The sequence below is a fragment of the Heteronotia binoei genome, chromosome 7, assembly GCF_032191835.1.
Source record: "Heteronotia binoei isolate CCM8104 ecotype False Entrance Well chromosome 7, APGP_CSIRO_Hbin_v1, whole genome shotgun sequence".
Classification (NCBI taxonomy): Eukaryota; Metazoa; Chordata; class Lepidosauria; order Squamata; family Gekkonidae; genus Heteronotia; species Heteronotia binoei.
The window spans coordinates 68,599,666-68,671,754 of NC_083229.1; the positions used below are offsets into that span (position 1 = coordinate 68,599,666).

At 40.5% G+C, this 72,089-nt stretch overlaps 1 protein-coding gene across 2 annotated transcripts; it reads left to right on the forward strand.

The window, feature by feature from the left end:
- The first annotated feature begins 14,123 nt into the window (after nucleotides 1-14,123).
- PCMTD1 (protein-L-isoaspartate (D-aspartate) O-methyltransferase domain containing 1) lies at nucleotides 14,124-53,192 on the forward strand. 2 transcript variants are annotated; one of them, XM_060243816.1, is made up of 6 exons: nucleotides 14,124-14,546; nucleotides 17,171-17,273; nucleotides 43,467-43,638; nucleotides 45,476-45,496; nucleotides 46,700-46,823; nucleotides 50,276-53,192. In XM_060243816.1, the coding sequence occupies exons 1-6, from the start codon at nucleotides 14,240-14,242 to the stop codon at nucleotides 50,644-50,646; spliced, it is 1,098 nt and encodes a 365-aa protein (XP_060099799.1). In that variant the 5' UTR covers nucleotides 14,124-14,239; the 3' UTR covers nucleotides 50,647-53,192. The 2 variants fall into 2 exon arrangements, with proteins under 2 accessions (XP_060099799.1, XP_060099800.1); XM_060243817.1 differs by lacking the exon at nucleotides 45,476-45,496.
- Nucleotides 53,193-72,089: the final 18,897 nt, after the last annotated feature.

The window sequence follows — 72,089 nt, forward strand, 5'->3', positions numbered from 1 at the left end:
AATGGGTGTAACATGCATGCTCCAGCTAACTTCTGATAATAACTGAACTGTGGGATTCTGTGCCAGAATTCTCATGGGAAGATTAATGTAGATCTTGCAACAGTAGTCTAGTCTCAGGATTATGATATAGATCCAGGCATAGCTGATGATTGAGGGGGACTGGAAGAACAAAGTTTTGAGGAACCAAGTCAGCCGGAGGCAGGACCAGTGCCAGGCTTTTTGGTTCCCTAGGGGAGGCCACCCCACCGGCCTCCCCCTCTACTGACAGCCCCCCACCAACTCCTCTACCCCCAACTTCCTGCCCTGTCAGCCACCCACTGGGCTGTGCCCTGCCATCCCCCCCCCCTGCATGGTGGTTCCTGACCATGTGCAGTTCAGCCCCTAGCCACTGCCCACAAAGCAGGTTGGTGGGTGTCCTCTGGCATGCCTCCTCCCCGGCTGCTGTTACTGCCACTGATGCACTGGCAAGGGAGCCAAATGGGACTGGGGAGGCAGAGCACTTGGTTGGCCAAGCACTTGGCGCGCTCCAGTGGGGCTGAGCAGGCGGTGCTGTGCTGGGTGAAGTGAGTGGTGGTCAGTCTTTCCCCAGGCTGTCTGCCCACCCCACTGCCACGAGTCATGTGGGAGGCGCCCAATTTGGCAACCCCTGAGGGCCGCCGCCCTAGGCAACAGCCTAAGGTCACCTAGTGGGTGCACCGACCCTGGCTGGAGAGCCCCTGAAGCCAGTGTCATGCTGCAGCATTTCTATTTATTTTAATCTAGTTCTGGATGCAGCCACTAGGGAACTCTGAGCACATTAACAGGCATTCTGCTATCAGCTAGATTTGTTCAGCATGCTAAACCCATCAACCAAGCCAGTACTGGCACTCTACTATCAGACTTGCCTTTCATTCTAAGCGCATCAGCCAACCAAGCACTGGAGCAACACAACATAATGTGTTGATGGCTGATACAGTAATTGCCTGCCTGCAGGTTGTTTTGTCCAATGATCTAACCTTTCTCTCTTTCTTTCCTTGTGTCCAGCTTAGCCAGATCTTGGGAAATAGTAGTTAAGGTATGGCAGCAAAATAAAACAACCTTTTCCTCTTTTTCTCCACCTAATTTTTCTGTAGTCCTCCTGCTTTTGGGGGCTCCAGTCTGTTGCCAGCCAGCTGGCTGGTGGGAGAAACTTCACACCAAACAGGAACATCATTCTGCAATGTCCCTGATGCAGTGATGTCACACTGAAATGATGTCATCATGCCAGGGATGTTTTGCAACAACACTGTGATTTTATAGTAACCCCCTCCAGAAAAAAGAGTTTTTGTCCAAAATCTAGAGCATTCCCTGTGACATTAGCAATGTGATGGCATCGCACTGTCTTTGTGCTAGAAGACTCCTGGAGCAGCTCCATGATCCCCTCCCTGCCACCAGCAGCCAGGTAGGGCCTGGCAACCCTGAATTTATTTTCAAGTCTTGGTCTTTCTCATTCCTACCTTGCTTGACCACAGAATGTGTTTAACAGTAAAACATTTTGACTTTACTTAATAGTAAAACATTTTGACTTGACTTAATAATAATACAGTGGCAAACTTTTGTTAATATTATGAACAGAAAAGGAGGAGTTAATATTTCTGCATGCTCTAATAAAATAGTAAAAGGATGCTTCCAGCTCCACTCTTTATATGCATGATAATGGAACAGTAATCTGTTTTAGTGGTTATAGATGTAGAACAGAAGTTAGAACTCCCAGTTCAGGCACTAGGTTATCATTATTACTAAGTTGTTGAAAGATGTCATATAGGCTATTTTGCTGTATGACAAATGATGTAATCTTTTAAATGTAATTAAAAGTTACATTTATAACAAAATATCATACCTAGTCTTTCTCCCCAGTAGGAACACAAACCTGCATTGTTCTCTTGTCTGCCATTTTATCCTCATAACATCCCAGCCAGGGGGAGGTGTTCAAAAATCCTAATGGGGGTTGTGAGACCTCGACCAAGGAGCCCAGTAGCCAAGCCCCTTTGCTTGACATGAGTAGAAGGTATGGGTGGCTCAGAGCCCTGAGTGCATTGGACACCATCTCAACTGAGGAATGGTGTTCACAAATCTCAATGAGCAAGAGTGTGTGTCTTCAGCCAAGGAGCCCCAGTAACTAAGCACGTCTGCTCGTCATGAGCAGAGAAATGTGTGCCTCAGAACCCTATCCACCAAACACCACCTCAGCCTTCCAAGGCAAGGTTTGTGTCATGCCTTTGGTATTTCTTGAAAGTTGCCTATACGAATACTAGCCAACCCTGTTTAGCTTCTGAGATCTGACAAGATTGGACTAGCATGGGCTATCCAGGCCAGAGCCAATTTCTGATGTATATGCAGGAGAAAAGATTATATGAGCCTGAGGACCTCCTTGTCTCTCTTTTATAACAAGAAAACATGGTTGGTTTTTCTGTGAACTGCACCTTAATGTGCTTCTCATTTTGCCTGATTTGAGTACAAGAGTATTTAGTTTGGGCATGTATGAAAATAATTGCTCAATATGTAGGTACTATCCATAAGGCTGCTCTGAGTCAGTTGCCATTAGAAGACTAATACATTTTTGTCTGTAAGAAAATACACAGTTGAAGCAAGCCTAGCAACTGTTGCCATGGGAAATGATTATGTAGGCAAGCATTTGATAAATCCACCAAAATTAGCAAACTTGCTATTAATGTGTTGGGACTGAAAGGCGTAGCCAAGTTTATGGAAACACTAATATGGAGTTTATAGAACTATAATAAGAAATGTTCTTAGAATCACAGATGATGCCTATTCTATACCTCATTTAAAAAACTCTCAAATTCATGATTCTGTATTCATTATCTGTATAATTGTCTTATACAGACACATGGCCTAAATTTTAATGTGAAATTACAACATTTGTATATCAGTACTCTCTCTCTCTCTCTTGCTCTGTGTGTGTGTGTGTGTGTGTGTGTGTATAAACCATCTATTTTAATTTCCCTTGTAAGCTGTGGATATATAGTTAAAAAAACTTGGTGAATATTTAGTTTTAAATTTATTGTATTTTCTCATCTTTTCATTATGATAGACTACAGCAGGTAGTACCCCTGTGGTATCTTTGGAATACTGACATAGAATAGTGATCATGCACAACCACAAAACATAAGGAAGTGATGATGTACATAACTGTTGTTAGCCGGCCTGAGCCCGTTAGGGGAGGGTGGGATATAAATGCAATAAAATAAAAAAATAAGTAACTCTAATAGTAACTCTTCAACATACCAAGCAGAAGCTATGCTTAGCAAGATGTCTTTTAAAATAAGCATATTGTTTAAAAATATTTTCTTGCATATACACAACTTACCTCCAGTCACACAATGAAGATCCTTGTGCCATTTTCCCTTCTTTAATTCACAGCCAGTTTATGGCAAACCTGTAGGGTTTTCCTTGGTGTTCTGTCATTTAAATACTAACCAGGGACAACTCTGGTTTAGCTTCTGAGATCTGAGGAGATTGGGCTAGTCTGGGCTCCCCAGGTAAGGGCAATATCATCTAAAAAAAATCTGCACAGCCAAACAGATCTCCATTGGCTAATCAGAAGCCCTTCTGGACAAAAGTCCCACCTATTCCTGCCCACTTTCTTAAAACAGTTGTGTGTGCCAGAAAGGGTGTTGGCAGGTACTATTGATGCAATGGGGGCTAGACAGTAATATCTGACACTCAGCTGTGCAGGTAATTATAAATTCTGTAGAGGACAATTTTGCACTGACTGTAGTTTCAGAAACTGGAAATGTCACTTCTGGTGAAATGTGCTTATTTTGGTTTTCACTCACACTCAGTTTGACAGCAATAGGGCCAGAATAATAATATTATTATTATTATTATTATTAATGCCAAGAACACAAATTTGATCTGTCCCCATTTGGAGGTCATTCAATGCAAGCCCCCTCCACCATGCTGTAAAGTCTTCAGGAAGGGTCTTGCTTCAAGAGCTTGATTTATCTGGTATCAAGTAGGTTGGCACAAGGCAATAGCAACAACAACCCTACCCTAGACTTCAAGAGTAGCTTTTCAGTCACTGCAGATAAAACTTATGAGTTCATCGGCTAACATGTAGTGATGGGCCTGGTTTAACAAATCATAGAATCATAGAGTAGGAAGGGACCTCCAAGGTCATCTAGTCCAACCCCCTGCACAATGCAGGAAACTCAGAGATACCTCTCCCTAAATTCATAGGATCTTCCTTGCTGTCAGATGACTAGCCTCTGTTTAAAAACCTTCAAGGAAAGAGAGCCCACCACCTCCTGAGGAAGCCTGTACCACTGAGGAACCGCTCTAACGGTCAGGAAGTTCTTCCTATTGTTGAGCGAGAAACTTTTTTGATTTAATTTCAACCCATTGGTTCTGATCCTACCTTCTAGGGCCACAGAAAACAATTCCACACCATTCTGTATATGACAGCCCTTCAAGTACTTGAAGATCATATCACCTCTCAGCTGCTGTCTCTCCAGGCTAAACATGCCCAGCTCCTTGAACCTTTCTTCATAGAACTTGGTCTCCAGACCCCCTCACCATCTTTGTCGCCCTCCTCTGGACCCGTTCCAGCATGTCTATATCCTTCTTAAATGTGGCGCCCCAATCAGAACACAGTACTCCAGGTGAGGTATTACCAGAGCAGAGTAAAGCGATACCATCACTTCACGTGATCTGGACACTATGCTTCTGTTGATACAGCCCAAAATTGCATTTGCCTTTTTAGCGACCACATCACACTGTTGACTCATGTTCAGCGTATGGTGCACTAAGAGCCCTAGATCCTTTTCACACATACTACTGCTAAGACAAGTCTCCCCCATCCTATAACCATGCATTGGATTTTTCCTACCTAAATGCAGAACTTTATATTTCTCCCTGTTAAAATTCATTTTATTGGTTTTAGCCCAGTTTTCCAGCCTGTCAGCATCATCCTGTATCCTGTTTTCTACTGTATTTGCAACCCCTCCTGATTTAGTATCATCTGCAAATTTAATAAGCATTCAACTATTCCTTCATCCACATCATTTATAAAGATGTTGAACAAAACAAGTCTCAGGACAGATCCTTGAAGCACTCGTCACTCCTCTCCAAGAGGATGAGGAACCATTCACACGCATTCTTTGGGTGCGATCTGTCTACCAGTTACAGATCCACCGAACGGTAGCAGGATCCAAACCACATTTTACCAACTTGTCAACAAGGATAGTATGTGGAACCTTATCAAAAGCCTTACTGAAATCAAGATAAACGATGTCTACAACATTCCCCTGATCCAGCAAGGTAGTCACTTGCTCAAAAAAAGAGATCAGGTTAGTCTGACATGACTTGTTCTTGAGAAACCCGTGCTGGCTCCTAGTAATCACAGCCATCTTTTCTAAATGTTCCAGGACTGACTGACTGATGATTTGTTCTAAATCATAATAATTGTATAAAGTATATGTATTATTCTGTTAGCTGGTACTAACACAGCATTTGCTTCCTCCTATAATTTTATCCCCACCCCATAGTGCCTCATGAGCTATGCAATTCATAGAATCCTACAGTTATATTATATTATTATGCTAGAGAAATCAGGTAGGCAAATAATATGACTCCCACCTTTTATTACTTACTGGAGGTGGGTGGAACAGATGGGAAAATCTGAATAATTTCAGTCAGACTTCATGGAAAGCCTATCAGTATAATCATTAAAGTTCACACCCCAGCTACAGATACTGATGAGGAAGAAATTGAAAGCTTTTGTGCAAGTATCCAGGAAGAAATTGATCATTCACCTGAGCAAGATTTGCTGGTAATCCTAGGTGACTGGAACACAAAAGTAAGAAACAAAGCTGAATCGGATACTGTTTTAAGATTTTGGCTAAGATCATGGAACAAAGCAGGAGAAGGACTCATAGAATCCTGTGAAGACAACCAGCTGTTCATTGCAAACATGTTTCAGGCAACTGAATAGACAATCATATACATGGACATCACCAGGGGGCCAGTTTTGAAATCAAAGAGACTTACCTAATCAGAAGCAGAAGATGGAGAAGCTCTGTCTGCTCTACTAAAAGAAAACCAGGAGCTAATTGTGTTATAGACCATGAATTATTAATATCGCTAACTAGAATAAAGCTGGAAGATCAACACCAAAGCATTCATACAACCTAAATATTATCCCCGAAGAGTTTAAAAACCATGTAAAGAACAGATTTGCATACTAAATTCAAGTGAATGGGAACCGGGAAAACTATGCATTGAAATCAATGGATGTCTGGTGTAATTATTGAAGTTGCTAAAGATAGATCAGAAATAAAAGTGAAAGGTTAAAGTAAAAAAATCAGAAGTCAAATGTAGCATTCCAGTGGTTGACACATAAAGACAAAGGTATTATTATAATAGCCATGGTAAAGAACTAGAAAAGAAAAAGAAATCTGTTCTACAAGAGCCAAAAAGTCAAGGCAAAATTTAAAGCACTGTTAGGCATGCTGAAAGATCAGCATGGAAATAAATTAACTGTAGCTGTACAGGATGAAATAAAGAAAAGATGGAACAATACACTAATGAGCAATACAAAAGAAAAGATTACAGGTTCCATCCAAGAAGAATCTTTTGAAGAAGAACCTGCAATTTTAGAAGGACAGAATATGAAGGACAGATTCCAATTGGCAGAACTGTCAAGCAAGAATGTATTTTGTTTCCCTATTTCTTCAGTCTATATACAGAACAAATAGGAAAAGCTGGATTGGATTTAGAAGGTGGTGGAGTGAAAATTAGTGGAAGGAACCTTAAGAGTTTGAGTTATGCAGATGATGCCACATCACTAGCTCAAAATAGTGAAGAAAATGACTGTTTTGGAGGATACAGTCTATGGCATTATACCCTGCTAAGGTCCCTCTCTTCCCCTTCCTCAAGTTCTATGCCAAGATCTCCAGAAATTTCCCAATTCAGAGTTTGCAGCCCTAGGCAGAAATCTGGAAAAGTCAAGCAGGCATCCTAAGATTTTTCCTGCTGTCTATGCCAGTTGTGGTATTCATGCTACAAGTTAACCACTGTGATGCCATATGCATAAGAACACTTGTGTGCAATGTTAATTCATTTTTAAGTGTTTCCTTTAGATTCCATTCATGCAATTATTAACGGATTTTGGAATTCCTATTCACTGGCACATAATGTTGACATTCAGTTGTGAACTAAATCTAGTCAGAATGAATTCTTAGTGTCAGAAAAGTTTGATTGGCCAGAGCTACAGCTTCAGCAGGTATCACCGTGTGATCATGCTTTTCATGTCAGTGTTTTGTTTTGTCTTTGCAGCCTGAGGTTGTAATTCCCTGCTTGTGGCAAATGCTGCATCTGACTTTCTAATTTTGAGTAAAACTGAAAAAAGACATGAGTACTCTTCATATGGTGCAGTTAATTAAGTTTATTCTATGAAGGAATTAATTAAACTGTTGTAAATTAAAATAATAGTAATAAATTTTATGTAGGTTGGCTAAAAAAAAAATTGCCAGTGTTCCTTGGCAATCTCCATTCATAAGTCTCCAGCTGCTATCAAAAACAGAGATACTAAAAATTCTTCTCTTAGCTTCTTATGATCTTTGACAGTGCTGTTCACTTCTTTTCCTCTTTATCTTCAGGATGTTTCTATGAGGTAAGTCAGGCAGAGAGAGTCACTAGTCCAAATTCCCCCATTGGGCTTCATGAATGAGTATGGATTTGAACCTATGTGTATATTTAATAGAAGTGCAGGCCTGGCACATCCAAGTAGGTCAGGTAGGCAGCCGTCTAGGGCACCACCAGGCCTCAAGGGATGCCAGGCACCAACCCCCCCCCCCAACCCTCTTCCCATAGCTGGCTGAGACTTCATGGGAAGCCAAGCCACCAGTGCAGCTTCCCGGCTATGCCAGGGAAGTTTGCAAATAAAACCACTGGCAGCAAGAGGTGGTGTGGTGTGAAGGAAGCACATTTACATAGTACAAATTCATACTTAAAATAATAAAAATACATAAAATTACATTAATATAATAGGAATATCCTATAACTAATAAGATAGCAATAGAACTGCCTTAAAGGTTAATATCATAACCTTGAACCTGATTCAGTACTCCACCAGGAGACAGTGCAGCTCACACTGGTGCTATACATGGAGGCCCCACGTGGACCTATGCTGCTGCATTCTGTATCAGTTGGCATTTCTGGGTCAGTCTCAAGAGTAGCTCTATGTAGAACAAGTTACAGTAATTCTGTCTGGAGGTGACTATTATTGTAGCTAGGGCAAGGCAGAATAATTAGCAGGGCAGTTGCCTGACATGGTGTAGATGGAAGAACACTAGTCTGGCAATATTTGCAATCTGGGCCTCTGTTGATAAGGAGGCATTCAGAATCACACCCAGGCTCTTGACAGTTGATGCTGGTATCAAGGGCACACTGTCAAGAGCCAGGAGTCATCATCCCAAACCTGAGTCTCCCCTGCCATCCACAGAACCCCCATTTTGACATGATTTAGTCTCAGCTGGCTATTTCAACCATCCCACTATGGCCTCCAAACCCTCAGCCAGGCGGTATCTGTCAGGCTGTTGAGGCGGTATCTGTCAGGCCACCCATCAGCAGATATAACTGGGTGGTGTTGTTAGCATAGTGGTGACATCACAACCCGAAATTCCACATCAGTTGGGCAAGGGGGCGCATATAGATTTTAAACAACATCAAGGAAATTTCTTTCCCTGCCAGATTGTTCAGATAAACCTAAACACTGTTTAAATCTTATTATTACTTTAATTTTATATCCTGCCCTCTCCACAAGTGGACTCAGGGCAGGATATGTGTGCCTAACATGTCATTTCTGCAGGGGAATTTTGATAAAGTGATGCAACAACAGGGTGATTGTTTTATAGAGGTGACTAATAAGATGGTCACCTTGTCACAGTTGGCTACCATAGACCTGGCAGCCTGCAACTGCTGCTGGGAAGGAGATAGGGTTGTCAACTCCAGGTTAGGAAATTCCAGGAGATCTGAGGGGTAGAGCCTGGAGAGGGTGGGGTTTGAGGAGGGGTAGGACCTCAGAGCAGTACAATGCCAGAGACTCCACAACCAAACCAGCTATTTCCTCCTGGGGCACCATTGTTACCAATATCCAGGTGAGGCCTGGAGATCACTCAGAATAACAACTGTTCTGCAGATGGCAGAGATCAGTTTCCCTGGATAAAATGGTTACTTTGTCAGCTGGACTCTGTCATTGTACTGTTGTGAGGTCAGTTCCTTTCTGCTTTGGCCCACATTGTGATTTTGGACCAGTCAGATTTTGGACCAGTCAGATACCTCACAGGGTTGTTATGCCAGTCAAAAGATGAGAATGATGTAAGCTGCTTTGGTCCCCTCTGTGGAGAAAGACTCCACTTTTCCTAGGTAGAGGCTATAAGGAGGGCAGAAAAAGATGGAAAGCTGAAGTCCAGTTCCCCTGCAGAAAAAGACCTCCTTGGATAGGTGGGAAGACACCAAAGTTGGGGGGCCTTCACTTGGGTGAGTGGATGGGAAGACAGCAGGAGGGGCAGTCGCCCAGAACCTCTTTCTAGAGTATTTTCCCTCACAGTGGGCCTTATTCCTAGTATTAGACGTAAAACAGGAATAAGGGTAGTTAAACCACAGTGAGTGTTATAATGATAAATCTGTCTTCACTACTTCTTTGGCTGGTTATTCTCTGCCAGTTGAGTGGGTCATAGTGGTGACCTGGGGAAGCTTGAAAACTTCTGATTGTCTGGTGAGGAATGAGTTCAGGTGCTTGAGCTGAGGCAGACCCTCTACACAAGACAGGGAAATCAGAGACACTAGGACAATAAACAAGAGAAGGCAACTGCATGTTCATAGAAGCCATTGCAGTTATCTTCCCAATATCTCACTGGAGAAAGCATTGTGAACATAAGAGAAGCTGTGCTGGATCAGGCCAATGGCCCATCCAGTCCAACACTCTTTCACACAGTAGCCAAAACACAGATGCCATCAGGAGGATCCACCAGAACTCCAGAAGCCCTCCCACTGTTCTAAACACACTTCTCGTCAATTTCAGAGTGCCATGAGTTCTTGTATCGTAAGAAAAGAAGTAAAGTACTTCTTTCTCTACTTTCTCTATCCCATGCATAAACTATCATGTCACCCCCCAATTGTCATTTATCCAAGCTAAAGAGCCCTGACCTCTTTAACTTTTCTTCATAAGGAAAGTGTTTCCTCCCCTTAATCATTTTGGTTGCCCTTTTTCTGCACTTTCCCCAATGATATAATATCTTTTTTGAGGTGTGGTGATCAGAACTATACACAGTATTCCAAGTGAGGTCTCGTCATCGATTTATACAGGGTCAATATGCTATTGGCTGATTTGTTTTCAGTTCCCTTCCTAATAGTCCCCAGCATAGCATTTGTCTTTTTTTAAAAAAAATTGCAGTTGTACACTGAGTCGACATTTTCAGTGAATTATCTATCATGACTTAAAGATCTCTCTCCTGGTCAGTTACCACAAGTTCGGATCCCATCAATGTGTATTTATAGTTGAGATTTTTGCTTCAACATGCATTACTTTGCACTTGCCCATGTTGAACCTCGTTTGCCACATTGATGCTCACTTGTCCAGCCTCAGCAGATCCCTCTGAAGCACCTCAAGAGCCCTTCCTGTTTTTCACCACTGTGAACAACTTAGTGTCATCTGCAAACTTAGCCACTGCTTACTCTAGGGTTGCCAGGTCTGTGTTGGAAAATACCTGGAGACTTTGGGGGTGGAGCCAGGAGAGGGTGGGGTTTGAGGAGGGGAGAGGCCCTCAGCATAGCACAAAGCCATAGAGTCCACCCTTCAAAGCAGCCATTTGATCCAAGGGAACTGAACTCTGCCAGTAGAGATGACTTATAAAGTCAGGGCATCTCCAGGCTCCACCTGGAGGCTGGCAACCCTAGCAACTCCAAATTATTAATGAACAAGTTAAAAAGCACTGGACCTGGTACTGAAACCTGCAGTACCCCACTGCTTTCTGCCTTCCAGAGTGAAAACTGTCCATTGATAGTCTCTCTCTGTTTCCTGTCAATTAACCAGATTTAAAGCCACAAGAGGACTTGTCCTCTTATCCCATGACTGCTGAGTTTACTTGGGTATTTGTACTTTACTTAGTACAAATGCCTTGTCAGTTGAGATAATAGTGTCAGAGCAGGGGTAAAGGTGTTGTTGTAGATAAGCTCTAATTGTCTACATGGTGAACAAGAATTCTGGTCTATCCTCTGCCAAAACTGTGTAGGGATGGTGAGAGGCAGTGAGGGCAATTAGGTTTTCTTCCTCTTGAGTTCAGTGGAAATATGATTTATACCACTTATTACACAGGCAGTGGGGACAAAACCCTGGGCTGAAAGAACTTAGGATCCTGACTGAGTTTTCTCTTACCCTGACATTCTTCATATGCTATCTGATTCTGGATCCAAACCTTGATTTTGATTTTTCCTTTTATTTGATATGAATCTACACTGGTGGCTATATTGTTGATATTTATCAGAAGTATTTACAGACATTTTTTAAATAATTCCTTACCAGTAATCCTGTGAAGAAGGTTCTTGAAGAAAATAAAAGGCCAAGAAAGGACATTTAGAAGGAGAAGTCTCCTACCTTATCACTGAAATATCTTTGTTTAAAATAAAAGGTGAGTGAGCTCTTATTTGTTTCAATAAGTGGCTGATTCTTCCATAGCAAGATTTGCTTTTCTCTGTGCTTAATAGTTTTTAGCATTAGCAATGCTTTTTTTACCAATGTAGATAGAACTGAAAGAAGGCTAACGGACTTGTAATTTCCTGGTTCCCTGCTTAACCACTGCAGATGCACTGGCTACCTTCCAATCCTCTGGAAAAGAAGCTAATTTTAATAATATAGCACAACATCCTTTATTTCAGCAATCCCACTAAGCTGAACATTATATGATACCAAATTTATGTATAAATTTGAACATATAATTTAATGATAGAGAAGGCTCATGAAAATCTCAAGAGTTATCTAACAGTTATCTTGCACAGTACAGTCATCCATGAGACAAAATGTTGAAGCAATTGTTTCAGAGGACTAAAGATTAACAAAGTCAGAATGGTATTCATAGAATACTTGTTGCAAGACAGGCCCCAAAGAGACAATAACAGAACACCTCTAGTGGTCACATACAGCTCTCAATACAGTTCAGTGCATCATCAGTGACTTACAACTCCTACTGGATAATGACAGTTCTTTTTCACAAGTACTGGGAGGACAAAACTTTCCTTGTACACATACAGCCCCCAATCTCAAACTCTACCCCCACCCACGTCCACAGTAATACAACTTCTAATTTGAACTTGGGCACTGATACCAGGACTTGCAGTAAATCCCAGTACAAACTTTGCTGCCACATATACTATGACAACCTAATTATGGGTGTGCATTTGGCAATAACTGAACCAAATGAATACCCAAAAAATGCCTTATTAGTATTTTTTGGGTACCATGTACAGCTGAACCTGAAAAAAGCCAATCTTATCTAGCTTTTATTCAGGTTCATTCAGCTATACTAACCACTGCCAGCCATTTAAACCTAACAGCTGACAGGCAGAGCCACCAGTCAGCTGTAGGGTTTAAATGCTTCCCTGGGAAACATTTCAGCACTTGTTTCACTCCACCCCACTCCTGAGTGGGGTGGAGTGAAAGGGAGGACTGACATGGCTTCCTCCCATGTAAACCAATCAGCGCTGTGCTGATAGGTTTACATGGGAAGGATGCCTTTCCCCCCAAACAGTCCCCACTGCTGAGGGGGGACTTGGGGGAGGGAAGGTGCAGTGTGGCAAGGCATGTTTAAATGCCTGGGCTCTCTGCCTTCCTTCTCTAACTGTCCTGCTGTGGTGGGGCAGCTGGAGAAGAGCAGCCAGAGAGCCCAGGCACCTTCCCTTCACTCACCGCCTTGCTCATCACCGTAATGGGGTGGATGGGGAAGCAAGGGAAAGGCATGTAAACATATCTCATTCCCTCTGTGACCCTCCCTGCTGCTGCAGGGAGTTCAGGAAGGGAAAGAACAGAATGGAGAGACATGTTTAAATGCCTTTCTTTCCCTCCCCAAGTTCAGGGAAATTAGAGAACAGAAGGCAGAGGAGGCTTCCATGGGTCAGTTTCAGTCCCATCTTCCTGTCAGCTGTTAGGTTTAAATAGCATAAACCTAATAGCTGACTGGCAGGGAGTAAAACTGATCAGTGGAAGCCACAGGGGCTTGAAGAGGGAAGAAAAACATTTTAACTTGCCTCCCTTCCCTTCTAGCGGGTATAATAGATCTGAATATATTTGGCAATACCAAATATTTCCCCAATCCAAATACTGGTTTTGGACTGGAGAAATTTGGTATTTACCAATATTTTTCAGATCTGATCTACCTGGAGCTGACAAAATACCAACATTTGTTTTTGCATACCTCCTAAACACAATCACTGGACCTAACAACATCAAATACACCATCTCAGGCCTATTCACATACTCGTCTTCTAATATTGTATATGCCATTAAATGCCAACATTGCCCTTCATTTCACTAGGGCCAACTGGTCAAACCATATACCAAAGGATAAATGGACACAAATCTTACATAAAAAATCACAAAACGGATAAAGCTGTAGGAGAACATTTCAGCCTCCTAGGGCACTCAGTGGAGGATCTCAAAGTAGCTGTTTTATTGCAAAGGAATTTCAGAAACAGGCTTGAACAGGTGATTGCTGAATTACAAGTTATTACAACACTTCGGACAGTGGAACCCCCAGGGCTTAACAAAGATATTGGGTTCCTATCTCAGTACACATGTTAAGTCATAATAATTAAGCTTTGTTGGTCTTTTTAAAAAAGATTTGTTTCATCTGAAGCTTTTCTAGGCTAATTTTCACCTTATTTGCCTTTGGAAAGACACCTGCAGTTTACTTTCACTTTGTAACGTTCACAGTTACAATTGTCAGAAATGCCATTGTGCAGAAAACATTTGAGTTAATTCAAATGTAGTCATACTATAAAATATAAACACAATTGAATGTGATCTGTGCATTAAACTAGTTTATGTCTTATGAAAATAAAAGCATATTCTCTTTTAAATCTTTTAGGATTTACTTGCAGAGAACTGTTGAGCCACACTGGATTGCATCCACTTCTGCATGGAAACATCAAACAAGCACCTGCCAATGTATTTCCAAAGTTAATTGAATTGTTAGAGAAAATCATCATGGGAGGAGCTGTGAGCGCAGGAGAAGACAATGATGATTTAATTGATAACTTAAAAGAAGCACAATATATTCGCACTGAGAGAGTGGAGCAAGCCTTCAGAGCTATTGATCGTGGTGATTACTATCTGGAAGGATATAGGGACAATGCTTATAAAGATTTGGCTTGGAAGCATGGAAATATACATTTATCAGCACCTTGCATTTATTCTGAAGTAATGGAAGCCCTGAAACTTCAGTCAGGATTGTCTTTTCTTAATCTGGGTAGTGGAACTGGCTATTTAAGCACTATGGTGGGATTAATATTAGGTAATTTCATTTTTATATTATTAATATAAAAGTCGCAACCTTGGTAACCATAGTTTTACAAACATATACTCATGAAACTCTCATTTAGTTTAGCAGGGTTTTAATAGACGTTCAATTTAAATGATTCTCAAAATGTCTCAGATTTAAGCAGAATCTCCAGCTGTTCTGAAAGTAATAACTGAATTATGCTCTGTCTTCCCTCATTATTTCAGAATATAAGATAGTCATGTTTATAAGAAGAATTGGTTTTTATACCCTGCTTTTCTCTACCTTAAGGTGTCTTAAAGCAGTTTACAATCTCCTTCCCTTTCTTTCATCAGAACAGGCACCTGTTGTGAGGTAGATGAGGCTGAGAGAGTTCTGGGAGAACTGTAACTGCTGGCCCAAGATCACCCAGCAGGCTTCATGTGGAGGAGTGGGAAATGAAACCCAGTTCTCCTGAGTAGAATCTGCTGCTCTTAACCACTACACACACTGGTTTTCATAGATAAGAATCCAAATAATACAGCAAAATATGTGATTGTTAAAAATCTTAAATTGGTCAGAGAGTTGAGATAAAAAAATACACTGGGTTTATTCTTCATGATAAAGTAAATGAGGTTGACAACTGACTCTCTGCTCCCTCTTATGGAGAACTACAGTTTTTGTGAGTGGAGTAGAGGCTTTATATGGTGTGACATGCAGATACACTGATTCAAAGAATCTGACACTGACAATACCACCTTCTTAAAATCCTAAAAGAGTACAAAAAGGCTTGCTTCAAAGGCCCCTATTAAAGCAAGTTGTCCCAGAATACTCTAAATAACTCTGCTGAGAGATTATGAGCCATTAATGCATGGATAGCCTTTCCAAATAGTTTTTACCTTTAATTTTTTTTTTACTAAAATGTATTTCACTAAATATGGTTTTCTTAGTGACTCGGCTGTTTTATTTTCTTTTGATTTATGCCAGTTCATTCAAGGGCCAGTTCATTCAAGACATTATCTTCTCCCCATGCTTTCTCATATAGATAACAGAACTGTACACTCATAGATACAATCACAGCAGTAGCTGGAAAAGGTACTACTGTGATTTGTGGAAATTGCAGCTCCCTATATCTCTGTGCAACCTGCCTCACTGTACTATTTCTCCATACTGTTGTGGGTATTTACTTAGTAGCAGATGAGCAAGACAAAAAACTGGAACATGTAATGTGGAAGCTATCCAATAATTACTCTATTTGCAAAGGTCTCCTTCCCTAACATTTTTTTTGCAACCATTTTAAGATAAAGTTTATATTAAAGCATTGCACAAAGGCATCTAAAACATTTTACCTTTCTAAGTGAAGTTATAAACCCTGCCTGATTCCACACACCTTGCAGTTTTGGGACTGACTGCTCTTTTCTTACTTCCTCCCCAGCTTGAACCTTAGGTTATTCGACTCCAGCACAATACTGTCCCTGTTCCAGCTTGGTTCTGCAGACGTAGCTGCCTTTGCTGTAGTCTCAAACTTTCCCCTTCTATGTGTTTCATCTCTATACAATTCATTGTTCATCTTGAGCCCACTGGATGACTTGTTAACCTCCTTCTCTCTAGTCCTTCTATGTATAGCATAAATCCCATACCTGTAGTCCCTACTGTTCATAGGCATGGAAATACCACTATCAGTATTGCCTGCTTCTCTGTCTTTCAGTGCAGTTTTATTATTTCTTAATGGTCACACCAGGCTTCTGACGTACTAGGCAATCTTAGTGGACCATACATTGAGCATGAGTCAGCAGTGTGATGTGATAGCTAAAAAGGCTATATCAACAGAAGTATAGCATCCAGCTCAAGTGAAGTGAAGGTATCACTTTACTCTGCTATGTTCAAACCTCACCTAGAGTATTGTGTTCAGTTTTGAGTACCACCATTTAAGAAAGATAAAGACAAGCTGGAACATGTCCAGAGGAGAATAACAAAGACGGTGAGAGGTGTGGAGACCAAGTCCTATAAGGAAAGGTTGAAGTAGCTGGGTATGTTTATCCTGGAGAGGAGACGACTGAGAGGTGATGTGATCACCATCTTCAAGTACTTGAAGGGCTGCCATATAGAGGATGGTGCTGAGTTGTTTTTTGTAGCCTCAGATGGTCAGACCAGAAAATCGGGTTGAAATTAAAAGAGTTTTCGGCTGAATGTTAGGAAGAACTTCCTGACAATTAGAGCCATTCTTCAGTGAAGCAAGCCTCCTCGGGAGGTGGTGGGTTTTCTTCCTTTGGACGTTTTTAAAAAGAGACTAGATGACCATCTGATAGCAATGCTGATTCTGTGAATTTAGGCAGATCATGAGAGGGAGGACAGGAAGGGTTGCATCAGCGCTTAGTTTTCATGCCCCCTTCTTACATGCCCAGGGGAATGTGGTTTGCCATTTTGGGGTCAGGAAGCAATTTTTCTTCTGGAGTCCTGGAGAGTCCCCCCCTTTTTGCCATCTTCTGGGCATGGAGCAGGGGTCACTGGGTGTGTGTGGAGGGAGAGGTACTTGTGAATTTCCTTCATTGTCAGGGTTTGGACTAGATGACCCTGGAGATCCCTTCTTACTCTGTGATTCTATGAAAATAACTAATGGTTCAGTAAGTCTTACATTTCTACTGATTCTTGATTTACAGGCCCTTTTGGAATAAATCATGGAATAGAACTTCATCCAGATGTGGTAGAATATGCAAAAGAAAAACTGGAGAGCTTCATAAAATATAGTGATAGTTTTGATAAGTAAGTATATTCTCTGCTCAGTTCATGTTGTGTCTTTAACATGTTGATCTTTTAATGGGTGTAAATCTGGGACCCTTAACTTTTGGGTCCCATTTATAGACCATTTTGGGGGGAGGAAAGGGATGGTGCAAAGAAGCATAGGGCTGTCAGCTGGCAGATAAGCATAGTCATTTGGATGCTTGGCAGCTGTGGGGGCCTTGAGCCTGCCCCTTTACCAGGTCAGCCAATCAGACTTGGCATGGGGGGATGGAGTCATGGGTCCCTACAGAGATTTAATGGATTGTGTGGTGTTCCCCCCTATCCCTTATTATATTCTGTGTTGTAACATGTTACTGGGCAGTGTTTTCTGTACATTGTTTAATTTTCAATTGTTGCAACTTTGGTGGCAGTATCAGCATGTGGCTGGATCCTTTTTTCAGAAAACCAGCCTCTGTGCCCAGCTCAGGGGCTGTTGGTGCTACCCTCTCTCACAAGTAGCCAGGAAGACCACACAGTGGTGGTCGACTATGCCATCCCATGATTCCCCACCCCCAGTAGGCGGGCTGCAATTTATCACTGGCAAGTGGGTCACTCAGTGCCTGGATTTGTTTTGCTCCATGTTGTTCCAAGGTTTTTTTTACGGCTGTAACCAATAAAAATTGTGGCCATTTTTATCCAAATACTGATTGTATGTGTGGTCTGTTAATGTTATGAAGTAGGGACTTCCCACCTCTCCCTTCTCCCTTGGGACCTTTCAACACTGGGCCAGCAAACATGTACAGGATTTAAAAGCTTTCATGGTTATTATTGAAACGGCTTTGCAAGTTTTGTTTTACCATTTTAAGAGTATTCATGACACAGTGAGGTGGATGTATCACTATGGTTTGAACTGTATATATTCCATTGGAATGAATGGATGTTGTGCAACAATTTCATTATCATTAATTCTGGCTATCTTTCATGGTATTGTGTCCTGTTACAACATATATGTACTATATCTGTGTGTGTCTGGGGATGTTCCATCCCTTCCCCTGCTAGACCCTGTCGAATGCACATAGCTGCATAGCACAGAGTATTGACTGGATCATACCTTCTTAATAGAAGGTAAAAAACTGGGATATTGGATTTACAATGAAATACCACTGAGGTTCAGAGTCCATTACATTATTTGACTGTTTAGCTATAGAAAAAATGTGTAATAAGCAGTAGAATCTGTGTTTCTTTCAATACCTTCAAATTTTTGTCATTAATGTTGAAAAAGATTTTAAAATTCAGATTTTATTAATTAGATTAAAGCTATGTCAAAACAGTATATCAGTGTATATTTAATGTGTATGGTAATCACTGTTTTGTACACGGATTCTATATTTGTATCTTCTTACAGCCCCACCTACCTCACAAGTTCAATAAATTGCCAAGGCATAGGATTCACTGCAAACACCAACAATCTTCCCTCTAAGCTGTGGAGACTTGTGAGCAAAAATTCTGCTTTGTGAGCTACTGGTATTATGGTTGTGAGGTACTGTCATTAAAGTTGTGAGCTACTGCATAAATTAGTTTGCTCTGGGACCTTTTTTCCAGAGCTGAGACAAAAATGTTTGAGCTGGAGGCTAAAAAATTGTGAGCTAGCTCACACTAACTTAGCTTAGAGGGAACATTGCACACCAATAACATTTGTATGCTTTCTAAAGCACCTAAAATCTACTGCTACTGCTGCAAGTCTTATGACTAATTCTGTCTGTTTGGTGTCATCTTGTTAGCATATTATTCTTGAGATTGAAATACACTGTTCATTGACACAGTTTATCTCATTTCCTACCATACTGAAACTGTAGCAACAGAATTTGCATTGTTCTTAGTACTCTCATTGAAGATAATGGAATTACTCTGAAATGCTTGTTTTAGGATTTTAGGTCATCTTTAATTAAAACCAATCAAAGAAAGGTAACTATGTTCAGATTTTCAAACTTCTAAAAGCAGAACCTACCTACTCTGGAACAAAGGTTATTTTCTCCTCTTAATGGAAAAATGATTTTAGAACAAGGATTGCAGATAAATATATATATATTGTTCTTAGGGGGGTTGTTTTTCTTTTCTTTTTTACAAAATTCCCTTCCTTTTTGTTTTGACAGGGTATGAGATTTACTCTGCAACCTTAAACAGAATTTTATCCTTTTAAATGTGTTGAAGTCCTTTGGTTTAAAAGGGTGAGACAGTGTTTAGGACTGCATTGGTTATGTTATAATGAGGTAGACAGTTTATGTTTAAGTTGAAGATATTTTTTTATATTGAAAAATTTGCTTCATTAATCTGAATTCTCATTCAACCGGGTTGAATCCTAAGCACTGTGACCATAGCAGTACTTGCACAGCATAACTTCCCCTCTTGCTGGAACTTGTGCTTTTTAAAATGCAGTCACAAAGTATTTCGTGGTCCTCAAGGTGCCAATGGAGTACAACATGGATGTCTACAATCAGAATGGGGAATGGGCAGAAATCCTTTTTTCTCACAAGCTGAACAGGAGTTAAAATTCAACCCATTATTATTACAAGAAAAAAAGCACTAGAAGAAGGGTAAGAATTATGTAGAAAATTTCTGTACCCTAAAAGGCATGAATCTAATGGAGTATGTGCTATCAGTATGCTGAAGGTAGCTTATAAACTTACTGCAGTAGACATATTATTAACAGTAAAACAAGCATTAAAAGTACAATTAGTAATAAAGAATGAAACTAACAGCCATTAAAAACCCAAAGAAAGAAAATAGTCTGCACCAGGGCTTTTTTTGTAGCAGGAGGTCCTTGGCATATTAGGCCACACATCCCTGATGCAACCAGTCCTCCTGGAGCTTACAGTAGGCCCAGTATGAAGAGCCCCATAAGCTCTTGAAGGATTGGCTACATCAGGGGTGTGCGGCCAATGCAGAGGAGGCTCCTGCTACAAAAAGAGCCCTGGTGTGTACTGACAATGAAAATTGAGAAAATCAGATAGACATTTCTAGAATGGAAAGTCTAAAATTGAAGTACAATTGCAAAAAAAGATCTGCACTATGCAGTGACACCACAGTAATGCAAACTAGCATTCTTCAAGGCTTATATGATGCTTTCCATGCCTCTGTTGACCAGAAAAGAATACATCTAGAAAGCAAGCTGAAGCTGGTAGAAAGCTTTCCTGGTTGTAGCTGCCATGTGGCCATGGCTCATCCAAGAGTATTTTGAAATTTCAAATCTGCACTTTTAGAAGGTACATAACTTCATCTAATATAATGGGAAACCCCTTTAATAAGAATCTGTAGGTGTTTTAAAGTAAGATTTGGCATGAATTGTTTTCTAAAGGAGTGATGAATCCATTTCTAGCATATGACAGGCAATTACTCTAACATAATGACACCAAACCAAACTGTTCACAAGACAATAGAGTTTGCATACCATTTTTGACTATTCTAACACTATTTCATAAAGGCAAAATAATTTCCAGTGCTGGCAGGCTGTACCTTTAATGAAAAAGTTGTAGAGCCATATCATTCCACACAAACATCCAAACCCAAGAAGAAAGTCTCTGTAATACCTTTTTAGGGCTTGCCAAATTGGCCCTAAAAAGGTATTAATTTTGTTCTTATACACATAATGGGCAACCCTTGAAATATTCCTGCACTTTTTGGGGTATGTAATTAAATTACACTATTTAAGGCTGATATATCCTAACAGTTCCTGCTCCCTGATTTTGAGCATCCTGCAGAAAGGTATAAAGGTAAGGTGATATTGAACAAATACTGGAGCATGGAAGTACTTTGAATACTAATGTGTGTAGAGTTAGGGTAATTCTCCCATCATTCATGAGAAGGAAACCTTCCTTCAAAGAAAAACTTCAGCCTTGCATTATTGTCATGCATGACTGTATTACTTCCAGAATGGGGGGGAAAATGTATGCTGGTTCCAGTCACATATGGACATATACTTCCTTCCACTTTACTGTCTGATTACCCTCAAATCTTCAATATGCATTTGTCTTCTTGCTGAAGAAGGGTTCCTGGTGATGGTATACTTAACTTTGAAACTGACATCTTGGAAAACCTGTCTATAAAGTATCTGTCACCAGTGAAGATGTTATATCAATGGTCATGAGAACCTATTTATGTTCCTCTGTATTATATTTGGAAACCAGTGCATCTTAGAGGGAGGACTCACAAGCCTCAGAGCTTCAAGAGACTGAAGCAAATATTCATGCAAGTAGTTTTTTCATCATTGAATAGAACATAGCTTACCATGTTAATGGTTGGAAGCATTTACTCTTAAGCATCTAGGATTTACAAGCATTTTACAAAAGAACTTGTTCATTTATTGCATAATGCAGAACATACCAACTCTGAACATCAATTATCCCACAATGGGATCTGTAACACCATCAAATGTAGTGTGTTATAGATCTATACACATTAGATATGATAACACTGACACTATCAAAACTAGCATGGCTGGCAAACACAGCGTTCTTGCCCATGCTGGTGGTAGTTTAGCAAAGAGATCCAGAACCAGATGTAGGGCTAAAAAAAGCTTCAGTGAGAACAGTGTTACAAATACCCAGTGTTCTGAAGGGAAACTTGCTATTCAGTTATAGATGGAAAGTCACACCATAAATTAAGTACAGTAAGAGTTCATCTTCAGTCTTCTGTGTCCTCCCACATTGAGACTGTGCTTGGGCAGGCCAGCCATTGGAAGCTCTCTCTACAGCTATACCAGCAAGTTTTTATACTCAGAGGGGAGCCCCTCTCATGCAGAACCCTATAGCCAATGTTTCCCACCCAGTGACATGCTCCTCAGGGAAGGGGCCCTTCATCCCTCAGTCTTTTCTTCACCCCCACATAGTTAGAATTAGGATGTATTTCTCAACAGCACAATGAAGTTTTTGAGTCTCATAGAAAATAATTGTTGTTGGTCTGTTTTATCCTTCTTAATCATGTTGCAGAAAGCACGATTTAAAAATTGCACTCAATGTAGTAACAAAATACCAAGCACCTTTTGTGCTTTCTCTGTCTAGGGGAGAGTCATAGCATGGACATGTGTAAGATTTGTCTTAAAGTTCACTCCAAAAACCTGTTCAGATACAGCAGAATATTTGAAGTCTAGCCTTTGGGAAATGCACTTTCCTACTCCCAACGGCCTGGCAGTGAAGTCAGCTGCCCTTGCAGAGCATTCCGATTGCTACCATCAAAATCACCTGCTAAAGCCAGAGGCTTTTTGAGCCCACCATCAGCTCCGCTGGTTCCGGGGAAGGAACCAACATGTTGGATTCAGTCACAAGTCTGCATTATGAAATGCTGCTTCTTGGAACCACCTCCTAAGAAGACATGTTTCAAGTTGAAACTCAGAGATAAACAGCACACTGGTTCCAATAAATTCCATGAACTCAGCTCCTCAATTCCATCCCATTCCCAGTCAGTTTGGTTGGAATGGAAGAAGGTTCCAACACCTCAGACTCCTTCTCCACATGCATCATGGCACATTTATACCTATTGGAGGGCAAGTTAGAACCTGGCACATTAATGGTACCTGTGGCAAGCTAACCATCAGAACCACACTCCCCAGTGCTGTGGCAGGGTTTGTTATCCTCTCCTCCTTAGTGGGACTATCCATATTATGCTCCGTTTCCTAGATCTCGTGAAATGGGGCAATTGGAACCAGCAAAGGACAACTCTGGCTCCAAGACAGCATGAGATTATGGGTCCTCCTGTGGGGTACCCCTTGATAATGTCCCTTGGAATCTGATTCCAAGGACAGAGGAGTCAAATCATCCTCTGGTCATTATTCTGATTTGGCATCAGAACCATCTCCAGATAATACAGTGGGAGACTCAGATCCCCTGTCACCTAGTGAGGCCTTAAGACTGTATGCTGAACAAATGATCAGAATGGCAAAATCTTTGGAGCTGGAAGTGACATCTAGCAATCCAAAACCTGAAGACATGAGGATGCACCAGGTGTAATTGCCTTACTTTGCTTGAAGGCATAGATGACATTTCTATGACATGATGGCAAAAACCTGTCAGTATGGTGGCTACCTTAAAGCACTTGGATATCTTCTATGAGGTTCAACAGAAGGGACATTCTTACTTGTTTCTCATCCCCCCCGCCCCAAAGCATCTTCTCTGATTTCTGAAGAAATGCAGGCCAGGCAATGCACTGGAGCTCACTCATACAGTATCCTCCTGAATAAGCCTTCTCTGGACCTATGAACCAGGGCAGATGCAAGCCTAATCATAGGGCTAAACAGCCAAGCCTCCAGCAGCAATCTCCAGGCAGTGGCTTCAAAGGATACCTAGCAGCAGATTTCAAAGGATACCTTCTGACTAGATGTAGGTGAAGGTCAGAAAAAACACGGCTTTACAGATAGGCTATCAGCCTTTATTGAAAAATGTTGGAATATTATTACAGATTCATCACATCTCTCAGTAGTTAATATAGGATACAGATTAGAGTTTTGGCAATGACCATCCCTACAGCATCCATGTCATACACTGAACAGTTTTATGCTGGAGCTGGAACAGGAGCTCTCCTCCCATATAGGGAAAGGGGTGGTCCAGAGAGCATCTGATTCAGATTCTAGTCCAGTGTTGTATTCACTTTTTAATTAGTTGCAGTGGAAAATGGGGCCTTAGATCTATCCTAGACTTAAGAAACCTTTTAATGTTTAGTATCATGGTGATTAAAAAGTCCAAGATGTCATTGCATTTAGTTTTACAAATGATGGCATTAAACAGCTGGTTCTTTATACTTGAACTTCAGGATGCATATTTTTATGTTGCTATCCACCCTGATTGCAGATTTTTGTGATTCAAATATCAAGGTGTGTCCTACCAATATATGACCCTCTCTTTTGGTATAGCAACTGCTCCACAATCTTCTCAAAATGTGTAGCCATGATAGTAGCACATCTCAGATTAACGGTATGTTCAGTTTATCCATATTTAGGTGATTGGTTTATTACAGCACCTCTTGTAGCGATCTGGAAGCCAAATTTGATTTTATTAACTTAACAAGCTTTGAGTTTAATAATTAACAGAAAGAAGTCATGCTTTCAGCCTTCTAAAAGGGTTTTGTTTGTTGGGTCTCTGTTAGATGCTGTCAGGACCTTTTCACCTGTAGGCAGGGCCTCACACATTAAGGCTTTAATCAGATGTTTAATGACCAACAGATTTGTTTGTCATATTCTTCAAAAAACTATTAGGATTCATGGCTTCAACCACTGTTGCTACCCCATATGCACACCTGAGAATGCGACCATTGCAAAATTGAATTATCAACAGATTTTGCTCATCTGTACGTTCACAGTACACCAAACAGACACCCCTAGATCCATATTAAGACAGACTGGTAGACACATGATAGTAACCTGCTTGCAGGAACCCCATTTGGAGAGCAGGTACCTCAAATCTCCATTACTACATTACAGGGCTGGGGGGATCACTGTGGTCCCTTTTCTGTATAAGATGTATGGTCACCAGAGGAAAAAGGGTTTCATAATAATATTTTGGAGTTGCTTGCAATAAGTTATGCCCTTACCTCCTTTACAGAACTTGCCAAGGGGAAGGTCATGCAAGTTACCATGAACAATACAATGCCAATTATGTATAAATTGTCAAGGGCGCACTGCATTATTGGCCTTATGCAGAGAAGCCATTCTCGTCTGGGTACTGGCCATAGCTCAGAAAGCTATGGCCAGTACCCAGTGACGTGGTCATCTTTGGACATTATTCTGTGGACGTCAATGTGTGAAGAGAGTCAGCAGCTGGCAAAGCAGTACTACACTCTCTTTTCCATTGAAACTTACACTGCTTCCGAGGCAATGAGATCTATAGTCTCCCATTATGGGACTGCACAGAAGACTAAAGATGAAAACAGTGTTGCACTTACTTGTAACTGTTAATTTAGATATCTTTTGTGCTGGCACATATTCCCTCCCTCCTATCCCACTGTGAGTTCATAGCATGTTTGTTGGAGCTCATGGCAGCTCAGGAGGACTGAGGGATAGGGTGGACCCTCTCTGCAGAACACGTGAATGGGCAGGAAATGGCCACTAGTGAGCTTCCCTCTCTGAGTGTTAAAAATTGTTAGTATAGCTGTAAACAAAGCCTCTGGCAGCTGGCCTGCACAACTGTAGTCCCAATATATGCCTGCATAGAAGACACTTCGTTTTATTTAATGTTTAAACAGATGGCAAGCCCTCATCTTTGCAAGATATTGCAACAGATTTGGTCTGCCACTTCAGGAGTGATATAGGAAAAATTGGATGTACTCAGTCATACAAACAATAGAAGTGACAAAGTCAAGACATTGTGCTATGAGCAAGGTACATTGAGCAAGGTCCAGAGATGTAAATATGTGGCAACAGCACTTGATCAACATTATGCTTACTGTTGATGAGGCATTGCTTTCTGAACCTGTGGAACTCAAGAGAGCAAAAGAAGAATATCAGTGTGGTAACAAGCATATATTATATCCTAAGCTGCTGCTCTCGTGTCTGTGAGACAGAGACTAGAAAATGGGCATACATTTTACATCTCTTCCTTCCATTCTACATTCATGCATGGAACTCATAACAGGCAATTGTTTCACATGATTCATGCCTGCACACACATTTCAAGTGTAAGAAATTTCAATTCCCCTTGTCATAGCCACCTGCATATGTAAAGCAGTTACTCCTAACTGGAATAATGACAGAACTAGATTTGTGGGCTTCATTCACTGTGAAAAGGTTGTAGAAAAGAACAGAGTTCAGTAGCACTTTTAAGACTAACAGAATTTGTGGCAGGTTATGTGTAAGGGTGCTGTTACACATATAACAACATATGTTCTAGTTTCCAACAAGAAAAAAATCAGCTTGGACGAATATCCTGGGGCATAACAGGGCTTTTGTTGTAGAGCAAGCCCAGCAGGAACTCATTTGCATATTAGGCCACACCCTCGGTGTCACTATTTTTCACATAGGGCTTTTTTGTAGGAAAAAAAATAGCAGGAACTCATTTGCATGTTAGGCGACATCCCCTGGCAACAAACCAGCTGGAACTGCATTCTTGCTCAAAAAAAGCCCTGGGGCATATTGTGGATTAAATTGTTGTAGCTACAACTTGAAGGATAATAGACATGGATTGTGCAGCCCAAAATCTTTTAGAACTGTTGAACTAAACAGTTTACAGTAGAACAGGAGTGCAAATATGTGACTTTTCTTTTGGATATGTCTTCTGCAATTTAAAATATTGCCTGTAAGAGGTGGCGCTTGTTAAATGCCATAAATGAATTCAGTGCCCCAAAATCCTTTAAGTGGGGTTATTTGCTAATACAGCCAGCTCAGAAAAATCTGGTCCAAAATCAAGGAGAATTAAAACCATTCTCCCTAATCCTTCTCCCAACACAGGTCAGCCAGCCAGGCTACTAGAGGTTATCTGAAAGCCAATTAAGAAGCCAGACTGAAAGGGTCCTGATGGAAGAGCAAGAGCAAGAAAACTCTTTTTACAACATTTTTACCACATTTTACAAATTGATATCATCTGACCTCACAGAAGATCTCACTGGGGCAATTTACTCACATTGCTGAATATAGCCAACTGCTGTATTTCAACCAGCTTCTTCAAACTAATAGGAAATTGAAAGAACAGCCATGGGGTTGGAGTTTTCCTTTAAACAAACAGAGGGACTGAGAGCAACGTGGCTTTGTCTGCTCGTCCCGCCCCTCTTTAGCTTTCTTCTTGATGAGATTTAAAGGCACACATTCAGAAACACAAACAGCTGCAAGCCTCTTCTAAAGCGGTGGAAGTTTGAAGGAACATGGTGACTATTGGGGCAGGGCCCACCCCAGGGCCCACCCCCCACACCAGTCAGATGACTGACGATGAGAAGGAGCCTGAAAAACTGGGGATCCCCCGCCCAGACCTGGGGACTTGGCAAACCTATATACAGCTGAATGACATAAAAGTTGTTAACAGTAAACATTCTTAACTTACTAAAATCCTGTATCAAATGTAGATTTGTTTTATTAGCTTCTACAGACAAATAGTCATTTGCAATTACAACCCATTTCTGTGGATCCTTCAAATTCAGAGTACATAGTACTCTAGATCATACATGTTGTCACTGTTGCTGTCTGTGGCACATTCGTCCCGCTCCCCAACTTGTTATGACTGAGGATGTTCTGAAGCTAATATCAAGTCATATATACTTCTATGCATCAAAGTATTCAAAGGTGCTGCTTTTGTACCTTTCCTTGTATTTATATAACCCAGTATATATAACCTGCCTTACTATTCTTTGTTCATAGATTTTTATGTACAAAGCAAATAGGATTAGAAACATTTATTCAAAAGGCCAAAAATAGCTTGTGTTTCTTTACCTGATTCAATGGCCTGTATAAAGGCATTTCAAAGGAAAATTACTCATGTGTGTTAATGGTTTACAATCCAATAATTGTTTGACTACTTGAGGACTGGGTAACTAGCTACCAAATAAATATACTATAATTAAATATACATCTAGCAGGTAAATGTTGCATTTCATTGCTAGGCTTGCAGCCATACCTTTGCTGCATAGAGCAGCATAATCATCATGCTTGCATATAGAAATTTTATGTTTCTTATAGAAGAAAATATGTTAAAGTAGAAATATATGCATAACATGGACTTTTAGCTTGTGTTTGGCTAAACAGACTCCAGCATTCTTCTTTAGAAAAAAAAAAATTCTGACATCTTGAATGCTCTTTTGTGTCAACTAATTTCTGTATTCTTTCTCTGGCATCTATATCACTACATACTTTAGAACTAAACTTTCCTACACTTCTGCCCTCCTAGAGATATCTGTCTTTCAAAACATTTAGCATATTCCTAGCAATTATTTCTGTCATCAGATTTATCATCTGTGTTTGCAGAGATTTAGTAATCCATTTGAATGGAGACTTCCTGGTTCTTAGACAGCCCAAAAGTACAAAGTTTCACCATTTTAAAAAATCTGGCTTCTACTTTAAAGATTATTTAAAGCAGCAAAGCAGAAGATGATATTGACTCTAAATTACACTTCGGATAATTTTTATATATTTTGGTAGCTGCTTTATTGCTATTTCAAGACAAAAGGAATATCTTTCCTTGATATAGGTCACTTCACATAGATTTCTTATATATATATATATATATATATATATATATATATATATATATATATATATATATATATATATATATATATATATATATATATATATATATATATATATATATATATATATGAAAATTCTTGGCATTAGCACAGAAGTAGCACTGTAAGGCTCCTCTTCAGTTGTTTATTGAAGGGGAATGTGTTGTCTTTTCTGCTCCCTGTCAGCTTCTAGAGGTAGAATATTAGTCTTTGAGGGAGTACAACAGGGCAAAGCTAGGTTGCCCACCTTCTAGCAACCTACCAAACCCCTAAGTGTTCTAGCTGATATGATCACTACTGTGAAAGGAAGTCTACATTTCATCTGTGAGCCATATGAAACTATCACCATTCTTCTAACGAAATCCCTACAATGGTAAGTCACCAGAATCATAGTATTACTTCTGGGATAAGGCTTAAGGATAGGACAGGCTCTCTTATGGGTTACATAAGAGAGAAAGTCACCTTACTTTGTCCAGTCTCCCAGCATTCCTACTTTATCTCTAATGAAGGTCTGTGGTTCTGACAACTCCATGATGTTTAGGAAACAAAGTTCTTGAACTATACATGGAATTCTCTGAAGAAATCCTTCATCATACTTCAGCCAAATGAGTATACACATTTTCAACTAAAATATAAATGATTAAGAATGGAAGTGGAAACATTTCCAAAATCTGGAAACTTCCACTAATGACAATCAGTCTGTCACAACTTTTCTTGTTTCAACAAGAGATAATAATAATTCTTGGATTTTTTTCATGCTGTTATGGTAGCAGTATTTGGAAACCTCCTCATTTATTGACAAATCCCGCAGTGGAAGAATTTCTGTCTATTCCATAGTTACTTTCAGGAACATGTAATCATCATTTCATTTTTAAATGAATGAAGAGCATCCAGATGCATAGAAGTACTGCAAAGTTTGTGAAGAAAGTCAAAGCAGATATTGCTTTTACTCAAAAATCATTATTTTCAGATGTTCAAAATAGGAATAATGGAATTATACAGAAAAAATCCAAATGGTGGCAGTATATCCATTAGGTAAAAATAAGTGCTCCTGAGTGACGAATATGTTCAGTCTACATAAATAAATACACAGTATCGAGGAGTGCACCAAGCTTGGAAGAGTTTCTGCTTCATTTGAAGATAATTATTCACATTTCTAAGAAGTACAGATCCATTTTATACATTTTCATCTGTCAAATGCAATTGAGGAAAGGCAGATGGGAAACTGAATTCATACGATCAGGCCATTGCCAAAGCTCTGAAGAGTACAGTTTGCCATTTTCAAGACAAGTTTCAGGGTGGAGTCAGAACAGATCAGTTTTTTCACCTTTTTCCTTTTCATAGTGCCTTTTCTAACGAAATAACTTTTGATCCAAAAATTTCAAATCTTCCACTTAAACAATGTAAACCACTAGTAGTACAATATTAACAAAATGATGCTCTGCAGCTACATTTTTGGTTCAAATTGTCATTCAGTCCGTATGTGTCATGTACATTAATAACTGCTAATATATCTATTATTGTATTCTTTAAAAGGTAAAAGTAAAGGTAGTCCCCTGTGTGAGCACCAGTCATTTCTGACTCTGGGGTGACTTCGCATCAAAGCAGAAGGTGATATTGACTCTAAATTACACTTTGGATAATTATCAGTTGGTAGCCTATTTGTAAGGCAGTGTAATAACAGTGTAATATCAGCTGATAGCCTATCTGTAAAGCAGTGGTTTTTCTGACCTAACCTACATGTTATTAAACATCTATATGTGTCCCTTCACCCAGTTAATCCAGGGTTTTGGACTGTTGATGGGTGGCCGGCCAGACTCTGCCTTGGATATTTTGGTTAGGCTTAGAAGTTGTGGCTGACTGGTTACAACAGAGCCAGTTGAAACTTAATCCAGCTAAGATGGAGGTCCTGTTCTTGAGTCATGGGCAGATAGGGTCCGGAATCTGACTCCCTGCTCTGGGTAGGGCTTTGCTGACATCAGCACCAATAGTGAGTTGTCTGGGGGTGATCCTGGATGCCTCTGTTTCTATGGAGGCCTAGGTCACCAATGTTGCCAGATCAGCCTTTCAGCATCTTCAGCTGGTCAGGCAAGCTACGTCTCCTCCCATAACTTGGTGGCAGTGATCCATGCAGTAGTCACCTCCAGACTTGACTGCTGCAACTCACTCTACACCAGGCCTACTCTTAAATCTGATCTGGAAGCTCCAGCTGATACAAATGTGGTGTGCCTGCTGCCTGGGACATCTGTGTAGGCACACATTTAGCCAGTGCTGCACCACATGCATTAGTTTACAGTTGAATACCAAGTCAGATTTGAGGTAATTATATTGACTTTTAGGGCCCTGTGTGGCCAGGGACCAGCTTACCTGCAGGACCAGCTCTCCCCATGTGTGCCTAGTAGTCCCCAGCCTGAAAGACATCCACCTTGCCTCATGAAGCATGCTCCTGATTGAGATCAGGACCCTGCAGGACTTATGTAAAATGGAGCTATTCCACCAGTCCTTTGGTTGAGGCAGTGGACATCAAATAACATTGGCTTTCCATACTTTAAACACCCTGTTCTAAATGTCTTGTGTAAGGACTCTCTAAGTGCCTTATGGTACTATCTGCATCCTGGACACTTGTGCTTCCACCAAAATACTTTCCCAACCCTTCCTGGCATTTACTTGCTAATTTTTTAGATTGGAATCATTTGCTGTGTTGCTATTAGACTTTAGAGTAATTATTTGATTTTTTCTTGTGACTTTAATATTGATATTTTGATGTGTTACTGTTGACATGTGTATGTTGTTCTGTGCCATGTTATTAACTGCCCTGAGCTCACTTGCAGGGTAGGACAGGATAAAAATTCCAAAATAAATAAATATAAACATTTAATTGAATTTAAATAAATATAAACATTTAACTGAAGTCCTGTTGGTTAATAATGATGCAGATCAGAAACGAAGGAAGAAGACTGTTCTGGATGGGGTTGCACTCCCCCTGAGGTAGCAGGTAGCTTCAGGTGATATTAGATCTATGCATATGAAGGGAAGCTCAAATTTCCTGCTGGGTGCTTAGTTCCAGTCACCATCTTTAGTGAGTGTGTCTTTCCTTGAGAAATATGATTTGGCTATGTTTATCAGCGCCTAGGATAGATTGTTTTAATGGGCTGTATACAAGGCTCCCAGTTGAAGATTGGCCTGAAAGCTTTGTCTGGTAGAAAATATAGCAGCCAGTTGATTGTTGTGATCTATTGAAAGAATTTCATTATCTGACAATTTGTTTTTAGACAAAATTGAGAGTGCTGATTCTTTTTTTTAAGGGCCCCATGTCAGGACCAGGATACTTAAATTACTTTTTGAGATATGGTATTTAAAAAAAAAATTGTAATAATTTCTGATCTCGTTTTGAAGTAGATCACTGTTCTGTTATCCTTATTTTTTAAAAGTATTGTTACAGGTTCAGAATAGTTTTCTTATTTTTTGTCAGGTCACAAAAATTTTGGATTATTGTTAGTGTCGTCCCCTGCCTTTAGAGGCAGCAGAAGTGTGGAGGGATGGAGGACAAGAGTTGAAAGTAATTTCTGGACGTACCATGCTGGCATTTTCTCCTGGAGGTTTCTCCCCATCATCAGCATAGGATGCAGCAGAACCCATCCCACAGCTAGAAAATGGCAAGCAGGCTCATGGGATCCTGGACTTGACTGTCTCAGTGGCGATTTCCATCTCACCACTGGGATCCTTTTACTTTTAAAAAAATCCCCCAATGGAGAGGGAAAGAAATGGCCACAGTGGCAGTCAAGCCTAGCAGGAGTCCAGGAGCTCATTAATATGCCTGCCATTTTCCAGGTGAGGGGATACGCTCTCCTTCCTCCTGTGCCAGTGGTAGAGAGAAGCCTCCAGCAGAAACAACACCATTATGATAGACAGGGCTCAGTTTGTAGCAGGAGCTCCTTTGCATTTTAAGCCACACACCCCTGACATAGCCAATCCTCCAGGAGTTTACAGGGCTAAGAGCCTACTGTAAACTCTTAGATGACTGACTGGCTGCATCACAGGGGTGTGACCTAATATGCAAAGGAGCTCCTGCTGCAAAGTGAGCCCTGATAATGATGTGGTCCTTTCCCTTTTTAAATTCAAAGGGCAAGGGGCAGAGGCCTGGTTTACTTGACCATCAGCTTGTACTTGGCATCTCTTTTGCAGAGAGAGTTGTCCACTAACAGCTGTTTTCTAGGCTGGCTTTCTCTTTTCCCTTTCCCACTCCTGCAACCACTCTAAAACACTCCTGAAATTTTGGGAGATAAATTTTCATTACTCTTGGAATTTTGGAAGGGTTTTTTTTTTTTTTTTTGGTCATTTCAAGTGTTCCAAACTGATCCAAAACAGCTTATTTCAACTCAGGTATGTCTGAATGGATACCCCAGCTTCCTTCACTCATATCTTACCTGCCATTATGATCATCTCAAGCTCTTCATTGTGCGCCCTACCTTTTGAAGTGAGAAGGACTGCAAATAGAGATATGATTTCCCCAGTGTTGTCTTCTGTTTGAAATGCCCTGCTCACCATTCTGCTTAGTATATAATTTATTATCTTCAAAGTACTATGTAAAGGCAGCATTTTCTTTGCCCAGTCTTTTAATTAATTTATCTTATTTATTGAACAGCTGTGATATAGTTATTGTCCCAGGATCTATGTGTTTTTCATGCATGTTGTACTCTTGTGTTCATATAAAGCACATTATCTCTTTATTGTGTAACTGCCTCAAGTTAAAATCTAACCTCCCGGATTACCTGTACCATGAAGAACACTGATAAAGCCTGCTTCTGAGCAAGTACAAAGGGCAGAGTTTTCCAAGTACTTCAGCCCATCCTGTGTGCAAATGTGTGTGCATACCTGAGTGTGAGCAAGAGATCTAAGGCAACATGAGGATTTTGAATCAGTCTGCTAAAGCAGGAAAAAAATTTATTGTTACAGATTAAGCTAGAGCACAGAGAAAATAGTTGTCAGTGTCTACTGATTACAGATCTAATGAAAAGAACATAAAACAGAAGTCTAAAGTAACAATGTGGAACAGTTTCCTCTGACAACCCTATCTAGCTGTCATTGGGATGAATGTACCTTCAGATCTCTTCCTGCTCCCTGCAGCATTTGGACAAAACATTTGAACAAAGAATTAACAGGCAATTTAAGATTTTTAAGCCTTCCTGCCCTGTGTTAGCAGAAAGCTTTTTCCAATCCAGATTTAAGGGATTTATCCCATGTGGAAATGTGAACCCCAATCTCCCTCCACTCATTCTGGAGGTCAGGTCTCATATAACTCCATACCCAGTTCATGTTTTGCAACAGCTGTCCATCCTGTCTCCCTAGCAAGTTAGGCAAATGATTATCTCCCTGTCCAATGTTCCCTCTAAGCTAAAGTGTTTTATGAGCAAAAATTCTACTTTGTGAGCTACTGGCATTAAATTTGTGAGCTGCTGCATAAATTAGTGTGCTATGGGGTCATCCTTCCTAAGCGAAGACAAAAATGTATGAGCTGGGGGCTAAAAATCTGTGAGCTAGCTAACTCAGCTTAGAGGGAACACTGGTGGAAACCCGTCTCCTGCTCTCTGACTGTGCATTTTATAGCTCTCTAAACAGAAAATAAAAATTCAGGATCCCAGGAATTCTCCAGTGCAACTTCAAAGCACCTTATATCTCTGCTTCTTATAATTTTTATTGATTTTAGCTATAAAAAGAGAAAGCATATGCATAGATACAGAAACAACAAGCGGGGAGGGGTGGATACAGAATGGGAAACCAGAAACAAAGAAAGCTGAAAATATATCAGTTACATTTCTACCTCAAAACAAAATACCCAATTCTTTCTACCTGCAAGTTTTGAATTTTCCCCTTATATTCTACCGTCTTCATTTTCCATTATACACTTTTTACTAATCTGTTGCTTAAGATATGAGTCTAAACTATTCTTCTTCAGCACATATAGATATAAAAAGTCAGAGAGGTCACAACACAAAAGTAACTGGCTAAACTTAACCATATTAAAAGTACAAACTGACTTGTTATTTTAGCGATGTCATCATTTGGATAAGCATAAAAAACAAATATCTCTTTATCCTTCTAACTTACTTATTTCAAATGGAGAGAAAGAAAGCAAATTTAAAATAACATAAATAGAGAGATAAAAAAGTGGCGAACAAAAAACATAATAGTTTATCCGTCTCAATATAAACAGTTTCTCCAGTCAAACATATTAAGAGCAGATTTACCAGGTTACAAAATAATTGTGTTGTCTGCCTTCTTAATAATTAATCCAAGTTAATTATTTATGTAAAATTCTTTTTAAAGCTTTTGGATACTACTATATCCATATTGCTCTGAGGCACAAATCTGATATACCATAACAGCCATAACTCCCACACATTTATTTTTACCTAAAAAACAAACAAACAAAGCATCTGTTATCTCTATAGCTCGCTCTTTAATGCATAGCTCTATTTAACTTTTTTTTTTTAAGAAAAAAAAGAAAAAATATAGAAAAAAAACAGACAAGAGAGAAGCATCTATGTCCCGAGGATCTCATTTGGCCTTTTGAAATCGCATGTCAGTTCTTGTTAAGAGTTCCATATTAGCCAATTAACTACAGAAAGAAAAACAATTTAAAATCACTTCTTCCGTGTCTTGATTTTTTAACTGAAATGTGCGTTTGCCCCTCTCGGTAAAAATAATAAGGCTCCCATGCCATCAGTTCCTCTCAGAAAAGATTTAGTCAGTCTTGATTTCCGGTTCTTCTTAATAACTGCACAATCTGGGTCCATTTTCATTTTCTTCAGCTCCTTCCCCAGCGGAGCTTTCTCCATTTGTCTCAACTCCACAGACTTCACCGAGATCTCTTTAACACTCTGCTCATGTAGATTTAACGTTTCGCTGCCTTTCAGAATAAAAGTTCCCATTTGTTTTTTTATCAACTCTGTTAATGAACCAAGGTCCTGCTTTAGAGAAATTATGGTATCCATTATATCTTTTTTTATGAAGCATTTCGCTTTGCAATGCAATTTTCCTCCACAGAATAACTCAGCCTAGTAATCAAAGTTGAAAAGTAACTCAGAAACCCAGTTAGTCTATCCTTCCAGATCTCCTTCAGCCGTGTGTTTTGATTGTTGTCATTTCAGTTCCACTCAAGCAAGAAATTCAAATCTCTCTAAAATATATCTCGTTTGTGTTCAGACCAGATTATAACCGGGTAATGGTCTCCTTATCACTTATTCAATCATAAACCAGGTCGATTGAAGTATCTATATTCAGTCTAATTCAGATTGTTGCAAATGCTCAAAGTTGTTCTTTGTCTTTTTGAAGCCACACTCGTGAAAAAAGAGAATTCAGCTCTTTCCCTTCCTTTGAACTGTTCCATTTGTTGTTATGTAAAACGACCCATTAACCGCTGGTATTGAAGAGCAAACTTACTTGTGAAGTAGAATTGCAGTGCTTAAGGTAGAAAAGTGATGCATCAGAAGCTTGTTAGAAGAAAAAAGCAAGCGGCTGGGTGTTCACCTCTTTCTGCCATAATGGCGACCATGATGGCAGAGCACTGGAGCATACAAGAAGGACAGGGAACAGCTGCTGCTCTTTCTCTGGATCCCCACAAAGCCCCATGCTAACAGGAAATCCCTCCAGGGTCTCCCTAGAGATGCCGCAACTGCAGCACCTCTCCAACTGCCCGGTTCAGGGGGGTCACTAGAGAAGCTCTGCGGACCCCCACTAAGCTTAAGGCGATGAAGCCCGGAAGTCTCGCACCTTATATCTCTGAATCACAGCAGTTATCACATTTTTTTACTGATTACAATTTCCAGGCTTTTGATGCTTATTTATATTCTTGATATTTTGCTGCTTACAGAATATTTTTTATTTGTTTTACATCTAAAGTGGGTTGGTTGTCATTTTATAGTTGGTGGTTGGAGGATATTTTAAGCTGTGTTGTTTTATGGGCTGTTTGTTTCTGGTGTTTAATTTTTTCGGGGAGGGGTTGTATGTGTGTGAACTGCCTCAAGCAAATACCTGAAAAAGATAGCAAGCACTAATATTGGCTGTTGAAGTATGTTGTTACTATTAATTAGTTGTTGTGAAGATATTTCTTGATGGATTGATGGTTTGTTTAAAATCCAATGATGATTTGTTTAGATTCTGATGTTTTGTGTTATCGTTTTTTTTAAAAAACAACACTTTGGTTTTGGAAGCTGGGCTGCATGGGATGTCATTTAATATCTTTCCAGTTTCTTGTCAAAGCAATAAAAAACAAAATGCTTTGTTTTGGTAAACAAGGGGTTCTAACATTTGAAGTTTTGAAATATGGAGTAGGAATTGTTGAGGCATACCAAAGTAAATATTGCTCCATTCTGTCCACATCCTTCCTGAAGTGAGGCCTCAGAACTGCGCACAATACTCCAGGTGTGACCTGACCAATTTGTTTAATGTATGCTTAATGTTAACCTTTCACAGAAGAAAGCTATTTATATGTAAACCATGAAAATGTTCTGCATGTGTAGACTATTGGAGAGAAGAATTTTATAGCATTCCATTTCTGACATCATATTTTACTTCATAATTGTATTAAATTTCTGTTGTAAGCTGCCCTGAGCCCGCTTGCATGAAAGGGCAGGATATGAATCTAAAAATTACATTAAATTAAACATGAGCCTGATTTCAAGCTATACATTTCTGGCTTGATAAATTTCTCCCCGTCCCCTTCCCCCAGAAAAGCGTTTTACAAAATCAGATAATTTTTGTTCAAGGTGGGTGAGAGTAATAGCGTAAAAACTGCAGCTTATGGGTTTCCACTGCACAGAAATTTTGCCCTTTAGTTACCAAGAAGCTAAAGCAATAATCAAACAAAGACACCTTCCTTCATGTGGACAGATCACAAACCTACTCTGTCCAAGCAATGGGGAATCGCATTCAAAATTTTGCTCCATCTAGCTATCTTTACATGTTGAAATTCCCCAAATATCTCGGAGCTTTTACTTTGGCCTGACTTAATGCCCTTACATCTGCCCTTATTGAAAGGAAATATGCACATGCTCCATATATGAAATGTCTCTGTCCTTGTCAATTTAAAACAGTAGAAACAACTGAGCATATCCTCTTACATTGCTAGTTTTATCAGAACATTTGGAATATGTATATCACTACAACTTTGTTAAATTATCCAGGCAGATCCAATCATACTTGGAAGGGACCCCCCTCTAGATCCTTTTTGTACATACTACTGACAAGACAAGTCTCTCCCATCTTATAATGATGCATTGGATTTTTCCTACCTAAATGCAGAGCTTTACATTTATCCCTGTTAAAATTCATTTTATTGGTTTTAATCCAGTTTTCCAGCCTGTCATGGTCATCCTATATCCAGTTTCTGCCTTTTACTGTATTGGCAATCTCTCCCAATTTAATATTATTTACAAATTTAATAAGCATTCCCTCTATTCCTTCATCAATTTTATACTTCTCTTCTTCTTGCCGATCATTCATCTTGCAGCCTGCACAACACCAGGCCGCATGTGAGCTCACACAGGCATCACAGACAAAAAATGTGCTGCTGCATTTTGCACTCGCTTCAGCTTTCTAGTAGGCCCATGTAGAGCGAGTTGCAGTAGTCTAATCTGGAAGTGACCTTTGCCTGGATTGCTGTAGCAAATCCATCAGAGGAAAGGTAGGGGACTAGCTGCTGAACATTTCAAAGATAATAAAAGGCTGATTTGACAACTACTGTGACCTGGGCTCCCATTGATAGTTAGGCATCCAGAATCACACCTAGACTCTGGACCCTGTAATATCACTTCTAAGGCCAGGAATTGGATTTCCCCATTTAAGCTCCAGCGACTTAGGTACAGGACCTTTGTTTTCAATGGATTTAGCTTCAGCCAGCTCTGTTTCAACCAACCAGCCATGGTTTTCAGTTTCCAGGTATGTTTGGGACTGAGTCCAGTCTGCTCATTAACATTATAGCTGGGTGTCATCAACATATTGGAGAAAGGAGAAGAACCATTACAGGGCAGTCTCCTGAATCCCTATGTTGGCAAGGCAGTGGGTCAGAAGGTCATGGTCGAATGTTGCTGTCAGATCAAGGAGCAACAGCAGTGCTGACCCACTTTGATCCAGCTTCCTCTGGAGGTCATCTGTAAGGTTGACTAAGGCCAGCTCGGTCCCATGGCCTAGGTGGAAACCATACTGGAAGGGATCCAGGACAAGAGGCATCATGTAGGAAAGCCTGCAGCTCTTTGGCTGCTGCTTTCTCAACTACCCTAGCCAGGAATGAAAGGTTTGACACTGGGCAGTAGTTGGCCAGGACTGTCAGGTCCAAAGATGGTTTCTTTAAGAGCGGATGCACCACTGCCTCCTTCAGTTCCCCTGGGAAAGTCCCTAACATTAGGGACACGTTAATAATCTCACACAGGGGAGCACATATCTCCACAGGCCTTTACCAACCAAGACAGGCATGGATCAAGGTGGTAGGTAGAGTTGGTAGCAAGAGTTCTATTGACCTTGTCCTGGGAGAGGTGGCTGAATTCATCCATAATAGCATCAGAAGATGGCCAAGGGGTTTCCATTTCTACTATTGTTCTAACTGTGGCAGGAAAGTCATGGAAGAGGGACAAGATTTTATTGGTAAAAAGGTTCACACCCTATATCCAGTTCCATCTTATTTTGTCTGCCTTGTAGCAATATAGTCAAAGATCTAATTGTTCTAAATAATTGGGTTGGACATGAGCTTGCTAATGCGGTAGCAGGCACATAGAATTCCTTCTTTGCTGCCTTCACTGCCATCACATAGGTTCTCATAAATGACCAATAAAATGCTGTTGTAGCTTTATCATGAGTATGCCCTAAAGGAAAAAGACTCCCAGGTAAATATTGCCCACCCCCATCCCACCCTATAGTCTGGGACTTGTGGACAATCAAGAAATCTGGGGAGTAAGCTGATTCAAGGTGACAGTTTCACCCTCTCTTACACATATGTTTTGTCTTGGCATGTTTAATCAGGCAGAATAGCAGGGGGGGTTTTTTTAACAAATTTTATTCTGGCGAATGTATATTTATATTCTGTATATTCAGACATGAAACTAATGTATATGTTTCATTGATGATCTTAACTTTTGATCTTGGATCGTAATAAACTTTTGATTGTTGGATGGATGTTAAATTAAGTAAGTAAAATTCTCTGTCTCCAGAATTCCAGTTGCTATGCTCTGAAAGTTATAAAACAAATGTTGGTGGAAACATGATTCTGAAACCATAGGTCTTTGTTAAAGATAAAACCAGGATAAAAGCTTCAATAACAAATACTTGTGTTATTGAAAATATGCAAGCAAAATATTTAAGTAGATGAAAGACTGTTTTGTGAACCACAGTTGGGAATGAAAGGCAACATAACTTCTGAAATATACAGACCTTCTAGGGTTGCTAATCCCCAGTTGGGGGTAGGGGAATCGCCTGGTTTGGAGGGCCTCCCCAACTTCAAGATTATCAGAAGGGGGGGGCATTGAATGTCCACTGGGTTTTCCATTATACCCCATGGAGACCAGTCCCCATACAGTATGATGGAGAAGTGATCCATGGGTATCTGGGGCTCTGAGGGGGCTGTTTTTTTTAGGTAGAGGCACCAAATTTTCAGCATAGCAATATGGTGCCTTTCCTGAAAAATCCCCACAAGTTTGAAAAATATTGAACTAGGGGGTCCAGTTCTATGAGCCCCAAAAGAAGATGCCCCCATCCTCCATTATTTCCAATGAAGGGAAAATATTTTAAAGGAGCGCAGTTCTCCAGAATGGCCAGAATTCTCTTCAATTGCATTTGTCAAAACCTTGTTCCTGGCTCCACCCCCAAAGTCCCCAGATATTTCCTGAGTCGGGCCTGGCAACCCTAAGACATTCTAGCCACCACATCTGTTTTTTAGGGCTGGACACACTTGTGGCGAAATTCTGCATGTGGCATAGCTCATTAAACATTGATGAGTTTCTTGGGGAACATAAGAACATAAGAAAAGCCATGTTGGATCAGGCCAATGGCCCATCCAGTCCAACACTCTGTATCACACAGTGGCCAAAAATTATATATATATATATATATATATACATACACACACACACACACATACACACACACTGTGGCTAATAGCCACTGATGGACCTCTGCTCCATATTTTTATCTAATCCCCTCCTGAAGCTGGCTATGCTTGTAGCCGCCGCCACCTCCTGCGGCAGTGAATTCCACATGTTAATCACCCTTTGGGTGAAGAAGTACCTCCTTTTATCCGTTCTAATCCGACTGCTCAGCAATTTCACTGAATGCCCACGAGTTCTTGTATTGTGAGAAAGGGAGAAAAGTACTTCTTTCTCTACCTTCTCCATCCCATGCATAATCTTGTAAACCTCTATCATGTCACCCCGCAGTCGACGTTTCTCCAAGCTAAAGAGCCCCAAGCGTTTTAACCTTTCTTCATAGGGAAAGTGTTCCAAACCTGTAACCATTCTAGTTGCCCTTTTCTGCACTTTTTCCAGTGCTATAATATCCTTTTTGAGGTGCGGTAACCAGAATTGCACACAGTATTCCAAATGAGACCGCACCATCGATTTATACAGAATTGATTTGTTTTCAGTTCCCTTCCTAATAATTCCCAGCATGGTGTTGGCCTTTTTTATTGCAATCGCACACTGTTGACATTTTCAGTGAGTTATCTACCATGACCCCAAGATCTCTCTCTTGGTCAGTCTCTGCCAGTTCACACCCCATCAACTTGTATTTGCAGCTGGGATTCTTGGCCCCAATGTGCATTACTTTGCACTTGGCCACATTGAACCTCATCTGCCACGTTGACGCCCACTCACCCATCCTCAACAGATCCCTTTGGAGTTCCTCACAATCCTCTCTGGTTCTTACCACCCTGAACAATTTAGTGTCATCTGCAAACTTGGCCACTTCACTGCTTACTCTCAACTCCAAATCATTTATGAACAAGTTAAAAAGCATGGGACCCAGTACTGAGCCCTGCGACACTCCACTGCTTACAGTCCTCCACTGCGAAGACTGCCCATTTATACTCACTCTCTGCTTCCTATTAATTAGCCAGTTTTTGATCCACAAGAGGACCTGTCCTTTTACTCCATGACTCTTGAGCTTACTAAGGAGCCTTTGATGAGGAACTTTATCAAAAGCTTTCTGGAAGTCAAGGTAAACAATATCTATCGGGTCTCCTTTGTCCACATGTTTGTTCACCCCCTCAAAGAACTGTAACAGGTTAGTGAGGCAAGATCTTCCCTTACAGAACCCATGCTGAGTCTTCCTCAATAACTCGTGTTCATCAATGTGCCTACTCATTCTGTCCTTGATAATGGTTTCTACCAACTTTCCTGGTATTGAAGTAGGACTGACTGGCCTGTAGTTACCCGGATCTTCTCTGGAACCCTTTTAAAAGATGGGGGTGACATTTGCTACCTTCCAGTCCTCAGGAAGGGAGGCAGATGTCAATGAAAGATTACATATTTTTGTCAGAAGATCCACAAGTTCAATTTTGAGTTCTTTCAGAACTCTTGGATGTATGCCATCCGGACCTGGTGACTTATTAGTTTTTAATTCGTCCATCAGTTGTAGGACCTCCTCTCTTGTCACCTCAATCTGGCTCAGGTCTTTCAACACCCCTTCCTATAGAAGTGGTTCCAGAGCAGACAAACACTTCTCATCTTCTACAGTGATGACGGAGGCAAAAAATTCATTTAGCTTCTCAGCCATTTCCCTATCCTCCTTCATTAATCCTTTGATCCCTTGGTCATTGAAGGGCCTCCCTGGCTGGTTTCCTGCTTCTAATTTCCTGCTTCTTCCCACTTTCCTGAGAAAGTGCTTCTGACTTCCAAATGTGAACAACATGCTACAGTGTTCCTTGAATTTTGGCACTATTGTGTAATTTAGGTACAAGAATCACTGTTTTGTTTTTTTGTACTTATGAATTTAAGATGCGATCAGGCTTGCCTAGGCTATCCAGGTCATGGCATTAATAATGTATTCTCATTTAAACACATTGTAGCATATTAATCATTACCAAAATTGTTTACATTTAAACTAAATAATTTTTTTGAAAGTGTAGTAGATTTCTACAGAACAGATCAGAATTGCCATTACTATACATTGTTTTACACAACGGTTCTTACTACACATTTTGAGTAAAGTGTTGTCTTTAATTTCACTCATGGGGAGGTCATAGAATTTTTTTTTCCAGTGCTCCACAAAATTTCAATCAGCAAAAGTTTTCACCTGAATTTTTCTGGACCTTCACATCTCTGCACAGTTGCTCCAGATATATTTTAAATTAATTTTAAATGCTATTTTGCTGGTCAGTCAGTTACATAGGGTTGCCAGGTCTCATCATTCTAACTTCATCTGGAAGTGATGTCATCACATCAGGGGCATTGTGTGGTGTCACTCTGGTTTTTTGGCAAAACTCTATGGTAAAACTGGCTTCAGTAGAGCAGGATGGGAAAGCCAAAGATAGCCTACCCTGGCCCAAACCCCCCATAGAAGGGGAGTGAAGAAAGCAGTCTCACTATAGCTTCTGCCCAGCTCACACCATCCTGCCTTACATGGGGGGGGGGGGGCGAGAACCACCAACTAGTAGCAGCAGCTGCTCCTGTCCTCTCACAGGACAAGCCAGCTCACAGCATTGGTGCTGACTCTCACCTATTTTTTGTGGGGTGATCCAGGTTATGGGGCACCCACCCCAAGCTGTCAGTTTGCTGGAACTTTCCTTAGTGTCTTCAATGGCAAATGTGCCCATGAAACAGCTTGTCCTTTGAACAGTAATTGCAAATTTTATACGGGAGTTTTTTTTTTCCTTGGAAAAGACATGGCTTCAAATATTTAAGTATATTCAACTGTAATGCAGTAACAATACAGAATATAATATACATGTAGATAGTGTTATTGATTGCAAATATACCTCATTAAGATTCTATTGCAGTTTAGTGCTTTTCTAATATGATAGATTCAAAAATCTAAAATAGTTGTTCTTTTCAGATTTGAATTTTGTGAACCTGCCTTTGTAGTTGGCAACTGTTTACAGATAACATCTGACAGTCATCAATATGATCGGATTTATTGTGGAGCTGGTGTCCAGAAAGACCATGAGAACTACATGAAAATCTTATTGAAAGTTGGAGGAATTCTAGTTATGCCCATAGAAGATCAGGTGATTTTTAAAAAAATTCCTTGCCATAATTTAAAATATTGTAATTAAAATGTAGTAGTTGTGTACAGGCTCTTTTTTCTGATCTACTTTTGTCTTATCAATTGCGTCAGTACAGTGACTACAGAGGTATTTTGTAAACCTTAAACCAGAGAATGGCAAAATAAAATTTATGTGCCATACATTGCCTAATATTCCTTGTTCTGTAACCTCCAGAGATATTCCTAGGATTGCCTATTAGAAAGAATGGGGGCTAGGTTATTTCTGTAATAAATTTTGTGCAGTTGTTTTGACAAATCCTTCCCCATGTTCTGTAATGATAATGTTGTACCATGTAAAGTGACAAAGGTATACAACCAAAAAGAAGCTAGTGTAAATTGTATTTGAAAGATTAGTTGACCTCCTGTCCCTAGTCTGTAAAGTAAGTATTGTGTCCATGTTTTTAGATCATAGATGTACTAGCAGTCTTTTGATAATATTAATTGATCCGAAGCGCAGTCATTTGTAAGGATTTAGTGCAAGGATCCCCAGCTTTTTAGAACCTGAATTCTGAATTTTGGAGTACTGACAAAGGGCGATGGGTCTGATCACAAAATGGCTGCCATGGAAGGTGGAGCCAAGCACAATATGTCAGGCAGTTAGGCTATCCACAGTTCTGATAGCAGTTCTTCAACAACTCACAAGAAACTGTGCTTAATGGAACAACTTTTAAATTTATCATATTGTTTAGAAGTATTGCACACACACAATTATACATATTGAATTAGGTAAGAAATCCTATTGGGCAGTATCTGTTTTCATTTTGTAGTTATCGAATACATGTATGCAAAAGGCAAAGCTGCTGCTTCTCCTGGCTAGCCCTTTTACACAAATGAGCCCTTCTCTCATGAGCCCAGCCATGTTTAACCTGTGCTATTACTTGTTGCAACAGTTGATGTAGAAAGGCAGGTGAGAGCTCCTTGCATTTCTGCATAATAAGAGAAAGAGTGTAGATAGATTTTGATATAAAGTTATTTTTGAAAAGTGTCCAACATTTTGTGTATTTACATTCTTTTAAAACTTCCACCTAAATTATCAAAAATACATTCAAATTGGGAAGGACTAATGATGACAATCGAATTTCCAGCCAGGTGCTTAAAGCATTTCAGCTGTGCAACCCAGTCATGTTTATTCTGAATCAAAGTCCACTGTGCTTTTAAAACATAATTCCACCATTTGCACAGGTAAAGTTAAACATCAAAAATAAAAAAAGTCCCTATGGCCATGTCCACTTTCTAAAATCACTTGGTGGGTGCTAGGAAAGGTGCCACCAGGCATCATAGTGCCCACATGTAGCACGTTGGGGATCTCTGATTTAGTGTATGGTTTTTTAGTGAGTATTACATTTCAGTATCACCACTATTTGTAACTTTGTTTTATATGTGTGTGTGTGTGTGTGTGTGTGTGTATAATTCCTTGAGTTATCTGTAGTAGTGTAGTCCCTTTGTCAGTACTTTTAGATTTAATTAATAGAATTGCATGAAACAGATGGATTGTATAGAAATTCCCACACAATTTCATTATTCAGCACTTATAGGAGTCTAGCCAAGGGAAAAGGTAATCACACCACATGAGTAATTTGGGAATTGACCCTAAAAGGTCCACATACTGTAAATGACAAATTACTAAAGGTAAATATTTATATTAGAAGTCAAAATTAATTTGTAAAGTGCACAGGCACATTGGTACATATTCTGTCTCAGGTTTCAATACATTTTCATTGTCACAAGGACAGAATGTTTTGAGAAGCATGAAACTTTGAGTGATACAATAATACTTAGCGCTTATTTTTCATTCATAGATCTCAAAGGGCTTTTCTACGGTGAGTATAATTATCTCCATTTTACAGATGGGGAAACTTAGGTACACTGAAACATGACTTGCTCAAACTGACTGTATCCCTAATAAGCCTGCCTTACTGTAAAAGTAAACAAAGTACTTTGTAAATATTATCATCAATTAAATTGTCCTACAAATGCTGTATAGTTTCTCAGTTTCAAACTGTGTCCATTATTATTGACTAGGACAGAATGATCTTTTTTTCTAAATTGAGAGGTTTACATCATACCACTTTTGTTCAGTAATCACTGATGACAGTTAATTGAAATAAAAAACACTGCACTGAAGCAAGGTCTGTTGGAATAAATAGCTGTACTGTTGGCCTACCATTTTTAAGGAAGAAACTAGATGGGTAGCATTGATTTTCAAATCTGTTAAATATTCCAGTATTGAGGAATAAATGAAAACTGGAAACTCCTGTACCATGATCTTATAATTCTGTCCACTGGAAGTACTAAAGCAAACCCTGTTAACAGACTTTTGCACTTTAGCAAGCAATGTGAATTATTTATATTTCGATCTGTGATATGCACAGGGCTTTTTTTGAGCAGGAATGCTTAGAAATGCAGTTCCGGCTGACTTGGTGTCAGGGAGTGTGGCCTAATATGCAAATAAGTGCCTCGAGGGCTTTTTTGTAGAGAAAGCCTTATGTGAAACAATGGTGACGTCAGGGGTATGGCCTAATATGCAAATGGGTTCTTGCTGGGGGTTTTCTACAAAAAAAAAAAAAAAAGCCCTGGATATGCAGCTATTTAATTACATATCTGGGTATTATTCATGTCATAGCGGGTTTCTGGAGAAGCAACATATACATTCTCTAAATCATTATTATATACATTAAGTACTAAATGTCCCTTGGCTATTCTTGGATTTGCATGCATCAGATTTCAGTAAAAACATTTTAAAAGTAACTGTGTTACATTAACATTAAATAATTTCAACATGCAAACTTTTACCCTGTTAGCAAAGATAGACTTTTATTTTTTGAAGTTAGTAAATATTTCTAAATAGAAACAAAGATATGAAATCTTTTTGACTATAGTGTAATATATATGATTCACCATTTTACAAATCTTTTCTCCAAAACTGAAGTGCAGGAGTGTGAAAAATTTAAACAGGTGTAGATGGAAATACCTTGTTTAATCATTGTGTGTTCTGTTTAATCATTTTCAATTATTCTATGCAGCTAACACAAATTCTAAGAACTGGACAAAATACTTGGGAAAGTAAAAATATCCTTGCTGTTTCATTTGCTCCACTTGTGCAACCAAGCAAGAGTGATAGCAGCAAAAATGATACCGTGGGACTGCGTAAGTACCATTCATAGTGCCTCTCCTTTGTGTATAGTACAGCTGTTTGCTAGCAATTGTACTTGTGTCATTATGCCTAAACATAGTTGTATCAGAATGCCTTTCTTTGTAAACCAACTGAATTCTGATGGCTCCTTTTTAACATTAACATTAGAGGCACCATTGGTCAGTTTAGGGATACCAAGTCCAATTCAAGAAATATCTAGGGACTTTGGGGGTGGAGCCAGGAGACTTTGGGGCGGAGCCAGGAACAAGGGTGTGACAAGCATAATTGAACTCCAAGGGAGTTCTGGCCATCACATCACATGACAGGACACCTTTTTAAATGTCTTACTTCCATAGGAAATAATGAAGGATAGGGGCACCTTCTCTTGGGGCTCATAGAATTGGACCCCCTGATCCAATCATTTTGAAACTTGGGGGGTACTTCGGGGAGAGGCACTAAATACTATACTGAAAACGTGGTGCCTCTACCTCAAAAAACAGCTCCCCAGAGCTTTCGAAACCTCCAGATCAATTCCCCATTATACCCTACGAGAATCGATCTCCACATAGGGAATAATGAAGTGCTTAGCAGACGTTTCCCTCCCCCGCCCCATTTCTGGCGACTCTGAAGCAGGGGATTGGCATCTCTACTCACGAGTTGCTGCCATCTTCTTCAAAGTAACACAGAGACACCATCATAAGAGGAAGCCTTTCAATCGGAGGTTGAAGCCTCCAGAGGTGGAAAGTCACATGGTGGCTTTGGGGGCGGGGCTTCCCCCCGCCAGCCAGCTGATGGGGGGCAGGAAGGAGCCTGGGAAAATGGAAGTACCCCTGCTGGGACCTGGGGATTGGCAAGCCTAGGTCAGTTGGAAAAGAATGTGTGCATGGCTTCCCCCTCCCACTAAAGCTTGACTTCTCAACTTGAGTTATCTGTAGTAGTGTAGTCCCTTTGTCAGGATGCATAATACTTTAAGATTTGACTAATAGAATTGCATGAAACAGATGGATTGTATAGAAATTCCCACACAATTTTTCAGTTGTTCCTGGTAGTACCCTAGAAGCAGGGATCATTTTCAGCTGCTGAAAGAAGGAATCAAGGAAGCCTTATTCCATGGATTTACTGAGGAATCTAAGCAATGCTTCCTCTAAGCTGTGGAGTCTAGTGAGCAAAAATTCTACTTTGTGTGTTACTGGCATTAAAGTTGTGAACTACTGCAGAAATTAGTTTCTCTGGGGCCATTTTTCCTGAGCTAAGACAAAAATGTGTGAGCTAGATGCTAAGAAACTATGAGCTAGCTCACACTAACTCAGCTTAGAGGGAACACTGGATCCAAGCCAATTTCAGTAAATACTCAACTATAATTTGTTTTGTGCAACAAACTGTGTGTTTTAAAAAATGAAATCATGAACATCTATTATTTGAAAAAAACAGAAAAAATAAGAAATGAAATGTCATAAAAGTAACAGACAATTTGTACATTGTTGGAGGGGGAAAACACTTTACACTTACCCACTCACCCAGTTTTTCGAGGTCCTTTTCACAGTCAGCCTTGGTTTTCACCATCCTAAATAACTTGGTGTTGTCTGCAAATTTGGCCACTACACTGCTCACCCCCAGTTCCAGATCATTGATAAATACATTAAATATTTCCAGTGCAAATATCAATCCTTGTGGGATCCTACTGCTTACTTCCTTCCATTGTGAGAACTGGTCATTTAACCAGTTTTTAATCTGCAAGTGAACCCATCATCTTATCCCATGACCAACCTTCCCTCTAAGCTGAGTTAGCATGAGCTAGCTCACAGATGGTTAGCCTCCAGCTCACATTTTTGTCTTAGCTCAGGAAGGATGACCCCAGAGCACACTAATTTATCCCGTAGCTCACAATGTTAATGCTAGTAGCTCACAAAGTAGAATTTTTGCTCACAAGACTCTGCAGCTTAGCGGGAACATTGCCCATGACTGCTAAGTTCACTCAGGAGTTCATGTATTTCTTGAGAGGCAGCAAATAAATGTTCTAAATAAATCTTTGGAGCTGATGGAAGAAGATTTATGCATAAACTGCATGGAAATATAGACAACTACTTCACACATCTACTAGGAACATGGCCTAGATCAGGGGTGTCAAACATGCAGCCCAGGGGCCGAATCAGGCCCTCGGAGCGCTTCTCCTATCAGGCCCCCGAGTAATTTGCTGCCATCTGCTTCCTTTTCTCCCTCTCTTGCTTTCCTCTGCATCACAGCTTGCTTTGCAAGGCTTGCTCAATCACACAGGAGCTACAGAGCAAAGTCTCTATTTTCTCCATTGGCCGAGGCTCCTCGGGGAGGAAGGGGGGGAGGTAGAGCTTTTTTTTCCAGGCTCTTTCAACCACACAGCAGAGCTACTGAGCCAAGCCTCTCTTCCTTCTATTAGCTGAGGCTCCTCCCCCTCCCAATCCCCTGGGGAAGGAAGGAAAGAGCCAGAGCTTCCTTTGCCCAGTTCCCTGGATCCCATGGGAGAAATCCAAAGAAAGCACCTTTAAGACCAACAACTGCTAAGGTTTTAAGCATGTTTTAAGTTTTTTTGAAAAATACATTTAATTGTGTTTGTTTACTTTATAAAGTTTATATCTCTGCTAACTAATCTTAAATAGGTACACACATGGCTTGACCCAACATGGCCCAGCCCAACCTGACATAGCCCAGCCCAACAAGGTCTCATCTATGTCAAATCTGGCCTCATAACAAATGAGTTCAACTCCCCTGGCCTAGATGCTACTGTAGCACAAAACCTCTGCTGAATATATCTGCACTTAATGGCCAGTTAGCTATTCCTCTGGGCCAACTAGAACAGCAGTATTATTCCAAGATACTATCTTCTACTGCTTGGTGACAGAATAAAGTTTATGAAAAGGAATAAGGTTTTTGTAGTGTGCTGCACAGAGAGTTTCAAGAAAATCTTTCATGTTTGGTATTGCTTAGGTGGTCTGATTATTGTAGGCTTTGCTAGTCCCTGGGGAAAATTTGCAGCTTCCTATTCTTCCCTTAATTCCTGTTCTTCCCATTTGGCACTATATATAACCCCGTGACCAGCATAGGCTTTGCTGCAGTGTTTGGGTTTTGTCATGTGATTTTACTTTTATCCACTTTCCCCCCACTTTCTACTTTTTTTCCACTAAAGAGTAGACTGTCTCAAATTGTTGCTGAGAATCTCTCAATAATTCTAATGCCTATTTAGGCATGCAGAACTAGCTGCAAGTTTGAATCCTAGTCAATATAGATAATTACTATAGTGCTTAAGCACTGTTACTTGTGCTCTCATGCATTTCATAGTATGTGGTTCTTATCTTGCCTCTTAAAGTAATACTAAATTCAAAGTGTTCAGATGTTACTGGCCTTCTCATCTTTTTATATTATTGCTTATACTAACTTCATGCTTTATCTAGAGGCCAATCATAATTTTTTTTGCTTTTGTTGTTTGTTTTAGCCCCCTGCGCTGTTAGGAATCTACAGGACTTGGCTCGGATCTATATTAGACGCACTCTTAGAAACTATATAAATGAGGAAATGCAAGCCAAAGGCGTTGTTCAGAAGCCACCACCAAAACGTAAACGCAGAAGGTGCCGTAGACGCAGGATTAACACCTATGTGTTTGTAGGTAATCAGCTCATTCCTCAACCTCTTGATAGTGAAGAAGATGAAAAGATGGAAGAAGACAACAAAGAAGAAGAAGAGAAAGATCATAGTGAAGTCTTGAAACCTGAAGAACCCCCTCGAAATCTCTTGCGGGAAAGAATAATGAGTTTGCCACTCCCCGAATCACTAAAAGCTTACTTGACGTACTATAGAGAAAAATAGCTTGTTTTAAGTAGAAGTGATAATGCTGACTTGATAGTTCCATTATTCTTGAAATGTAGCATTTACTAAGAAATAGGTGGACAAATACAAGTAGTCTTTCTTCAGGACTAAAGTGCAGTGATGGAATGAAACGTAATCTGTCTTAACTTTGCTACAAGGACTTGCATTCAGCAGTAGACTCATGTTTCAGATCCATTTTTCGTTACCTTTTGAAAAAGATGCTCTTTTAACTCTTATAGAAATATATTCCAAAGCAGTATGCAGCACTAATTAAGAATTTGCATGAGAAATCTTTTCTGCCCAGGCAAATTTGTATTGATGGACTTTAGTGAAATTTTGTATCTGTGAACAATTGAACAAACATGTTGAGACATGAATCAGATCTGTCTGCATTAATTCTCTTAAGAAAGTTTTTGAACATGCAGACATTTCTAATCTCACATTGAACTAGAACCCTTTATTATTTTACCATGGCTATGTTACAATCATTGTTACTGTCTTGATGTAAAAGTATTCCAAGGAATACATGAGTGCAATAACTTGGTGTGCAGACACTGAATGAGCTGGCTTTAATTAAATATCAGCATTCAAATTCAGAAATGTCAGATAGCCCTGCTATACTTTCTTTTATATCTCTTGCCAAAAGATCTCAAAAAAGTGGATACTTCTCAGAGCCTTAACACAAAAGATGTTGATTACAGTTTTTTAAAAGTACTTCAACCCTGTTTTTTTGCACCAGTCTGTAATGTTCATAAAAATTACTCAGCTTTTCACCATTTATGAAAAGTATTTAGTTCCTCTATAAAGTTCATGGTACAGAAAGCATATTTCATATATAAAAGATTGTAATTTAGGTTTAAACTACAATATTTAGTACTTAAATAGAGTAGAATATGTAAAAAAAAAATTAGCCGGTACTGCTTGTTTGAGTAGTTGTAATGGTAGCATTTTTAAAGGATTTGTTCAGCAGGTGCACTTTAAGTGGATTCTGTTCCTTATTTATCTCAGATAAAGCAAGGTTCCTATACTTGCTATCAATATACTTCCTTTTTGAAATCAGTAGAGTTGCAAGCTTGGGGACTGACACTGCTTGACTACTTTGTTCCAGCTGCCAATTTTTGTTTCTATTTAATTATATTGTTTGCAGGGGTTATTTTTCTTTTTCTGCATGATGGAGAGTCTAATTTTCACTAGCTTTATAATTTTAATATTTTGTGCAAAATATCAGTGGGATAGTATTGAGTTCAAGATATGCTGCACAAACTGCTGCTGTAAAGTACTTGTGATCTGTTGGGGCCCAATCAAAATCATTCCTTTATGGAGAAAATTCCCACAAAATTTACTTCTGTGGTTATATCACTATAGAATGGAAAATCTTTAAAGCAAAATAAGATCAGTTTTTGTATGTTCTCACTACCTGTTATTTGTAGTTGGAAGTCAGTGCAGCTCCATTTGTTGGTCAAATTTGGTGGTGTCCACTTTAAAATAATGGGTTGGATCTAATATTTCTGTGAACTGAGTGAGTTTCCGGATTCAGTTTTTACTGGCATCTTCTTGTCTCGGCAACCTTACTTATGTCATATAGTGTCACTGCTAGGAACTGGAGGGCTGCCCTGAGTGGGATAGTATGCAGTATGGTGGACTGTATAAAAAATGGGGTCGATGGGAATCTCCTTCCCTCTCCTTGCATATGGGCAGAACTCAGATCTGTGACATTTCCTAAACTTGTGAGAATGGGAGGAAGACCAAGGAGGTTTATTTCTTGCTCTAGTTTCCATGCTCCAGCTTTTCAGAGGGCTTCTGGAAGGTCAGGAACCTGATAAAAATCATTTCCATAAATGTACTTCACTTGTAGAAACAGTGGAGTAGCTGAAAACATCTTTCTGTGAAACATTTAGATTTCCTGCTTTATTTGCTATTTTAAGTTTTTCCTGGCTGACTATGAAAATCCAGCTTCATTAAAAGAAAGCTTTTTTGTTAACCAGCATGTTGAGTTGATATCTGAAAATTACTTTATACAAATGAACATAATTGTTTCTGCAAATAATTGTTCCAGCCTTGTTTCACAGTATAAGAACTGATAGTTTCCTATACAGTGAAACAACCACAGAAGTTCTAAAGGTTGAACTGTGGGGAATACTGCACATCTGTTCTATTTCAAATAAAATGAAATCTCTGGCATTCTGTAATTCAGCTTGTTATCTTTTAGTTTTGGAATGCCATATACTGTAATCTGTGTTCATTTAGAGTGCAAATGATAAATAATTTTCTTTAAGGAGAAACTATACAGGAGGCTTTTGAAGATTGACTTCATGCATTTTCCTTTTTTGTGTATTCTTGTTCAGATAGACAGTGAGTGAGTCATTATGTAATTATTCATTATGTAATTTTCTGGTGTCACAAAAACAATGCTTTTGTGTTTGTGAATTTATTTCACATTCTTGAATTTACATTTACTTTTAAATAAAAGCATAAAATGCAAATTGAATCCAAATTAAACCCTTTGGCATAATTGCAATAAAATATTTCTGGTGGTTTTATTTTAACAGTGCTCCATTTGTTTATTTATTTTGTCGCTTAATTTGTTGAATTTGAAGGATATAGATGATATGCTTGTGGCTGTCAGTACTGGTTCTTCAGGCAACTATCTTCAGAGGTTGTTTGAAGAGGTATTAGAAAAAAAAAAGCAGAAGGACCTTCTGCATATAATAATATATAATAATATAATAATAATATATAAGAAGGTTTTATACTCCACTTTTCTCTATCCTGAGAAGTCTCGAAAGTCTTACAATCATCTTCCCTTTATCTCCCCACAACAGGCACCTTGTGAGGTAGGTGGGGCTGAGAGAGTTCTGAGATAACTGTGTGGCCCAGGATCACCCAGCAGGCTTCATGTGGGAAAAGGGGGAATCAAACCATTTTCTCCAGATTAGAATCTGCTGCTCTTAATCACTACACTACGCTGGCAGATTAACTGTTATAGTAAAAGAAACACAAATACTCTCTAGTGACCATTGACAGGATTTTTCTTAAGTAGCATAGGGTCCCATGCTACTTCAGTAACATCTGTTTGAAGAAATATAGGCTAGGTGTCTGAAAAGGTTGGCCCCTATGGCTGTCAAACTTACTGCTTACTCAGCTTTGCTACCGCTTGAAGACACCCAACCCATGCTGTCTCTGGGCTGGAATGGCCTCCTTCCATGGTGGCACCACCTCTGCTCTCAGCTCCTGGGGTGGGCTTGCCACTGTACTGCTGCTGTGGCCCTGCTGCCACTGCAGCTGTCTCTTTTGCCAACTGGGTGAGTTCCCAATGGGAGTTCTGGAGGGCATTCTCAGGTGACGGGGGTGGGAGGGGAGGGTGGATAATCTCTATAGGGCATTCCTGGATTTCCAAGCAAGAGATGGGGGCTTCCCATGCTGAAGCAGTGCCCAACCCCAGACAAGCTGCTCCCTGTTTCCCAGTTTTCTTGTGCAGTCCCTTTAAGCTTTAAAGGAACTACACAAGAAAGCCTGAAACAGCTGAGCAGTGGAGAGTGCTTGCAGCCGCTTAGCTGTTTTTGCGGCTTTCTGCTTGAGCAGAAACTCTGAGTCCCTTTAAATTCCTGCTTTCTTCACTCTTTTTTAACTTTATACATGACAGTTGAAAAAGAAACATGTAAATTCATTACAGATTGAAAACAATTTACAACTAAAACAACTTGACAGTAAGCTTATAACCAAGTAACTTTGTTGTTCAGTCGCACAGTCGAGTCCGACTCTTTGCGACCCCATGGACAAAGTCATGCCAGGCTAACTAACCAAGTAACTAATGAAAGTTAAATTTACAACTTTCAATAAGTGGACTCTAAAACAGGGATACAATGTAGTATTTAAAATATTTTTTAAAAATCATTAACTCTATAGTCCTTCGGGAGTATATTATGATGAGTAATATATTCTAATACCAGGAACTAATTCTCAGCAAATAGAGTATAATAAGTAGCAGAATTTGTATGCCTCAAACTGTTAGTTTTTCTAGAACAAAATATTCCCATATCTTTTTGTGCCATAATGAAAGAAAAGGCGTTGTTTTCTCCCTCTATTTGGCTGAAATAACTAACTTACTGTTACTAATAGATTCAAGATCAAATATTTCTTAGCTAGTACTTCAGGAGAATCTTTCCAATACTTTAAAAGCAATGACTCCATAGAGAAAGCGAGATAACCTGTAATCTCATATATGTGAGCCACTACTTCTTTCCAGAAATTGTTAATGCAAGGACAACTCCCCAGCAATTAATAAAATTTCCTATTTTCTCACAGTTTTTCCAGCACAAAGGCTGAATATACCAACTTATATAGTGTTGCCATAAAGGGGTTAAATTCCATCTGGTGGTTAACAGTTTTTGGAGGTCTGTGACCATGAACTTGTCACAGACTTCAGTTCCCAAACCACAAACAGGACAAAATTTGTCATAAATTTTGCTTTGAAGTTTGATTTGTGTGCATCCTTAGAGGTGAATGATGTAGAAATACACTGCAATCAAGTGTCTGTGGGTTTTTGGCATTGTTCCATAGATTTTTTGCAAACAATGAAGTGCCTGTGATAACTTCACTATAAATCTTCTCTGCAAAGAATTGCTCTGAGCAGCTGGTCTGGATCTCTCCCAGCTGATCTCCCAATATATTAATATACTATACTATTGAAAGGTTGATAGCCTAGGAGGAGTCATGGGAATGGAGGCCCCAAGTTTGGAAATCCTGGCCTACTCTCCAAAATGATCTCCCTTCAAGATTCTCTAAAATCTCTGGCATCACAATAAACTGGCTTCTCCTTCCTTTATGATTCCTTTTACAGCTACTTTCAATAATCTGTACCTTTGAGTGTTTTTAATCCTCATCAGGTTATTGGGGTGGGGGTGGGGTTATGTTGTTAATTTACAAACTCATTTTTCTGTATACCTGAGATATCACCTAAGCTAGCAGGTTTCATTAACCATATAGGAACCCAGCCACCATACTGTTAGGTATAACAGGAGGGGGGAATCTGACTCTCTGACTCCACCACAACTGAGAAGTCTTACTTCTCTGTGGGCAAGTACAGCCAAAGCTTTAGTAGATACTGCATGGAATGAAAGAGCTCTTGAAATGGGACCCATCATTATATAGCAGGTGCTGGCTGGGGCTGATGGGAGATGTAGGCAAAAAACAGCTGGAGAGCTACCGTTGGCCACCCCTGCTATATAGAATCAGAAGACCACTCCCGTCCATTGACAGTGCAATGACTGGTATAAAGTGGAAACTGGAGAGAACTGTCAATCACACTGTTGCTTGGTGGGATGCACTGGCAACAGTTCTGATTAGATGGCATCAATGTCACACACATCTGGGTAGGATGTGCAACAACAACAAAAATGGTAAAATTCAAATTTGGAAGCAAAATTTTCAGGGGGCTGAATATCCCCAACTATCAGATTCAGGGGCCAAATCTGATTTGGGAGATATTTGGCTATTCCTGAATATATGGCCCCATTATACCCTATGGCCATTGAAGTCAATAGCAAAACATAGGGTATAATGTGCAGGGGCTTGAGGGAGAGGCACCAAATTTGCAGGGCAGCTGCAAGAGCCTCTCCCCTACAAAAACCCCACGTTACAAAAAGATTGGACCAGGGGGTCCAATTCTAGGGGCACACAAAGAGGTGTGCCCCTAGAATTGCCTCATCCCATTGTTCCCTATGAGCTATTGAAGTCAATGGCAAAACATAGGGTAATGTATGGGCACTGAGGGGAAGGGGGTTTGAGGGAGTAGCACCAGATTTGCAGTGCAGCTGCAGGAGCCTCTCCCCAAGGAGCCCCCAAGTTCCAAAAGGATTGAACCAGGAGTTCCCATTCTATGGGACCCCAAAGTGATTGCCCCCCTTCCACATTGTCTCCAACAATGGGAAAAATTTGTGAATAGGGCTGTGCACACACACACAAAAATCAGTAATATCTGGATTCAGAAATATTCGAGGACCAACGTGTCTGGTATTCTGAATATTTCCAAATACCGTATTCAGTAATAGCCAAATATACAGGCCCCATTATACCCCATGGACCATTGAAGTCAGTGACAACATAGGGTATAATGAAAGCCGCCTGAGAGCCCTCAAAATCGTAGGGCAGCTGCAGAGGAATCTCCAGGTCCCCAAAAAGATTGGACCAGGGAGCCCAATTCTAGGGGCACCCAAAGAGGGTACCCCCATCCCACCATTATACCCTATGGGCCATTAAAGTCAATGGCACCACATAGGTTATGATGAAAGTCAGCTGGAGGAGAAGGGGTTTGGGGGACAGCCCCCAAAACGGCAGGGCTGCTTCACGGGACTCTTCCCCACACAACCCCTAAGGCCCAAAAAGATTAGACCAGAGGGTCCCTATCTGTGGGCAACCAAATGGCCCATTTCTCCCAATGCTGGCAAAAAAGCAATCAGCCACTTTTCCCGCTGTAATTACTGTGGGGAAAGTGGCTCTGGGGAGCATGGGGTTGAGGGAGAGCCCCCCAAACTGCAGGACAGCTTCAGGGGACTATCCCCCACAAAACCCAGGCTCAGAAAGGCTGGATCAGAGGGTCCCTATCTGTGAGCACCCCAAAATGCCCACTGCTCCCATTGGTCCACTGTCACTGCCACACAAAGCAATATCTAAGTTCATAACCAAAAATCTCTATAGGAGAAAAAACACTAATCTACTCAATGGGCCCTGCTGGCCTGGTACCAAACTAGAGAGACCTTGTGCAACAAACCCAAATGCCAACTTCTCTACCACATGACACACAATCTGAGCAAGGTCTGCTGGTAACAGACCTAGCTGCAGCAAACCCAGATGACAATTCTCCAGCCCAGCCCCAAACAACACAAAGAGAGTTGGCCAACCACATCAATCACATCATTTCAGGATTTCTTACCCAAATGCCAACTTCTCTGCCACACAGCCTTATAGCCAGAAATTTTTTTGGGGGGGGGCAGTGGATAAAATGGGGGCGTGGGGCTTGGCTGCTGCTTCCAACATCACAATTACGTACAAGGGAAAGCCTCATTCCCTTGGCTGCTTCTTCCAGTGGCCATCCGCCCAGCCCCAGATCTCTCTCTTGCGCTCTCTCTCTTGTGTGCTCTCTCTCTCGTGCTCTCTCACTGTCTCTCTCTCGCTGTCACTCTCACTTTTGCTGTTGCTCTCTCCTCTTGCACTTTCTCACTGTTGCTCTCTTGTGCTCTCTCACTATCACTCTCTCTCTCGTGCTCTCTCTTGTACTCTCTCATGCAGGGGTGGGGGAAATAGAATGGAGGGGCCCTACAGAGGGAAGGGGGATTTACATAGAGCAGCCTGCTCCCCTGCACCCCCCGTAGTTGTGGGCCTGCTGCCACATGACACACAATCTGTTCGAGATCTGCTGGTAATAGACCTAGCTGCAACAAACTCAGATGCCAACTCTCCAGCCCTTCCACAAACAAGTCCCAAACAACACAAGGAGAGTTGGCCAAGCACATCATTTCAGGATTTTTCACTTTCTCCTCCCTGGTAACCATCATCAGAAAACTAACCATTAGGAGGAGAACATTCTGCCTCCCAGGACACTCAGTGGGGGTCCTCAAAGTACATGTCTTACTGTGAAGGAGGGATCTTCAGAAGCACACTGGAAAGGAGATTGCTTAATGACAACAACTTCTCATTGTCACACAATGGAGGGAATACCAAATTTCAACTTCACAACTGAGAAACTCTACACAAAGAAGCAGCAAAATCCTGAAGATCTACTCTTGACACCAGAGGTGGAAGCAACAAAGCCTGATAACCAACTTGACACCAAACAATGTGTTCAAGGAAGCCTGCTGATATCACCAACAACAACATGCTTGTATGCCAACTTTGCTGCTACCAACAATTGCCAACCAAAACACATAGAGTGAACCTCATCTACCTACTTCAGTGGACAGAACCACATCTGTCTAACACTGAATAGTGCACAAAGAAGACACAATCAGACTTACCTTGAGATGGACAATCGATCAGTCTAGCTCTTTGGCATTACCCAGGCTGCACCACGAGGAGGCGAGCCAAAGTTTCACCCCAACTGAGAAAGATCTCTGGCATCGCCTCAGAGAGTGAGAGGGAGGGAACAGTTCCCTCTCAGCTCAGCAGTGACACTCCGGCCTGGGGGGGTCTCTTATGCATGGGGCTTTCACAGTGGGACGGGGACGCAACGGCAGTTGCTCCTGTTCCTTCTGTGTGCCCTGAAGCTCTCCCTGTTGCAATCGCTATTACAGCAGCAAGAGGTGAACGCCTGATTTCTTGCCTTTCTTTTCTTCAACAAGCTTTTGATCTATCACCCCTCTATCTCAAGCATGACAAATCTACAATGCAAGTAAGTCGGCTTTCAATTATCAAGGGCTAATGGGTCCTTTTTACATTTTAATGACTTGGTAGTTCAAAGGAAGGGAAAGAAATCGATGTCTCTAATTTCTCTGTGAATGAGGCCGTGGAAAGTCAAAGAACATCTCTAAGTACTGGAAACAATTTGAACTAATCAGAATATGGACATTTAAATCGACCCAGATCATAATTGGATATTTGTTAAAGAGACTATATTTTGGCTGCAATACGGTCTGAACTAAATGAGATACCTGCTAGAGGGATTTTTCCTTGTCTGATTGGAATTCATAAGTTAACATCTAAAACTTCAGTTGGAGGAGACTGGGAAGGATGGGCTATCTGGGACTCTGAGCTACTTTTTAATCAGGATTAATGGACTGAGTTTGTTGACAGAGAAAAATGGTTTTGCTAAGCTAAATTTCTTATAAAAAGGTATTTTAAGCAGTTTGAAATCTCTGAGGAAAGATCTTGGTTTTTTGGCAGACTTAAGAAGCAAATGGGAGCTTTTTTGCTGAAAGCTAGCGAAATCTCAAATCTACATGAGCAAAGTGCTAAAGAGAACCTAGTGATGTCTGTGGAATTGAAATGGGAGACTGAGATGTTGGGAAATCAACAAAAGAAAATTAAAATGGAATCTTGTGGTGTAGTTAAAAAAGAAGACCGGAAAGGGAGACCGACTCAAGCTAGGTTGAGAAGAACAAAGGCTGTGAAATTTTTCTCACCTCCTTTTAGAAGGATGACTGCATTAAGAAGTAAGAAGATGCATTTTAACCAGAAAATCATGATGTGGAAATCCTTCAGAAAGATGAGCCTCCTGAACTGGATTTTTCTCAGTGGATAGCTGGACATGGACTTGTAAGAAATTTTGATATGTGAAATTAGAAGGCTAAGTGAGACTTCTTTTCCTTTTTTTGTTTTTGGGCTACAATAAGTTGTCATGTTTAAAACAATACGGATTTAAAAGTTAAAGGACTAAAAAGTCCTTTTAAAGAATTTTATGTGAAAATAGTTATCTTAGATTAACTTTTAAGAAGGCAAATAATGTAATTTCCTGACAAATTGTCGAACTTGTTTTTAATAGAAAATGATATTAGTTTCTATGTTTGTTATAGATATGGGTAATTCTACAAGTTAATATATAACTCAGGAGATAGATTTCTTTTTAGTAAGAAGGGTTTCCTGAAATGTTCTTATCTTGGTGGTTAGCTGGGTATGTAACTCTCAATAAGAACAGGCATGTGATTTTACAAGGGAGGAGCTGTTTTACAGAGGAGCTGCTTCCATCCCTTGCCTCCTCAGCTCCTGGTGATCTTGTCCTCTTGGCCCGCTTCTGCTCAACACGCTGGGAGAGCTCGTCTCTCCAGTGACTGAGCTGGTTGGCCCACTCGGCAACCTTGTCCTTGATGCACTGATCACACATGGCTGCCAACATGTATGCCTTCTGCTTTGTGACCTTCTGAAAATGTTGCTCAAGTCTGTTTTACAGATGTCTCACAAGCACATGCACCACCAGAAGCAAGTCTGCACAGTCTTCACATCACACCAGAAATTGGACCAGTAGATCATGGGCCATGTGAACCATGGGAATGACCATTGTGATGCTCACCATGTCAGATGAGGGCATCTCCATGTAGGTCTTGAAGGGCGGAAGAACCTGCACAGTCTGAGAGACAGTTCTCCTGGGTAAGTCAGTTCTCCAGAATGACCCCACTCTCCTCAATCAGGGCATCCAGGGCTGCTCTCTGCTCCTCCAGGTGCTCCAGCATGGCACAGTGAATGCTGACATCACCCATCAGGCCATGATCTGGCACATCTGTCAGTGCCTGTTTCTCCTGCAGCAAATAGGTGTCCCTATTTCTGTGGGAGAAGTTATTTACAATGTGCCAGCATTTCTAGAGCAGAAGCTGAAACTTGTAGGTTGCAGCAATGTAATCATCCCTATGGGATGACTGACACATGGCGCCCATTGTGAAACAGGTGAGCTGTGCAGGAAATGCGGGCTATGCCCACACACTAAGTCATTGAAATTATGTTTGTGCCACCATGCAGCCTGTGGTGACCCCTCTGCCTACCCAAGCCTCTACAGACGTATGGCATTGATGTTGTCACCTGTGTGCGGCATGTCGATTGGCTCAGCATGCAGCAAAGCCTTGCAATAATCAGCCCAAGGGCTCTGACCCTGCCTACCACTACCAAAACCTCCCTGCCTTGCCACCAGTGCATAGTAAGGGACAGATACCCTCCATACAAGCCATGGGGAGTACAGAGATTTCAGGTGAAGAGCCTGCAGATGTAATTTTTGAGCCTCTGGCCATTACCATATCATACCAAACCTTTAATGGCATAACAGTCGCAAATAAAAATACACAGAATATAAAAATTTAAACATTGGGGATAAAATCAAAATGAAACCGAGCTAACAGGTTTAAATTTAAGGATGTCAGCCAAAACTTTTGCCATGGCCTCACTAACCTCCCCCTCAGTATTGTTCAAGAAATAATAACAGGGTGGCAGAATAGACAAATCTGGGGAGAAAGAAAGCTTGCAAAATAAATCTTTACGGAGATTATGATAAAAGGAACAATCAAGCAATATATGCTGAATTGAGTCGGGAATATTCGCTCCACAGGAACAGAGTCTGTTGCCTAAAGGGACTCAATGATATCTCCCTTGTAAAACTTTGGAAGGAAATGCATTTAGTCTAGCCAACATAAATGCCCTGCGATGACTTGGAGTGGTTAAGTCTGATAGATAATGGGACATTTTGCCACAGAAAGCATAAAGACTTAAGGAAGCTGGGGAGCAAATATAAGGGTCTGTTGGACATAGTTTCATTTCCTCCAACTCCAACAGTCTCAATTTAATACATCTGAAGATATATGACGATACAAGAACTCACAATACAAGAACTCGTGGGCATTCGATGAAATTGCTGAGCAGACAGGTTAAAACGGATAAAAGGAAGTACTTTTTTACCCAAAGGGTGATTAACATGTGGAATTCACTGCCACAGGAGGTGGTGGCGGCCACAAGCATAGCCACCTTCAAGAGGGGTTTAGATAAAAATATGGAGTAGAGGTCCATCAGTGGCTATTAGCCAGAGTGTGTGTGTGTGTGTGTGTGTGTGTGTATATAATTTTTTTTTTGGCCACTGTGTGACACAGAGTGTTGGACAGGATGGGCCATTGGCCTGATCTAACATAACTTCTCTTATGTTCTTAATCTGTATCGAACCAGCTAGAGAAACTGGACCTAGACAAGATCACAGGTTTAGCTTTAGCACTACAGTAATCAATTAATAATGAGAATCCTGAAAGGACTGTATCATCTAAATTGGAATTTATGATTGAATTCCTTAATCTGCACAGTGCTTCAGAGCCAAAGAGGGAAGAAAACTCCCTTTCTAGGGCCGGGGTCCACTTGAATTTTTTTAGAAATTCTTAGAGGCGTTCACATATTGGGAAGATGATACCATATTAACTTTCAGATCCAATCTTAAAGATAGAATTAGGGGCAAGTGGTCACTTTCCATGTGCAAATCAATGTAAAAGTTATCAATAGATAACAGAAGGCTGGGTGAACCCAAACAAAAATCTATCACACTGCAACCCCACGTGGAAAAAAAAGTAAAATCAGTTGCAGCCGGAAATTTGGAGAGGCCATTAAATATTATAGCATTATGTGCTACGCAGAATTCAATTAATCTAAGAACCGCCTTATTGGTTAAAGCATCTTTAGAACAACGGGGCAAACATAATTGTAGTGGAAGGGATTCAACTGCTTCAAAGTCAAAATGAGAGATCCATTTCTGATTATTACTGCCTATCCGAGCATTAAAATCACCAAAAATCATGAGCTGAGCAGTATGGAATTTCCTAGATTAAGACATCACATAATCAGAAAATTTCTCCCAGACAGCATCAAACTCCAGCTCTCCATTAGAAGGGGCTGAATAAACATTAATCATGATTAGAGTCAGTGCTGGAGAGGACAGCAATAAAACCTGGGCAAATGGTGGGCAATGATCCAAGAGGACCACCTTAAATGGTAAGTTGAATTTCCCCAAAGCAGCCAGGTCTGCTTTACTGTGACTTTTAGAATGAGTTCTATAAGCAGGGAGATTAAAAACTTTAAAATCTGTCAGTCTAAAACTGTCTTCCGCCCATGTTTCTTGAAGGAAGACACAATCAAAGGATTTAAAAAAGTCCAAAAAATCTGAGTCATTCACTTTACTCTTCCACCCAGCTATGTTCCAGGAGACAATGTGGATATTCCTTGTGGCTTCCCTAGCTGATAGTCAATCGATAATGGATATCCTTTCTGGCACCCTGGCGTCATCAGTGAAAATACAGCCATTATGTTGGGGTGCCCTTGAGCCAATTAGAGAGACTTCCATAGTCAGATCAATTAAGTCAGCCAGTGGGGGACAAGGGGACAGAGGGTTGCCTGCAGGATCCAGGTTGATTGAAGGAACTGATTTCCCCGGCTCTAAAGACCTTTGCGGCTGCTGCTTAGTACATTCAAGTCTTACGAGGATCGCCTGTTGTTCTTTTGCTGGAAGGCTCCCAAATGACTGCAGAAAGTCATCATCTATTGAAACATGCATCACATCCATAGAGGGACTATGCATCACATCCCCATAGGGGGCTACACTGATGACTCATTATGCTCTGGCTACCTTAAAACACATCGAAGCCTTATATTTTGCCACTGAAGTTGATGCCTTCTTCAAAAGATGAGGATTACTTCGCGTACTGTCCCTTGCGAACAGATTAGGCAGCAGAGCATTAATCGGAAAGTTAATAAAGGATCGCACAGAGAAAAACCCCTTCAACCACAAGTAATTCTTTTGCCTCAAAATTAGTGAAGGAATGTTGGGATTGAAAGGTAAGCAGAATCCTCTGCATTTGAGACTGATCATTAAGAGATTCGATGGTAATCAAGTCAATTTTGTGATAGTTCAGATGAAGAAGTTCACAGAGATAAGATTTAACTAAAAGTTTACTTCTCCAGGATGGGGTCTTCCTGCCATAAGGACCAACTGTGATATGTAGAACCAATTGTTGCACGTTCCTTTCATGGCCCACGCTGACCTTAGACTCCGTAAAGGAGCTCTGGGGATCCACATCCTGTGTTGCAGATGGACACCGCTTTAAAGGGGCTAAAGCTCCAATAGAGGTATCGTCCAGCTGGGCTAAGTGAACTTTATCCATTGACACTGATAGTCTCTTTATTTCCAAAGAAAGGTCAAGAATTTGATCTTTAAAATATGACCTTTAATTTTTTAAAGATACATTCCACTGTGCTTGCAATCAGGGTAATTGGGGTGAGCTCATCAGAAGACATGGATCTTTCTTCATTATCACAGCATATTTGTAACTCATGCTGTCTCTGCTGCACCTTTAAAGCCCCCACCCCAGACTGGAGTTGAGAGTCTACAACATCATCATGGTCAGACTCATTAGTAAGTTCATTAGTCAGTTCCTCCTTTTCTGCTGGCTCTAACTCATCTTCTAGAGGGGAGAAGCGATTTTATGTTTTAGTAGCAAATGACAGCAGAGCAGATTTGGACTTGTTTAAGGGAAAAAAGTCCTCTATCCTAAACTGTTTGCAAACTGGCAAAGAAGCAGATTCCTCCTCCACTTCTCTTGGCCACTTGCCCGATGCCATTAAGAGGGTTCTGTTGGATGGCAATTGGAACTGTTCTGATAAAAATTGTAAATAAAGCAAATACCAGACAACTAATGTCTTAAAACTTACAGATAAAATCCACAATGTCTGCTAAGAATATAATGAAATGTCTTTAAAAGCCAAATTTGTCAGAGCCAATGCTGTAGCCGACTGCACTCCGCCATGTTGCTTTGCAGGAGTTGGCTTAATTTCAACCTTCAGTTAGATTCACAGTTCAAATTAAGAGACTCTAAAAAAACCTGTCTTTGAGGGACAACGTAAGACTTTGTAAAACTTTATAAAACATCAGCTGTAGTTTGTTAGCTGCAGCAGCTTCTGAGTCAGAAAGCGAAAGCAGAAGCTTATTAACTGATTAAACAACCAGAGCTTCAGAAAGACGAAACAGCTGCACCAAAAATTAAAAGTGAGGTGATAAGACTATATAAAAACAATTCCTTCTATCAAGGCAAGATAAAGTTAGAAGATTGAAAACAACTTAGCGTTTTTAGGAGCGAAGAAACAAGCATCTGCCTTCTTCCAAGTCTGCACAGTAGGCCCTCTGGCCATTATTTTTGAGAATTCTTGGAGAACAGATGACGTGCCGGAAGATTGGAGGTGGGCAAATGATGTTCCCATCTTCAAGAAGGGGAAAAAGGAGGATCCAGGTAACTACCAACCTGTCAGTTTGACGTCTATGCCTGGAAAAGTTTTAGAACAAATAATCAGTCAGCCCTGGAACATTTAGAATAGATGGCTGTGATCACTAAGAGCCAGCATGGGTTTCTCAAGGACAAGTAATGTCAGACTAACATGATCTCTTTTTTTGAGAAAGTGACTACCTTGCTGGATCAGGGAAATGCTGTAGACATCGTTTATCTTGATTTCAGTAAGGCTTTTGATAAAGTTCCACATACTATCCTTGTTGACAAGTTGGTAAAATGTGGTTTGGATCCTGTTACCATTAGGTGGATCTGTAACTAGTTGGCAGATCACACCCAAAGAATGCTTGTGAACGGTTCCTCATCATCTTGGAAAGGAGTGACAAGTGGAGTGCCTCAAGGATTTGATTTAATTTAATTTTCGATCTATACCTCGCCCTATCCCACAAGCAGGCTCAGGGTGGCTTACAACCTTAAAACTTTACAGCAACATTAAATAAACCACATCAAAATTAAGTAATATTATAAATACAGAAATATTTATATAGAAAAGAAACAGTATGGACGCTAAAAGGCAACCCTGCCTGACTCCTCTGAATGTCTGAGCAGTGTCTGTCAGGTGTCCTAATCGGCTGCACCTCACTCTAAGAGCAGTTTGCTCATGAATAGCCTGAATAAGAAGCAGCAGACATCTATCAACTGTGGAAGCCTGTAACTTTTTCCACAACCTGGCTCTGGAAACTGTATCAAAGGCTGCTTTTAAGTCTACAAATACTGTGTAGAGTGACACATATCCTCTCGTTACATATTTTTCTATAAGATGTTGGAGTGTCAGAATATAGTCAAGTGTGGACCTGCCAGTTCTAAAGCCAGCGTGCTCTTTCACTAAGATCTCTTCCTGTTCAAGCCAATCTAGAAATTTATTAAGCAAGTGTTTGGTGTAGAACTTGCTTATGGTATTTAAGAGACTGATTAGCCTGTAGTTTGATGGGTCCTCTTTCTTGCCCTTCTTGTAAAAGGGGACCATGATGGCCATACCCCAATTTTTAGGTATAAGGCTGGTTTCATCAATAAAAGTGAACAGGGAGGCTAATAGAGTTGCCCACTCTAGAGTTATCTACTTTAAGTAATTCCGGAAATATTCCATCTAGTCTGGCACTTTGGCATTCTTCAGCTGCCCTATATATGCTTTTATCTCCTGAGTTGATATAGGGACCCATTTTTTCAACTCTCCTATTGAATGTTCAGAGGGCAGTTGAGTGGGCTCATCATACATTTTTTGAAAATAGGACATCTAAGTATCTGGAGGTATACAGGAGGTTAACCTAGGGGTGGCTGATGATGATCTATTTGACACCAATCTCCAGAAAAGAGATGTGTTTTTACTCCTAGCTGCTTCTATTAATTTAGCCCACATTTCCCTGGTGTGTTCTTTCTTATGCCTTGCTACCAAAGATTGATATTCATTATTTTGGGCTGAGAAGAGATTATAGATTTCCTGCCTATTCTTCCCCTCTGTCCTCCTTGCTAAATTATATGCCTTAGTTAGGGCATTTTTTGCTTTAGAGCAGCTTTGATCAAACCATGGTTTAAAAGGTATATTTGTCACTGCCCTCCTTCCTTTTGGAAAATTTACTAAGAGTGACTTCGATGTTTGGATTAGCTCCTCATACATTTCCAATGCATAATCTGGATTTAGGAGGGCATTAAAAGCCTGGCAGTAACTTTGAAGATTCTTTACTGTTAGAACTGCCTTCACCTCTAGGTCTAGTTTAGGGGACCATCTCAATATTAAATTAAGTCAAAGTACCATAATCCATATAATTGGCAACAAACCATAAAACCACATATAGGCTGGGGCTTTCTGCACAACTTGAGCACCTAGATAGTAGGGTGCTGGGGGAAGCAATGATTTCAGAAGATGCCCGCTGGATCAATTACAAGCCTAGTGGAAGAGTTCCGTCTTGCAGGCCTTGCAAAACTTGGATATGTCCTGCAGGGCCCAGATCTCCAGTGGGAGCACATTCCACCAGGTAGGGGCGCAGACTGAAAAGGCCCTGACCCTCGTTGAAGCCAGTCAGGTGCCCTTAGGACCAGGTATCACGAGAAGATATTGGTGGCCGACCTCAGAGCCCAGGAAGGTTCGCATGGGGAAAGGTGGTCCCAAAGATATGGAGACCCCAAGCCACGAAGGGCCTTAAAGGTAAGGACCAACACCCTAAATTGGATCCAGTACTTGAGGGGTAGCCAGTGCAGTTCGCACAGCACTGGATGTATCCACGCCCGTATAGGCCTTGATGCTAATAACCGGGTTGCTGCATTCTGCAGCCACTGGAGTTTCTGGAGCAAGGTCAAGGGTAGCCCCACATAGAGAGAGTTACAATAGTCTAATCTGGAGATGACCGTTGCATGAATCACTGTGGCTAGAACATGGGGGGTGTAAAGTAGGGGACCTGTTGGGCCTGCGTCAGATGGAAAAAGGCCCTTGCAGTGGCAGCAACTGTTCTGGGGTCTGTTTTGTTCAACATCTTTATAAATAATTTGGATGAAGGAATAGAGAGAATGCTTATTCGCACGCGCAGGGACACTGGCTGCCTCACTCCCCGCCTTCCCGGCCCGCGCGCGCAGCCCGCCGGCTCCCCGCTGGCTATACCGGGACTTTGTAATGGTCCCGGTATAGGCAGTCCGGGAGCCGGGAATTGGTGGCCAGAACCGGGAAAGTCCCGGGAGACCGGGACGGTCTGGCCACCCTAGAACAGATCGAGGGGGGAAACATGGAATTCCATTGAAGAATTGCAGGTTCTCCCTTCCCCCTTCCATGCCTAGAGCACAACAGCCCTGCTGTTACCAGAAATGCATTGAGTCTCTTATTTTTAATGGGGAAATTAGCTAAGAGACTTGGTAGAGCGAATTAGGAGCGAAGGATCTTGTCTTCAATAATACAGAGGTTGTGTTTTCAAGCAAGAATACTCCAGGCAAATATATATTTTATAATATTTACTTAAAATATGTAAAAAGGGTACGTTCATACACACAAATGCACAATACAGGCAATCAAGAAGCTAGGAAGGATGGATGTTATCAATTGAGGGGTTGTTGAAGAGGGTGATATTCACCTGTTCCAAATGTGGTGAGGTCCAGCTACAGCTTGAAGATGCAGACATGCATCACCATATGCCATGTCTGAGTGTCCCAGACAAGGGGGTGGCTTGCAGTGGGCAGTGATGCTTCTTTCCTGGGTGCCTGATTGGTTGCTCACATTAAGCCAATGAGTAGAGCAGACTCTGGTCACCTGAATGGATCTCCAGATAACAATAGATACTTCTGGTTCAGTAATGTCCACCCAACAGGTTACAAAAGATCAGAATATGTGTTAATTGTTTGGGAGGTTCAGCAAAGATACCCCTAAGGAGAAGCAAGCATAGAGAACAAAGAATCTGTCCAGGTGTCAGACATTACCATAGCATTAGACAAAGAAGCTGAGTTGCTGCAAAGAGCCAGAGAGGTGGCTGATTAATCAGCAGCTGAGGATTAGGGTGTGAGCAATATTTACCAGCAGCCCCCATTGTTATTATGCATCCTGTTTGGGCAGAGAAGAGGGCCATATCCAGAGGGTGCCTTTTAGGTGGGGATCAGAACAAGCTCTCTACAGGGTCTACTCCATTTTGAATGGGGCATTTTCTTGGCCTGTTTCTGATCAGACTCTATTTTGTTTCCAGAAATATGAGCCCCACTCTCTCTCTCTAGGTATTGGGGTTCTCCATATTAACAGGCAGCGCCTCTCAGTATCTCTGCAAAACCATGCATTTTGCAATCTTCAATATGCATAGCTGTGAATGGATCAGGGGCCTCCCCCCCTCCCCCAGTCAGAGGCAGGAAAACCAGAGTAAGGCAATTGCCATAGTTCAAATCTGAGAATCTCTCTGAATTACAAACCTGGTGAGGGTGCTTTCTGCAAGGACCACAGCACAGAAACAGTGCATTGAATGTATTGGCATAAGCAGCCAACCTAATAGTGACCAGCCCAGTGGCACAACCCAGTCAACTACTGCCCAGCAGCTGAACCCAGTGCCCTTGTAGCCTAGGGATACCCAAAGATGAATGGACAGAAATCTGAAAGCAAGATTCACAAAGCTGAACAAACTGTTTTACTGCAACTGAAAGTGTCAACTCAGTATGCAGCAGCAGTGAAAAAAGCAAATCCTATGTTGGGGATTATTAGGAAACAGTTTGAAATGGCATTCTCCTGTTAAGCTTGCAAGGATTTATAAGGTAGGGTCTAGCAATTGTTGGTATTGTGGGGAATCAAATGCTGATTATAGCCACACTGATTATATCCTTAAATATCTCAAAAAAGACATTGCAGCTGGAAAAGTACAGAAGTGTGAATGCATTTTTCCTATCAGGAAAGACTTCAGTTTAGAAAAGAGACAACTAAAGTGGGATATGATTGAAATTTATAAAATTATGTACTGGGTGCAGAGAGTAGACAGAATTTCTCTCTCTCTCCCAAAATACTAGAACTCTAGGGCACCCTATGAAGTTAATGGGCAATAAATTCAGGATGGACAAAAGTAAATACTTCTTTATACAATGAGTGATTAAAATGTAGAGTTCTCTACCAGTGGATGTAGCAATGGCCACAGGCAGCTTTAAAAGGGGATTACACAGATACATGGAGGATAAGTCTATCAGTGGCTACTAGCCATGGTGATTAACGGGAACTTCCATTCAGAAGCAGTAATTCTTTGAATACCAGTGCCAAGAGGCAACATCAAGGAAAAGCCTCAGTCTCGGTGCCCTGCTGTTGGACCTCCAGAGGAACTGGTTGGCCTCTGTATGAGACAGGATGCTGGACCAGATGGAACTAAGGATTGCCAGCTCTGGGTTGAAAAACACCTAGAGATTTGGGGGGTGGAGCCTGGGGAGGGGAGGGACATCAGGATATAATGTTATAGAGTCCACCATCCAAAATAGCCATTTTCTCCAAGAAACTAATCTTATTCATCTGGAGATCAATTATAATAACAACCAATCTTCAGGTACCATCTGGAGGCTGGCAATCCCAGATGGATAACTGGTGCAATCCACAAGCCTCTTCTTATGTTATTAAGAATTAAGTTTTAGACTTTTTGTATTATTCTGCAAGACAATTCACTTCTATATTATTAGTATTAAACCTGATTAGTGCCACAATTAGTGGCAGAAATTTCTACACCATACTAGAATAAGAACAGGTTGGTGCCCGCAAATCCTCCCTTGCAGGACAAGATGGGTTTAAGGGTATTAGGACCACAGATCCTATGCAGAAAAAGTGCATGGCACCTGTTTGTCTCCAATCATCAGAACAGGAAAATGAAATTGAAATATCTAGTGCAATCTCCAGTTTTTCAGAAATTGAATTGAAATTGGTCCAGCCAATTCTCTGTTTGGTATGATGCTGAGTTTAAGAAAAGTACTGTACACATGTAAAGTAAACAGAGTAATTTTTCAACTAGGAAGATGATAGGTAAATAACCTGATTCAGTTCTTTTGCATACAAAAGGAGATTTTGTTCAAGATGTGTCTTCTTGACCACACATACTTATTAAATACAAAATTGGTGAAATATCAGGTAAAGTATTTTGAATCTAACAATCTTCCTAAACAGAACACTTTTTTGGGGGGGGGGGGGCTTTAGAACCCTTTGAGTGGCCTTTCATTTATTTCCAATAACTGAAAGAATCTGTCGAAACATAAATAGTTCTTCTGTTTAAAAATATGTTAAGCCACCAGAGGGTAGTATTGCCACACAGGAGAATTAGAAAAGAACTAAGAGATGGAAATCACTATTATTAAAGCTAACTGTAGATTTAAAAAGTGGCATAGAAAAATAATTGGTTCACATACAGATTTAGCGTATAGCAAAAATCTCCAGAACATACACTGAGAAACAGCATATAAAAAAATATTTATTTGATTTATTTCCCTCATTTAGACCTGTCCTGTCTCCCCAGTGGGAATCACAAGTAGCTTACATTATTCTGTTCTCCTTCGTTTTATCCTCACAACAACCCTGGTAGGTAGGTTAGGCTGAGAGTGCATGAAAGGCCCAAGGTCACCCAGCAAGTTTCCACAGCTGAAGGATAAATGAATTTAAGTCTCTCAGGTTGTTGTCCAATATTCTTGCCACTTTACCAGTCATCCAGGGATTTCTTGTTACAAGACCAATCCTTATTCTCTCTTTTTAAAAAATCAGTTTAAATTAGAAATCACTTTTTGGAAATCTATGGTATTGACTTTAAGTCATGGGAACCATGTTTCAGTTTACTTGAAGACAAAACAAAGTGCTCTTCAGTGTTCCCCCATATGTTTATCACATGATATAGCCATCACTTTGCTTTCTCCAACCATGCCTACTTCCATCTGATCGCTGCCCTTTGGCATTTCTTCTTTAACCACACTCTTTTTCATTTCAATTTGCTGGTAAAAAGAAATCATACAAAATTTTTGCTTTCTTTGTTGCATAAAAACAAAACAGAAAATTGTCACCCTACATACACAAGCATTGTGTAAGTGCTTGGCATTCAGTGGAAAAGTGGTTTAGTGTATTTCTACACCATGCAGTTAACATGGAAAAGAGGGCAAAGTTTCCTAATTTGGGTGAGCCCCACAGTCTGTTGAATGCAATAAATTTAAAATTCCACAGAAACAATTTAAGCTTCCGCTCCCCAGCATAGG

Coding starts and splice junctions, on each gene's coding strand:
- PCMTD1 (XM_060243816.1), top strand. CDS start 14,240: ATGGGAGGAGCTGTGAGCGCAGGAGAAGACAATGATGATTTAATTGAT. Junction 17,274..43,466: donor TATAGTGATAGTTTTGATAA/GTAAGTATATTC, acceptor TGTTCTTTTCAG/ATTTGAATTTTGTGAACCTG. Junction 43,639..45,475: donor TTATGCCCATAGAAGATCAG/GTGATTTTTAAA, acceptor TTTCATTCATAG/ATCTCAAAGGGCTTTTCTAC.